At 36.6% G+C, this 64,268-nt stretch overlaps 2 protein-coding genes across 2 annotated transcripts; both read left to right on the top strand.

Moving 5' to 3' along the window:
• Positions 1-5,015: 5,015 nt before the first annotated feature.
• LOC306883253 (glycine receptor subunit beta-like) lies at positions 5,016-22,860 on the top strand. Its single transcript, XM_079438383.1, has 10 exons — positions 5,016-5,289; positions 7,670-7,812; positions 8,285-8,391; positions 9,243-9,310; positions 13,449-13,675; positions 16,601-16,683; positions 17,208-17,348; positions 17,491-17,643; positions 19,091-19,377; positions 22,054-22,860. Exons 1-10 carry the CDS (start codon positions 5,287-5,289, stop codon positions 22,342-22,344), a joined length of 1,503 nt encoding a protein of 500 aa, XP_079294509.1. The 5' UTR covers positions 5,016-5,286; the 3' UTR covers positions 22,345-22,860.
• An 8,835-nt stretch (positions 22,861-31,695) lies between these two features.
• LOC306883072 (glutamate receptor 2) lies at positions 31,696-62,476 on the top strand (the record flags this gene model as incomplete). The annotated part of the gene is made up of 14 exons (XM_079438152.1): positions 31,696-31,828; positions 47,727-47,966; positions 53,767-53,963; positions 54,895-54,948; positions 55,039-55,197; positions 55,979-56,146; positions 56,377-56,481; positions 56,583-56,690; positions 56,787-56,993; positions 57,111-57,478; positions 57,899-58,097; positions 58,359-58,606; positions 60,328-60,442; positions 62,231-62,476. Exons 1-14 carry the CDS (start codon positions 31,741-31,743, stop codon positions 62,474-62,476), a joined length of 2,502 nt encoding a protein of 833 aa, XP_079294278.1. The 5' UTR covers positions 31,696-31,740.
• Between the last annotated feature and the right edge of the window lie 1,792 nt (positions 62,477-64,268).

Genomic DNA, 64,268 nt, shown 5'->3' with positions numbered 1-64,268 from the left:
TACTGTGTTAGCTATAAGACCTTGAAAGAAACACACACACACACACACACACACACAAACAAACAAAATAAAACGATTAGATCGCAGGTTAGATATTGCTTATTAGTAACTCAAACCGCGTTTCAGGGCATCTACTTAACCGTCAGTCTCATTTACATCCACCGTCCCTCCAAAATGCAATGGGATGTAAGAAATATCAGCAGTTAGAGTGTGCATGGATTCACACTTTGGAAATCTACTGCAAATAGTAGAAACTAGGGAATTTTTGGCATACACTTTTCAATATGCTTTGCTTTGGGTCTAATCTCACATACTATTTGGTATGGATAATATGTTCATTGGTATCATCATCTGTAGCCTACTTCCCTATGTTTGAATACCTTGACACCACAGGTGCTGGTGATGGGGAAAAAAGAAAAGAAAAACGAAAAACTCCAGAGATTTGCATGGCAGATCTAAAGAAATTTGCTTTTAATTCTTATATATTCTTCTTAAAATGTACTTTGATAACAATATTTTCTGCCAAGTACCATAGTTAGTTATTGTTACAGCTATACAATTATATATAAAAATAATAATAATTTGGAATCTCCTTTAAAAGTGTAAAAAAAACATCTTTTTTTTCTTGCTTAGTGGTAAGAATAAATGTGAGAATTCACAGAAACTATCATTTTTAGGGACTTGACGTTTTAGCTAATATGGTCAGCTTGCCATCTTTTGTCATTATTGTTAATTGGCTGATTTAACTCTGCCTCTGCAAATGGTCTTGAAGATGTATTAATCATTAGTTCATGACTGCTTCGCTTGTTTATGGAAAAGCTTCCTGAACGGGTGTGACCATTTGGAACAAGGCCTAACACTATTATTATCACAAGTTGTGGCCTGTGTCGGTTCTTATGTCTAAACCTTTTCATCCTTTTGTTTGGCATTTCATCATTGTGAAGTCAGAACAATGCCTAAAGCATCTTAAGGGAACCGCTAAAGACCTCTTAATTTGTCAAATCAAAGCTGCAGACAGTGCACTTACTCCCCTTGTGTAAGTTATTTCCTTCTCCTTGCTCAAAGCATAAACCCATGAAGGTCTTTTCATGTGGTTAATCTCATCTCCCAGTTGTCAACGTGTTCCTTACGTGCCTGTTAGGTGTAGATTTCTATGGCAGACTAAACAATCAGAGAAGGGCACACATTGAAGTGTTTCTCCCAGACAAATGATGCAATGGCAAAGCAATTCACTTTCAGCCCCAGACCACTACAGAAGGGGGGGAAAAATCTGAGACCAGAAGCATGTGGAAGCTGAAGATCTCAATCTAGCTGACATGATCAGATTTCGAAGTTTGTTGTTTTATTGTTGCATTGTGTGCAACATGGACAGAAATATCAGTTGTAGAGGTGAAGTCGTTATATATATAGTATATGCACAGTACATATACATGATAAATGTGGAAGGTATATTATGGTCTTTTTTTGACAAATTATTGTTTTGACTAAGAAAAAGAATAGGTTTTTTTAAAAAAAACATGGTACTGTAAAGGCAAAATATACCTAATGCTTTATTTTAGCTATTTTTTGGTTTGTAGAAGTATTCGCCTCTAGGTATGCAGATAATATTGCTTACGGATCCCTCAGTAGCATAAAGTGGAAAGGTGTAGTATGTGGTGCCGGCAGACAGGAGGTCATATGCAGACTATGGGAAAGTATCATATTCCAACCCAAAACCTACAGCAGATGTCAGCACCTCTGCCAGAAAGAATCTCTCCCTCTCTCTCTGCATATGGGGGAGGGGTTTCAGTAGATTGCTATTTTGCCTTGTTCGAGACACTACAGTGTCTTATGCTTTCATGGTGGTCCTGTGAGTCACTTTGATATTGAATCTAGATAAACAGTGAAATTACAAACAAGGCTATTTGAGGACTGGAGGAAAAGGTCAGAGCGGTCACTGCCTGTCTGGCCAGCAAACACTGAGTTAGCATCCGTCTGTAGCATTAGCGAGAACATAATCTTTGTTTGTTTGCAATGAGGTCATAGAGGAAACTAAACTAAACAAACGTTGTGTCACCTTCTATCCAGTGCAGTATCCATCATGCAGTATATGACACGTTAAATTGTCCAGAACAGGAAATGCATCACCGGTGAGGGACATTACAATGACGTGCTGATGATTTACAGTCAAATCCAATGTTATTTTTGTATGTTATTTATATAATATTATAGTATTTTTTATATTATGGTTTTATTTTTATATTTATATGTTTTTGTTTTAATAGTTAAATTTGGTTTAGAAATAGTTTTGATAGTTTAACTTTTATTAATTTTGTTATTTGCTTTTGCCATTTTCACTAGTTTTTTAATTTTCTATTTAGCTTCAATTTATTTGTATTTTTGAGTTTTAGTTTTAGTAATTTTAGCACTTCAGTTTATTTTATTTTTACATTTAAAATGTGTAATAGTTTTGGTTTTGGCTAACGTTAACATTAACTGGGAAAGTCACAATGATTTTTGTCATGTTTAAAGTATTTTGACTTGTAGTAATGATATTAAGTAGCATACAGTATAAAGACATGGTTGTTGTAAAACCATATGGATTTTAAAAATCCTCTTGTGTTTAACATCTGATTTCTGTTTGTACTGTACTGAACATTTGTAGCGGTTAAAGTTCCATGTAATTTGTCAGGTGAGTACATTCTCTCTAAATTGCTTCTAGTCTGTGATTTGGACCTGTTCCAGTGTGAGAAAAAGACTATTGACCTGCTCACTTTGATTCATTTGGGTCTGTTCCAAGAGACATAAAAAGGGAAAGTAAAAGTTAAAAAAATTTCTTGCAAAGCTGCAATTACGACCTAAGGAATTATTAGGAAGACAGATGAACTTGATAGATTTTATCAGACAAAAATGTTGTAAAGCGAATGAGTGAGAGTCTATAGGATGAGTCATGCTCCTTGCACAGCTTTTTGGCAAGAGAAACAGTGTGAATCCCTGAAATAGACATTGTCAGGCAAATGTGAGAATATCAGTCTGCGATATACAGATTTATTAATAAACTTGCTATCATGTCTCTGTCTAGAGACTAACTTCTTTAAATTCATAATTTAGACTTCTCCATACACATCTTGTGACAGTCCCTTTCTTACATGTCATTTATCACATAGTGACTATATATGACGACTAATTCAGAGTCCCAGCAGTTATTCTCCATTAGGGTCTTATTCGCCTCTTGAGAGCTACACACCATCATATGGCAAAAAGAAGTGTCTTTGAGAAAGTAAAGTGGTACCTTCACCCTATGATTGCTTTTATTTTCATTTTTAATGAGGAATGTGTCAGCACAGGGGTGTGTGGAGACTGATAGCAAAGTGGAGTCTGCATGCCAGATATAATACCACATTCGATTTGCTAGAACATACTGACATATTTTTGGACCGGTGCTACATTGTCCATCAGCTATGTGGCTTTTGGCCAAACATTGAACGTTTTCTGAAAACAAGCCTCGCTTTGTTCCTGGTCATTTATTGTCGGGGTTTTAATTCAACCGGTATTAATCAGTAATTTAGTTTATGTGCACGCATTATTAATATGTTCTGCTCCGCTACAATGAAAAACAGAGACTAAGGCGTCTATTGTGCTGACAAAGCTGATGAAGGAGGTATAGTATTGCGTATAATTCATTCGAACAATGCTTGAGGTCGTTGGACCTCTGCTGAACGCCAGAGTGCCCTGTGGAAATTTGTGAATGTCTGTGTTTTCATTCTCACTTAATACAAACACCATTCGCCCAGGACCCTTGGAAAATATCTGCATGGGCGATAAATGTGTCTGAGCTTTGCTATTGGTTCACGTCTTAATGTTTGTGTTGTCTTTTGAGGAAGTAATAGTGCTGGATGTCGCTCAGAGAGAAAAAAAAATGTATTTGGCCTCGGTTTGAGACTATACCTGATGACTACATTCCACTGGTTCCACGTCCCGATGTTCTTAAAAAATACAAACATTTGCACCTTGTGTCTGTTGGCTGGCACACTTGTGTTTTACTTTGCTTGTAGCTGGAATACTCTTGTTTAAGCTTAAAATGGCACCATTCATTCAGCTAGGAACAAGCATAGAGGGACATATAAAAAAAAGTTAAAAAATAACATTAACCCTTGTGCTATGCTGAAAATCCTTTCCCTAATCTGATCTCAGTTGAAATTGATTGGCCTTTTAAAAATGGCTTGTAAATATAATTGACCTATTATCACCAAATCTTGGATTCGATCTTTTTGTCAACTTTTGTTTTCTTTCAGTTAGCACAGTTTTTTTTTATTTCTTTTTGGAAGTGACTGGTCATAGGAATCATGGATCTGAGTTTATGCACCTCAGTTTTTTAATGGAAAAAAACATTTTTTGTGGATAATTTTGGCAATGTTTACTTAAAACTGTGAAAAAAAATCCTCAAACAATTCCTCAAAAAGTGTAAAAAGTTATAATACCCTGAGTGAGCAAAGACAGTAAGTATTAGTACAATGCAAAAACATTAACTATCATTTTCTAGGTCAAAATGGCCAAAACTTAACATGAGGGTTAAAAATGTAATTCTTTACACATGCAAAAAAATAAGTTTTATTCTTTTTTTTTTGGGTAAAACTTTCTTTCTTACATTTGTTTCTTTCGTTCTTGCATTATTTTTTTCGTGTACAGATTCATTCTCTCTCTCTCTCTCTCTCTGTTGCATCTATTCCTGATTGCAATTGTCATTGCATGCATTCTTCTTTCTTGTTGTTGCATACATCCTTGTGTACATTCATTCCTTTATGAGTTCTTTCTTTCTTTCATTTTCTTCCTTCTGTTACAGAAGCACAATTTCAAGCATCATATGGACACACCAGAGAATACTGCGTGTGATAATCATTTTTAGCAACACACTGGTGCTGAAACGGCAGAGCAAGTGTGATGGCCTTGCATTAAATTCCAGTGCTGCTGTGGAAGCTGTGTGATTAATTCTGTCCTTGTACAGCGTTCTACTGCGCATGTTGCATGACAGGTGCACACACAAGGCTCCATCTTGGCAACCCTTTACCAAAGCAATAGCGGGACAGCGGGAATATAGATTCTGTTCAGATTAATAAAATTGAAAAAGATAAGAGAAACAGACGGGAATCGCCGTCGTAATGAAATTTCGCGCTGATTCGCGCTGACTGAAGGAACGAAGAGCAGAATGCGATATAGACGGCGACTGGTCATGAAGCATTAACGACCGATTGCACTGTCAGCGCTGCTGGATCGGATCGGTGGATCAACAACAGTTACCATATTGAAATGGTGAGTGAAACCGCGGGTAATATTTAAAGAAAAGAACGATCGAGCGTTTTAAATGTGTATGATGAATGGGTGAAGGTACGACGCGCGTAAATGCTGTCATTCTTTGTTGTATTACCCCTCATCATCGTCATCCCAACCCCCTCGTCGTCATGGAGGATCCTGTTGCTATGTTTTCCCTCTCCCCCATCTGCTACCGTTACCTGTTTATTTTCTATCATGCCTGAATGCAACTTCTTCAACTTGATGCTCAAATGCATCCACAGGTCGTTGCTATACCTTTACGCATTTGCATAAACCTAAAATATGAGCATGATCAGTCATCTGTCCGGCTAAAATTATGTAATTTGGGCCTAACTATGATATAAGTTTATTACTGAATCAAAATGATAAACATAACATAATTGTGTGTAATAAATGTGTGAAATATTTGTTTGTTTGTTTTAGTGGGCGATTGTATTATTTGTTATTTTATTATTATTTATTAGGTTTGACATTTTTTTGAATTTATTAAATCAACACAAACATTTTTTTTATACATTTATCCTTATGGAGATGAACAGCTACTATATGGAGCCTTCAGGGCTTGTGGCCTAATGGATAGAGAGTTGGACTTGTAAACTGAAGGTTGTGGGTTTGAGTCTCAGGTCCGGCAGGGATTGTAGGTGGGGGTTGTGAATAATCAACACTCTCTCCACCCTCAATACCACGACTGAGGTGAGACCCTTGAGCAAGGCACCGAACCCCCAACTGCTCCCCAGGCACCGCAGCATTGGCTGCCCACTGCTCCGGGTGTATGTTCACTACTGTGTGTACACTTGTATGGATTAAATGCAGAGCACAAATTCCGACCATACTTGGCCACACACCACTTCCCTTTCCCCCCTTCCCTTCATAATATTGTATGATCAGCAGTTTGTTTAAACCTCTTCTGATTGCCGTAGCATGTTGTGTGAGCTACAGTCGGCATAATTAATATAATGAACATAATTAAATATATTTTTTTCACCTTTGTTACCTCTAATACTTAATTTATGGACACTTATCTGCTTTTCCTTATAGGTTACTGTACATATCTTTGTTATAGGTCAGAGATCATTTAAAATGAACATCATCACCTGTGTATAAGTGGAACAGACTCTTTTTTTAGTTGTGAATGAAGCAGTCAGACTTACTAAGGGCAGGCAGCCAAAAAAAGAAGTGTTTCAATTGAATAAGGGTCAAGTTTACTTAGATTTAGTCTGTTGTGAAAATAAAGCAAAACCATATCTCTCTTTCCCTTAAATTATCTTCCATAGTAAAACATTATAATCCATTTCTTGAATTTCTATACTTCAGTAGACCTGCAGTCAGTGTTTGTGTGTGTCTTTCCAAGGAAGAACATTAAACTCAAATTGCCATGACCGCTGAATCAGGGAATGAGAGAGAGAAAGAGATTGAGAGATATGGAGAGATCGGAAAGAGAAACACAAGCATCTGGTGATAATAATAATGATGGAATGAGTGAGAGATTGGAGGAGTGTGCATGAACGCTGGCCTGTTTCAGTTAAGATGATGATCAATGCACTGGTGCAGAATTAGACCTCCAGAGGTGGAGGGTGGAAGAGTCTAGACAGGGGAGTTTTCTGGCAGTGTTCCTCAGAGGGGAATTCCTCATGCTGATCTTTCCAATTGTTTCCTCTCCCCTACATTTGGGACACTCATGGATGGTTGTGTTGTACAGAAGACTGTACATGAGTCAAATAGGCTGACGTTTGGCATAGTTAAAACTGCTGACAAGTTATTTCCTATAGTGCATTTTAAATGAATTAATCCTGCTAATATTCTTATAATGCACATGCAAGGATACCAAGAACACTTGTGACATTTATATCAGTAAGGCACTGTTTAGGGGCAAAATTAGTAGTTTTGGTAATAAATTCAATAATTTGTCCTATATAATTTGTGGATACAATGTGCTTTTATACTGTAGAAGCACACTGTCAGACCACCCACAGCACATTTTTAAAGTGGTCACGGATACAACAGAACCACATTTCCTGAGCCAACGAACCATCAGTCTCAAAGACAGCCCAGCGCAGTCTTGCCCTAACTGTATGTCTTCTGAGAGAGGACATTGTTATCCATTAATATTGCTGGGAATTGCAGGGTTATGTTCATGTAAGGCTTTGAACAAAGGACATATCAGATTTTTTTTTTTCTCGAAAGAGTAATGTTTAAAATATTGACATTGCTTTTTTTTTTTTTTTTGGAATTAAATAAAGTGGATTAAGTAACGCCATCAAAAAAACAGCACTAAATTACCTAATAACCATTATAGAAATAATGTCAGTATGCATCTAATATAATACACATATTACAGTATGTGTTGTTTCTCTTCCAGGCTAAGTTGAACTGCTGTAATATGAAGGCTCTAAAGGTGATTTTCTTGTTGCTTATCATCTGTCTCTGGATGGAAGGAGGATTCACCAAAGAAAAATCTGCTAAGAAGGGAAAGAAAAAGGGAAAACAGGTTTACTGTCCTTCGTAAGTACATTTGAATGCAACATTTTATGGCTCATTTTTCATAAAATACTGCTATTGTACTATACACATATCACGTTGACTATGGGAACTATAGACTAACAGTTAACTATAACGGTTAAAGGGATAGTTCACCCAAAAATTAAAATTCTGTCATTAATTAGTCACCATCATGTCATCCAAACCCATAAGACCTTCATTCATCTTTGGAACACATATTAAGATATCCGAGAGCTTTCTGACCCTGCATAGACATCAACGCAACTGAAACGTTTTATGTTCCAGAAAAGTAGTAAGGACATTGAATTTTAATTTTTGGGTGAACTATCCATTTAATCTGCTCTAATGTTGTGTGTACTTAACATTTCGCATATGAAGTAACTCACATCATCATAGCGTTTGACTCTTGAGTTGTAAATGCTGCCCTTTGCAAGACATTTTAATAAACAGATGACTGAAACTTTGCTCTCTTCAGGCAGCTGTCGTCAGAGGATCTGGCACGGGTTCCAGCAAACTCTACCAGCAACATCCTCAACATGCTTTTGGTCAGCTATGACCCAAGAATCCGACCCAACTTCAAAGGTCAGTACTAATGCCATTATATGTGTAATTATGAACCAGATTCATTATTTTTGTCTCATCTATCTAGCAACACCCCAGAAGACAAAAAGAGACCTCCTAGCAGCCACTCAAACGGTCTTACCAACTGCTAACCCTTGCCCTACCACTTTCCTCAGAGTACCTCAGAAATAGCAACAAGAGTTTTTCTTAACAAGCTTTCCCTTCCTTGTATAAATATATACTTCTGCTGGTACTGTTTACTGCTATTTATTCACTTGATATTATTACATTGTCTGTTGCGTGCCCACCTGTCAATGAATATATTTATGTCCAATTATTAAACATTACAAAGCATGTTTTAATGTATGTATATACATTGTGGCAGATACGTAATTCTAGGTTATGCTACTGTTGGCAGCCTTTCCTGATATAATGAAGCAGGTTGTAAAGAGTGAAAACCTCTGTTGCCTCCCTGTTCTCTGGCATTCGATGTAAACGTGGGCCTTGATGTGGTCTGAGTGTTAAGAGCTCACTGTATGATTCAGTGTTATTACTCCCTATGGCCAGCCAGCTGCTCTTCATATCTGGACCAGATGAAAGATCCTGGCAGTCATTAAAGTCAACATTATAATCTTGGGAGTAGGAATAGCAGTGGAGTAGTTGAAGCATTTTCCTATAATGCCACGTTTTCCACATAGTATACATAAAGTGAAAACATATGTTTCATGGTATAAACCAAATAGTTACTGTTACCCGTAACAGTCCGTGAGAAAGTGTGCTGCATAAATTGCTAGAATGACTTTTGGTGCGTCTTGTTTGATGGATGTGATTGATATGCTGAGATGTACAGTTTGTTTGTGCTTTGTTTTTAGGTATTCCTGTTGAGGATCGTGTGAACATTTTTATCAACAGCTTTGGGTCCATCCAAGAGACTACTATGGTATTGCACATCACTTTTGTCTTTCCATACACAATAAATAGTGAACACAAACATATAGCAATAAATAAAAATAGAAATAATAATCATAAATATATAAACACTACCGTTCAATAGTTTGGAGTTGGTACAAATGTTTTTGAATCTCTAATGCTCACCAATGCTTCATTTATTTATTTAATGTAATTTGGGAAAAATATTACAATTTACAATCACTGTTTTCTATTTTAACATATTTATAATATAATTTATTTCTGTGATAAATTTTCAGCAGTCTTCAGTGTCACCTGATCCTTTGGAAATTATTTTAATATGCTGATTTTATTTATTTATTTATAAGGTTTTTGGTGTTAACTGGTTTATTGTGATGCATTTGTTCCAGGATTATTTGATGAACAGAAAATGAAAAGGAACTTCATTTTTTAAAAAGAAATGAAGACATTTACTGTCACTTTTAAATTATTTAATGCATCCTTGCTAAATAAAAGTAAAAAAAGAAAAAAAACGTATCCCCAAAACATTTGAATGGTATATAATTAACATATTTTCCATATTTACTTTTTCATATAAATCATTTCCTATCACTCAACTTCTTTGTAATTTCACCGTACAACAAAAAAGTTCCCTGAATATTGATGTTTATCCAAACAAGCTGAACACAAATCTTTTAAGTGACATTTGCCAGAATGTTTGATCATAGAGTCTTGTATTTTCCTTAAGATTATTCAATTGTTTTCCTTTCTTACTTTTTTTTTACTTTTTTTTTTTACTTTCTGAATCTTAAAATGCCATTGATTTTGAAATCAATGATTAGATCAACAAAGAAAAGACCAGTCTCAAAAAAAAAGAAAAAAAAGGTTTTTAAAATGTCAGATTGTCAGACAAGTCCCACCAGACAGACGGTTGGATTCATGACTGTGAGCTTTATTTTAGGCTTACCGTGTTTACTTAACACTCCACCAGGAAGAAAAAAAAAAAAAAAAGAAAAAAAAGAATCTGCTCCAGACCCCACAATCTTACGTCTGGCTCCTTATGAACAGTGACACCCATAAACAACCCATCATGCCAGAGTGTCTCAGATCACCTCCACTGAAAATATTTCCCCTGGAAGCACATCAGAGGGCCATGTTTTCTGCCCAGCACTGTATGGTGTCATAGGTTGAATATAGTTTTGCATTCACTTCTACAGGAGTGTTGCGTGACACCAGGCTTTTATAGCATTGGAAATGTGGTCCCATTTTGTTGTTGCATCTTTCTGCTGTGGTTAACCTTAAAATGAACAGGTGGTATAGAACAGAAATACAAAAAGGCTATTCATAACCTCTCCAGAGACATGACTAGTAAGAAGTAGGCCACTTTGCCTACCACAGCTTATACAGTACTTTATTACCATTTGGACAGGAAGGTCCAACAGAACAACACTTGTAAACATTGTTACGGTGTAGTAGTTGTAGTCAAAATAAAATAAAGGATCATGAGAACGACTTGGCATCAACACACTTTAAACCTTTAATTAACATTAAACTCAGGCAAAGACAAAGGGAGAACTGAGGACTTATAAAGGAACAAGAACAAAAGAGCAAACAAGATGATTAATACAAAACAGGTGAATGGAATAAACGATGATTAACTAAACTAGGACAGGAAAAACCAAATAAGGGAAAACATTTTGCTAAACTTTTCAAGTTATGACAATGTTATTTTTGAAAGTTCTCTGAATGTTCAAAACATCCATTTTTTGTTTTAAAAACATTTTTTCATGGTTATGTGAACAGTAAAGGCCCAATAACTATAAACGATAACTACAATTTAAAAATCGGTCTAAACTGAAAAGAATAGAATGAGCTTTATTTATTGGCCAAGTATGTTTACACATACAAGGAATTTGTTGTAGTGACAGAAGCTCCACAGTGCAACAGAAAGACAGTAACAGGACAGGACACAGGTAATAAAAACAAAATAACAAGAAATAGCCAATAACCAATGTACAAAGCAGCAAAAAAAAAAAAAAAAAAAAAAAAAAAAATACACAATATATAATATATAATATAGGCGACTATGTATGTACAGGTCAAGTATGTGCATAGAAGAGTCCACACAACAACTATAATGATACTGCCACACAGGAACTAATTTTTTAGCTAATAAAACATTGGAAGCCAATCAGAATCCATCCTGCTTTAATAGAGAACTCAAGCATTTAAAGTGACAGATGACAACATTTAAATGCATGTTTATAATAAGTTATTGTACATCGGTGTGGACACTATGTAGTTATTGTAATAGTTATTGTGCTTAGTGTGAATGGTCCTTAGGGGAACATTCAATTTGATTATTTTGCAAACATTATAGGAATGTTAGTTTAGATTTTTTTCTAAACATTCTAAAACAAGTAGTAACATGTAAAGGAGACCTATTATGCCCCTTTTCAGCTCAAATTATATCACACAAATAATTTTTTATATAATTTTGAAAATGCCTATTTTGAGTGGAAGCAGAAACACTGTTTTCGTGCACGTCTCTTTAAAAGCTGTGGCTCCAAGCCCCCTTTTCCAAAATAGTGTTGTGACTTTACAGCTCGTACCTCAGATACTCTGCTAAAAACATCTGTTTGGTTATGATTACCATGTCTATCGCACATAAATCATGCGTTTTAAACCATTTTAGTTTATACTTCTGCTATACGGTTTTCTAAATGCACACATCCGAAGCATGTGCACTGTCACAAGGCATGTGAGTACTAAACTCTCTTTCATGTCTTTTTGCGCTTAAACTGTCAAATACACACTAGTTTATGTTAAAAACACATGAGTTACTAAAACAGTCAGTTATATCTGTGAAGGTAAACAGCTGGGAATGAAATTGCATGTTTATATTAGATCTTTATGGCAGGAGTGTAATATACTAGTGTTGTCAAAAGTACCGACCTTTAAAAATGGAAAAAATGTGACGATACCAGCATTTCCCGCAAGCATTTTGAGCACTGTTGAGTGGATTCTTAAAAACCTCTGATTGGCCATTGTGTTCACGCGCTCAACAGATATGTCTGTGATTGGCTATTATGATCATTGCTTCATGCTCTTCACCAAGCGCTTACACAGATACACACGGAAAGGGGGGGCATATGAAAAGCCGCGTCTATCAGAGGATCCGTCTATGAGCAGATATATTACGGATCTGTAGACGGACCCGCTGATAGATAGCACTCAAAAGATAGCAGCTCAACAGCACTCAAAATGCTTGCAGGAAATCCTGCTTTTGTCATATTTTTTAAAAGGGTGGTTGACTTTTTTTCTAAGCTTGATTGTGTTTATGGGGTGCAGTTTAACATGTGTTAATGTTTAGTTTAAAGAAAAACAACATTATTTTTCACATCCCTCAGAAATATGCAGTGGGCTCAGATTGGTTAGCTGGCCCAGTGTGTTGTGATTCACTAAATCGTCTAAAGTCTAAAGTCCAGAAACGTCACACCCCTCACCTCAGAATGCACTTTGGTTGTATTGTAAACAATGGCGTTATCAATATTGCTTATCAATTTAAGCCCGAATGAGACCCAGAGAATATTAGTGAAGAGGATCGCAAAGAACCTGTGCAAGCATGGCTCTTAAAAATGCCACTTCAAAGCCTTTTGCTCATGCAAGCCAGCAGGGAAGCTGGGGCCAATCTGACTTAACGAACCCTGTGTTTTCCCTAGTGTAGGTACTCACATACAACGTGAGCCCTCATTGCAGCACCCGTCGCACGCCTCTGATGTTTGCGATAGTTGGAAATGTAAATAGGAGCAGCTCCAAGCACCGCAGCTGTGCGCCTTCAATACCAGCCATTATTGGAGCCTGGATACCTTCAGAGACATGCGTTTTTTTAAAAACATCACTCAGAGGTCGTGAGAAATGCTGGTTGCCATGGCGATGCCTAAGACACCTGGGCTCCTCTGTCACCCTAAGGACTAATGTGCTGTTTTTGTGTCCAAATCAAGGCTTCTCACAGTTCCTGTCACGTAACACAAAGACAGGTGTCAGCCCTGCTAACTACCCTCCACCTACCCACCCAGAAGCCAATTTATGGTCACAAAATACCAGGTTTTTCAGGCTTGATTGAATTTATGAAAACTTTAATGGATATTTTGTCTCGTATTTCCTAGGACTATCGTGTCAACATCTTTTTGAGACAGCGCTGGAACGATCCCAGACTCCGGCTTCCTCAGGACTTCAAGTCGGATTCACTCACCGTTGACCCGAAGATGTTCAAATGCCTATGGAAACCCGATCTTTTCTTTGCCAACGAAAAGAGCGCTAACTTTCATGACGTCACTCAGGAGAACATCCTGCTCTTTATCTTCAGGAACGGAGATGTCCTCATCAGCATGAGGTGAACTTTTATGCTCTATTCCTGCAAAGTATCCAACCTCTGTATTTTGCGGATGTGACAAATGAGGTTTGAGTGCTGGTAACACCTACTCACATTATTTACCGCAGCAATCAAAACAAAGCAAACACAAGAGTTTATCAGGTGTCAAGGCCTTTTAAAGTGGAACAAATGACTGTGCAGGAGTTTAATCTGAAGGTGTTGAAATTAATGGTTCACCGTGTTCACAAATTTAGGGAAGCCTGTTACCGAGCAATGAAATATTAAATTGTGAGTCAAAGTTTAAAATAAGTTACAATATCACGCTGCAAGATAAAATGTCACATTGTAAGAAATGAAGTCGCACTCTTTTTCAACAATGTAAAAGTCTTTGCTGTCCCCTTTGATCAATTTAATGCATCGTTGCTGAGGATGTAAAAGTATTTTTTTTTTCCAACTGCCCCTAAACTTTTGAATGGTACTGTACATAAAATCACCCTTAGATAAATCGCAATAAATAAATTCACAGTTATAAGAAATGAAGTCCTAATTATCTAATTAGTCTGAGCTAGAAACAGGCTTCCATACTAATTTGAGTATAGATGCAACTAAAACAAGTAAAATAAGTGTCTTATAAAGTATATATAATCAAAATAACAGAAAATACACGTTTGGATGACAGACAGCAGTGACTTAGTCCTCATCCAAGCTCTTCTTAAGGCTTTTAATAAACCTCATGGAACTTAAAGTAATCTGAGAATTGGAGATTCGATACATCTGTTGACCCTAGGATTTCACCTCACCACTGACACCTAAATTACAGCTCCTGCTATTTTATCCCATGTGAAAATTCAGTCCTTTAGCAGTGGTGGACACCTCTGTCGTTATCTTTCCACTGCTTTATCTGCAGGTCCTGCTGAGTGAATGAAGTTCTCAGAGACTTCTAGTAGCCAGTGAACACACCTGCTGTAGATCTGTCCATGCAGTGCTGTGGAAATATTATTCTTTTTTTATTTATCATCTTTTTTTATTTAGCAAAAGTTTATCAACACCAATAGATTTAAACTAACAGTTATTTATAAAGGTAAACAATTCCACAAACCGTTATGCTCTACACAAATGTGCATATAACTGTGGTCACTGTGCCAGCCGGGCATTGGACACGGTCCAGTTTAGGGTAAAGATAAAAATCTAAACACTGGCACAGAGCCATTTCAGTCTGGATGGGAAGTGTGTTTAAGAGCATCACGTTTTGCTCTGATATGTCTGAGGCAAATGTATTTCCATAGTGTTTTTCCATGCCACCCGGATCACAGCATGAGCTGGGTGGTCTTCTGTGTGCCCTTTCTCACTTTTGGCATCGGCCCAGGATGCCTTGCTCTGGGTATGTGTGTGGCAGGGGATTACTGTCTTAGTCTTTCAAAAAGAAACAAGAGTGTTTATTTCATATTATACCTCCCTGAAACAAATTCTGCCTTTACTCGTCCATCGACCTTCAACTGCCTCAGTACTGTACATGCATAGACTTTACATTTCATATCTTTCCTATCTCTTTTTCTTCATGAAACTGACACACCTTACATCCCCCTTATTATCGCACTTTATTATCCCTTTCTTCCCATAACCTATTCATTCGACTGTAAACATCCAGAGTACTGGAAATAAATATGAGAATCTTATTTCTTATTGGAAAATTCTGACATTTGTGCAAAGATTTGAATTTTTCTTTAGTCAGCTTAAAAAAGATTTCAAAAATAACAGCATCCAAGAATGACACTATATCATTACATAATAACCATACTAATACTAACCATAATAATTTACTTGCAAATAAAAGTATTAACTTAATAGTATTAACTAAAATAAAGTATATATATGCCAAACCCCCCCAAAAAAGCATTTTCACTTAGTTTAAATTTATATAGCAAATAAACTACTACGAAATAAAAATGAATAAAAACTAATTGCTAAAACTTTACTTCAAAATAATTTAAAAACTCAAAATATAATACTATCTCAGTGATACTAAAATTGTATATGCGTGTGTCAAAATGTCCAGTATATTGGACATTAGTGAAAAAAATAAAATAAAATTAACATTTTTCATAATTAAACTTTGTTTGGAGTAAGATAATATGATGGACGCAATGTTTATTTTCATAAGGAATCTTTATTTTGCATCTTTGTGTGCCCTGTCTTTTCTCGTCTAACCCCATCTTACATCGTCTCTCTCTTTCTTTCTTCCTCTCAGATAATTTGTATAATGCACCATAAAGATACATTTAAAACAAAAACAGATCTCTCTAACCTCTCCCAGGCCTTTACAAAAATATCTTGGCATAGTGCTTCAGTTCGTGCACTCAAGTGCTGTGTGGCCTCGCTGGTGTAAAAAGTAGCTCTTTGCTGCATCTGAGACCGTGCTTGTCAGATTACGGCAGAAAACCAAAAAGCTTTCATGTGTTAATGGTGTTTTAAATAAATATGCCTTGGTGTGCTTGCGGTGCACAATAAACGGAACTGCATGAAGAATTTATCCCTCTGTCAGGAAAGACCTTTCATGCCTGTGGCATTTATGAAATCTGTTAAATTTAGATTTACTTTCAAGTGATGCAACCTGGTGGTAAAATAATCTTGGTAGAAATCTTTGCAATGTTGCTGAATATACTCTGCATGAATCTTTAAATACAGTAAGTGGAATCTGTAAGTTTTCCGTTTGACCCCTTATTAATGTCCACAGCTTTAAAATTAAATGTTTAAGTGCAAATTTGATATAATGTTTAGATGACCATATATAGCTGATCAAGTAGTGTATTTTAGGGAAAAGCAATGTAAAATGCCCCATTCAAAATTACTACTCTGATTCAAACTCACCAGTCTGCTGCATTATTCATTGTCCGGTACTCAGATTTGCTTTTTTATTTTATTATTTTTTATTTTTTCCTTTTTCAGGTTGTCTGTTACCCTCTCTTGTCCACTGGACTTGACTCTCTTCCCCATGGACACCCAACGATGCAAAATGCAGCTCGAGAGCTGTACGTGAATATGAATACAATAATTTCCTAGGGTCATAAAGAACTTGAAAATATGAAGGGATATCACTACTAGACCTGAAAAGAGTAATGAAAATTAGTTACATTTTAAGAAAGGAGTAATATCTTAAGAAATTAAGATATTTGATGTTGTTATATATTTTATGTTATATATAATATACTGTATATTTCGCTAGAAAGTGCTCTTGGTGAGCACTATAACTATAAATATAATGTTTAAAAATCTAAAATTTAATTTAAAAAGTCAATCACTGAAGTATGAGGCTAGTACACATTGTAAGATTTTTTTTTTTGAAAAACAGAAAAGGTACTGGGAAGCTTATGGACTCTTTTTTTCCCTAAAACACGATTCAAAATGCGGGTAAAACATCTGAAAAATCAATACTGAATATTCCTTCATATTGACACAGTACTTTGTGCACAGTATTTTTAGACTTTTCTTGTAGTCTAACAGTTATTATTGTTATTTGTAACATTATTTTTTATCGTATTTAATGTGTGTCTAGTTGGCTACACCACAGATGACCTGCAGTTCATGTGGCAGTCTGGAGACCCTGTACAGATGGAAGAGATTGCTCTGCCTCAGTTCGATATTAAACAAGAGGACATTGAATATGGCAACTGCACCAAGTACTACGCAGGGACAGGTAAAAGCTTTCCACTTTCCATGAATGGCACTAATGTGTACATAAGCTCTCTCCGGCCTTGTTGAGGAGGTAGCCATTAGATGCGATTCCAGAAAAAAAAACATGTCCATTTAAAGCAACCTTTTGAACTTTTGTATGATAGGTTACTACACGTGTGTGGAGGTGATTTTTACTCTGAGGCGGCAGGTGGGCTTCTACATGATGGGTGTATACGCTCCCACCCTGCTCATCGTCGTCCTCTCCTGGCTCTCTTTTTGGATCAACCCTGACGCCAGCGCTGCCCGTGTCCCTCTGGGTACTTTTTCGAATCATCAGTCCCACCACAAGCATCAGCATCTCATCTCATGTCTCTGTGGAGTCTGGTACCCCCATAACCGACCACATCCTTTACATTTTTCATTCACCGTTTTCAACAATGTAACATCCACCAATGAATCTTTTCAATGCCGTCGTTGCGTGACGTTTAGGGGTTTCTATCCCCTACAGCACCCTAGCTCCTTTTCATCAATTGCTTACCTTAAGGCATCTCCAAGGAAATATGATGCATGTCCAGGATATTTCCATCAGCCTCAGCTGCAGCCCACAGGCATTATTTCTCTATGGGAAGCACAGAGGTCAGTGAGAGAGGATTATCTGAGATGCGATGAAGATTATGCAAGGTGCCACGAAATGTGACGATTTCTTGTGTTTTTCAATTATAGCTTGATATTGCTAATAATTGCATGCATTGTTTTCACGGAACGTGCTTATTCCTTGTGCACTGGGTGGCGTTTCATGGGTTGGACATTCCAAAATGTCTCCAAATCCTCTGCTGTGATTTGGTTATGATAAAATTTTTCTGTGATTCCATTGGTGATTCCAGTACCACCATCATTCTGTCCACATTGTTGTCATTGTCACAGTATAATGTGATTACATCAAGAGCCATCTCAAAATGCCACTGTCCATGGTCATTTCAGGTTAGTCATTTTTTGCATTTTGTGAGTGTTTGGTTTGTGTGTGTGTTTGCATTCATTTGGATTATTCATGCACAGACCCAGATGAAAACTAGATTTTGTGGGATCAATAAAATGAAATATTTAATCATATTTTACTAATTTTATTAATGTTAAAATATTTCAAATATGAGCATATTATAAGACATAAGATTATTATAAAATGATTAATAAATAACAAAATGTTTAATAAACAAACATGTAAGGGACAGAAAAGTGCTTCTGTGTGAAGCAGGCTTACTCATAATACTCATAACTGAAATATTTTTATATTTCTAAATTACATTTCTTTAAACAAACGATTACTGTATATATACTACTGTTTAAAAGTTTGGGGTCAGTATACATATCTTTTTATCCAGCAAGGATGCATTAAGTTGATCAAAAGTAATGGTAAAGACATTGTTGCTTAGTTTCCACTAATATGTAAAGCACCATGCTTTTCACAGTATTACTGTTTTTACTGTATACTGTAGGTGAGCATAAGATACTTCTTTCAAAAACATCTTTAAAAAATCTTACCAATCTTTGACTTTTGAACAGTAATGTAACAGAAAACAAGATAAAAACCCGTTATGTGATATTATGGATGTCATTTGTTGTCCACTAATCTAATACTGTTACAGATGCCTTCATATATATGTTTTACAGTCTGCTTTAGTATTATCTTTGGAAACAACTTCAGATCAATGTGTAAGCTCATTTCTCCTCAGCTCATTTGATCTAATGACCTCTCTCTGTCTGCAGGGATACTGTCAGTGCTCTCGCTCTCTTCTGAGTGCACATCTCTAGCCTCTGAACTGCCCAAAGTCTCCTATGTAAAGGCGATTGACATCTGGCTGATTGCCTGCCTGCTCTTTGGCTTTGCTTCTCTGGTCGAATACGCTGTGGTTCAGGTGATGCTTAACAGCCCTAAACGGTTGGAGGCGGAGAGAGCAAAGATTGCTAGCAAGGAGAAGGCGGAGGGAAAGACCCCTGCCAAGACCACCATCAATGGCATGGGAAGCACCCCTATACACGTCAGTACACTACAGGTCAGAAATTATTATACTGTATCTATCTATCTATCTATCTATCTATCTATCTATCTATCTATCTATCTATCTATCTATCTATCTATCTATCTATCTATCTATCTATCTATCTATCTATCTATCTATCTATCTATCTATCTATCTATCTATCTATCGAACAATATTTGAAAAAGCATGTATATTTAATATACGCTATTGTTTCAATGTTTGGGGTAATTTGCCTTTTTTTAAAGAAATTAATAGTTTAATTTAGAAAGCATGCATTAAATTAATCAAGAGTGACAGTAAAGACATTTAGAATATTGTAAACAATTTATATTTCAAATAAATGCTGTTGTTTTGTACTTCTTGTTCAACAAGAATCCTGAAAAAAGATTTCCACAAAAATATTGAGGTGCACAACTATTTTCAACTGTGATAATAATAAGTACAATTATTATATACCAAATCAGCATATTAGAATGATTTCTGATGGATCATGTGACACTGAAGGCTGAAGTAAAGGCTGCTGAAAACTCAGCTTTTCCATTACAGGTATAAATTACATTTTAAAATATATTCAAATAGAAAATAGTAATTTTAACCTATAGTATTTTTTATTAAATAAATGCAGCCTTGGTAAGCATTAGAAGCTTAAAAATCTAAAAAACATTTTAAAAACTTTTAAACAGTAGTGTATACAGTATATATTAATATACAATTAAATTACATTTATAATAATTTATTGTAAATATCATGTATTGTTAATTTATTATTATACATTTTAATTTGCTAATGTATTCATTCTAAGTGTTATTCTGTGAGAGTATGCAGTATAGAGACACAAGTTAAGCAGCACATGGAGACACACATTATGGGTAATTGGGTGATTTTGCCTTTTTAAAAAGCCCATCGTTGCAATTCTGTTTTTATTGTATTTGCCAGCATTGCTGTCCCTGTAATTATATAAGCTAAAATCATGCACTGCTAATGTCAGGTCTGCATGCAGAAGTGTAGGTGGATAATCACAGTTCTTCATGTTCTTCAGAAAACAGACAGCTTTATAGCAACAATTGGAAAAGAGGCTTGAAGGCAAGGATAGTCTGATAGACAGGAGAAATAGGCTGATTAATGTGTTCTACTCAAGTCTATAATAAGCTTTAAATTGGTCCCAGAGGGAGGCTTAAGGATGCGGTGTGTTTTCAACCACTGTCACACATTTACTCCCAGACTGGACCTTCAGCAGCTGCCAGAAGAACATCTGACCCCAAATTAACCCACATGCTCTTTGCACAACCCCTGAAAGTCACTGACCTCCAAGAAAGCCTCATTCATTGCTCTGAATTAGAGGTGTTTGGACGCGTCCCAAAGCTTGCTTGCTGCCACTGATTCTCTAGCCATCTCACGGCTGTTCAGACATGCTCAGCTCTTTTGAGCAGGCCGCATTTATCAGAAGCATATGAAAGCTCCAATACTGCATTTGACAGACAGTTTCCTAAATCTGTGCATGTGTCCCCACACACTAGAAAAGATATCAAGCTGTTTGAGGATTTAAGTGTTGTGTGCCCAGTGGGATGTAGTACGGTCCAGCACTGCATGGCTTCTGCCCCTTTCCACACATCCAGAACTAATACAACAGACAAGTTGGCATTAGACCATCAGACATCAGTTATCCAGACATCCCTCTGCTCTGTTAGTCAGAGAGAGAGAGAGAAACAGACAAGGCAATGTCATATCAGTTCGTAATGCTTGTCTTGTCCTGTTCTATTTTGATGCAAGGTAGGTGTTTCTTCACACTACTTTTTTTTCTTCTCCTGTTTTTCCTGCGTGGGAGGGCCATGCTACACTGCCTCTGCCCTGTTAGGGCTTCAGGAAGAGCCCAAAATAATTGCCTGTCCTCAAAATCTCCCTCTCCCAGCAGTCTAGAGTATCAAGAGAAAGGAGAATGCTAAAAGAATTGGTGCGTTGTCCATGTCTGATTCCTGAATGAGTATTATAATGCATAAATGATCCACCTGCCAGCTATCATTTGTTCATTTCCCAATTATACAAATGAAAATATCTAAGTGTGAAATTAAACGGATTGTTAAGTCAAAAATGAAATCCTGTTATCAATAACTCATGTTCATATAGTTCCAAACCAGAATGGTTTTCTTTCTTCAGTGAAGCTACATATTACATATATTTGCAATAATAACAATGAATTCTAATTCACACGTTGAAAAACACTAATGTAATAATAAAATCAGTATATTCATTTTTGGAACACTTTTCTAAATTTACAAATTATTTATAACTATTTATAATTTAGTTTAGTTGTATCATTATAATTTTAATGGTAAACAAAAAAAACAAAAAAACAAAAACAAATTACCATTGGTAGTGATTTATTAGACAAATTATTACTATGTTTTTGGGGATAGGGGACCAGAGACCGTGTTGGTCACCATTTTACTTTCATTGTAAGGTAGAGAGCAGCTTGGACATTCTTCAGGAAAACTCTTCGTTTTTCATTGAAGAAAGTAAGTCAAACTGGTTTGGAACAACATGAGAACGAGAAAGTGATGAAAGCATTTCATTTTTGGGTGAACTATCCCTTCAATGTTTCAGTAAAAATCACACCAGATGTTGCCGAGATCTGACATGTTTTCCCTTTATTCATCTTTTTCTCACTCTCTCCTTCTTTATCCCTCTCAGGTGACAGAGACAAGGTGCAAAAAGGTATGCACCTCCAAGTCAGATTTGCGCTCCAACGACTTCAGCATCGTAGGCTCTCTGCCACGGGACTTTGAACTCTCAAACTTTGACTGCTATGGCAAACCCATTGAAATCGGTAATGCTAAATCCCAAACCAAAAACAACAAGAAGCCGCCACCTCCTAAACCTGTCATTCCCTCGGCAGCCAAGCGCGTAGATCTTTATGCTCGTGCGATTTTCCCATTCACCTTCCTTTTCTTTAATGTCATTTACTGGTCTGTGTATTTGTGATTGTGTAAAGTTTAAACTGCTTCCATTCAGATAACTTTTCCCTCCTTCGTATCGTCTCAGTCCATATAATTTGTACCTAAGACATCAAATAGAGCAGTTTTGTCACTAATGTGCAGGCAAAGCAAAACTATGGGAATAAACACAGTATTGCTAATAAAAAAACAACATTTTCGAATAGAAAGAATAAAGGCATTGCTTAAAATATTGATTTTCAGCTATTATATTTAATTCATGCACAAACCTGAGAGAAATTATTATCTTGCATGTGGAAATGGAATTTATGGGTATCAATATATTGTATTTAAAATATATAACATTTTTGACCTACAGATCAGCTGTGAAGATGATGCTGAGATATTTGTACTGATAAACACTGCCATAAGAACTTTTGATGTTCCTATTACAAGCATTCCAGAAATTACAAGCAAGTGTATAAAGCAGAAAAAAAAAATAAACAACATCTTCTGTGCTTGTGAATCAACCATCAATAAATGGCCAAATGGCTCAGCTGACCTCATGACCTATGAGTCTTTTTCTTATTTATATCCCTCCCAAGCTCATCATATCCTAAAAAGTCAAGTTAGAAATAAAATCTAGAAATAGGTAGTTTTGTTCATAGTTTCAGATCATGTTTGTACTGCAAATTTTATAATATTTTCTGTAAAAAAATAAATAAAAATGTAAAAATTAAAGTTGAGTTAAGGGGAATCAATTACTTAATTTGTTAATTCATGCAAGCTACCAAATGCAAAGCATTTTTGAGTTTTCTAAACTAGTTGTATCAATTTTTGAAAGTTAGACTGGTTGTTCACCTATAAATCTTCATAAATGTAATATAAAACTTTATAAATATAAAATCTAAATATAAACCTTAATATATAAACAAGTACATTAATGCTAATTTAATGCTAATTTTATGACATTTATTTTCAAAACTATTGTATGTGGTTGTGAAGTCCACTTAACTTAAATATGTGTGGGATATGTACAATTGTGCAAACCTAACCAAAAGTAACACTAATCATGCTAATGGTAACATTTTAAAAATAAACAAGTTTTATTGTTTTATCTTTTCATTCTAAATGACAATTAAATGTAAACTCTCATAATTCCCAAATGTTTTGACCTAACACAAAATGAAATGATTCAAGTGCAACACGTAAATGTAGAAATCCAAACTTGTACACGAGATAATTTAAAGCAACAGAAAAGATTTTGAAAATTTTGAAGATTTTGAGTTTCAAAATATTCTGATCATTTACTAACCTCAAATAAGGTGAATGACTTCTGTTTCTTTCCCACGCTTCCTTCAAACGTCTGTTCTGGGAGTTTGGTGAGCAGCACGGAGCACAGCGAAATGGGCGATTGCTTTACGGCAGCAACAAACGCGTGTACAGCTGTTATAACGACAGTGAAATATTTACGACAGTGAATTTCACTCACTTAACTGTGGGGGCTACAAAGTTGCAGGCAAAACTACTTGCAGTTGCTTTAAAATAGTGAACCTGACTAAATAGAAGTTGGATTTTTCACAGTGTTAAAGGGATATTTCACCCAAAAACACATTGTCAATGATTTTAATATTCATATAAATATTTAATAATAGTATTTTGTAAATATTGGGAGCAATTTGGCAAAAGTGATTGTGGAGCAAAGAACTGGGGATAGGATAGATGAAATTAATATTTTCAGTAATGATTATTCAATGTTTATAAGGGGAGTTGATGAAAAAGAAATACTGGACATTGTCAACAACTTGTCAGTCCTCTGTCGTGTGTGTCTTGTATTCCCGCCTCTTGTGTCCATATTTGGTTTGTTTTCTGTCCTTGTTTAATGTGATTATTAGTTTATTCTGTTCAGCTGTGTTTTAGTCATTAACCTGTGTATTTAAGTTCCTACCTGTTCAGTTTTGTGTTGTCTGGTCTACTTCTTACTCCCCAGTGTTCCTGTCTGTGTCAGCCTTGCCTTGTCTTGCCCTGCCTTGTTTGGATTTATTAAAGACTGTTATTTTGAGTTACATCCTGTCTGCGTGTTCCTGTATCCTCCTCAAGTGTGCATCGTACAACCGTTGCAGTCTGTCAGTCATATAATGGCAGTCAATAGGACCCACAGCTTTGAGAGAGAAAAAAAAACACACAGACAAAACCAAATTAAACCCTGCGCTCGTGATGATACATTGAGGTCTTAAGACACGAAACAATCGGTCTGTGTAAGAAACTGAACAGAATTTATATAATTTTTACCTCTGATTCACCGCAATATCCAACTGTTCTGAGCACGTTCACAACATAGTAGTTCTGGCATAGTAGACGCATGCACTGAAGCGATCAAAACAATAAACAAACGAGTGACGTATACACGCGACAGATCGCTTCCGCGCATGCGATCAGAGGTAAAAAATTATATAAATTCTGTTAAATTTCTTGCACAGACCGATTGTTTCGTGTCTTAAGACCTCAATGTATCATCACTGTTACAGATCGGCCAGGCTCTATCACCAGCCAATCACAGCGCACTCCCTCACCTGAATCACACACCTGCACATCGTTTGGCCACTAATCACCTCTGCCATAAAAGCACACACCTCATTGTCCGGTCTCGTTTTGATGAAGAGGACTGCTTATGATACCACAGCGAATTACCTGCTACTTACCTCCTTGTATACTTCCCTCCAGTGTTCTCTCTAGCGTGTGTTCTCCAGTCTGTCTGCTCCAGTGTTCAGTCCCAGAAACCGCCTGTGTGAGATGTGTGTTCAGCTCCTTGTTCCTAGAATTCCTGTCAAGACAAAGATTCCAAGTTACAGTCTCATCGCACTTATACTGGTCTATCGAACTGCTCTCTCACCATATCCTGATTCATCTGCTCTGCTGTTCTTCAATAAATACCTGTTATTTCACTAATATCTCTGTTTGAGTCCTGCTTCCGTAACAATCACGAGCCACAGGGTTTAATTTGGTTTTGTCTGTATGTTTTTTTTTCTTCTTTTTTTTCCTCAAAGCTGTGGGTCCCATTGACTGCCATTATATGACTGACAGACTGCAATGGTTTGAGGTAAAAAACAAATCTTTGTTTGTGTTCTACTGAAGAAACAAAGTCACCTACATCTTGGATGCCCTGGGGGTAAGCAGATAAACATCAAATTTTAATTTTTGGGTGAACTATAATATTAAATGCCATAATATTAAAGTTACAAGGGCTGTTTAAAAGTCCTGCTGATTTATTGTAATGTGTGTTGCTGACCTAGCATGAGACCTAAGACACTAAAGCTGTCTGGGAGTCAGGGTCTGACCTGTTCCTGCGCCCAACCAAAGCACCAGTATTCATAATGCTGTGAAATATGCTGGCAGATTGACCTACGGGTGTCTTTGCACTAGTCGGAATATGAAATCTGTCTGGAATGTAATGAAGTGTGCTAAATGGAGAATGCCCCACCCCTCCCTAGCTGCCAAATTCACACAACAAATAGGCCATGCCAATAAATCTAAAAGAAACCTGAAGTTGTTTATAAAAAGGGAAGTGCAAGAAGAAACAGTCGTGAACGTGACCATTTTTTTTCCTCATATTATCTTTGTGGTATACACAGAGTTGCAGAGCATGTGTCGAATGGTTAGTTAGTTGCTATGGCAACAGACACCGAGACAGCTACTGTGTGATTTTGCTGATATATTTCCCCTGTCTCCCAGGGTTGACCGTGTCTGGAGCCAGGTCTGTTTATAAAACCTTTAAAGCTGTCACATTAGATTCAGACTGCTGAAGAAATCAGTGTTTTTAGTATAAAGACCTTCATCTGGACATGTTTTTGATGATCTATTATGTATTTTAAGTAGCCTACTTTAACTTAAAGTTGATTAAACCCTCAGACTTCAAAATGTTAAGATGCACTATAGAGCCCCCTAGGGGTCCAACTTATGAACTTACTCACTAAAGAGACTACAGTATACATATCAAAATCACAAAAATGTGTGATGGAGTGTTGAAAAACTGTTCTCAGTTATCTAGCCAATTGCTTTACATGTATTTCCTCCCTCTGAGCATTTTACTGCGAGATCCTCCTCCACAGTCATTTGACTAATTACTGTGGTAGCGCTGCTGCTTTTGTGTAACTAGACAGGCAAACATGGAGGTGTATGCCTTTGAATATGCGGATATCAGTTTGATAAGCACAAAAAATCCAGCTTTGGTGAAATGTTTCATGCATCAGTCATTTTGATATTACAATGCACAATATAGAAATATGCCCTTGTCGAAGCAGGGGAAATTTAAGTTAGAAGACTGACTCGAATAATACAGGTAAAGCACTCTTCAAAAATGTGACTCTCAACAGTTTCAAAATTATTTTCAGCAGCTGGCAGTTGTGTGTTTGAGCGTGACACTACTCAGTGTGTGTTTCCAAGCCCACCCACATGCGTTCGCCTCTGCGTTTTCCCCATGATTGCTGTCTCACACATTGTTTCAAGCAGCTTGTCTGATTCCTGCTGGTTATCTGTCCTCCCACCCCACCGGTCAGTTCACTCTGTAACCTATATCAGATAGACTACTGCCTAATACAACCTGAACACACACTGGGTGAGGTGGAGGTGGAATGACAGCTTCTGAATTCTTTCTTGCAGCTTCTACATCCAACACTGGCCTTTATTAAAATTAAATTAATTAATTAAATTAAAATTATAATATATAGTGACATAATCTTCAGCTGATGTTTTATTAGGTATTTAAGACAAGTCAGAAGCGGTGGCAATAAAAAAAAATAAATCATTGGAAGCATCATTCCCAATGCCAAATTTTCCAGTGTCACTGCCTCTCATCCACGCATGAGTGAAGTCTTAGTGTGAAGAGGAAATTTTATCATGAGCTGAGACTGATGATAAGGTTACTTGCAAACACCCAGACAGATGGGCTGACTTTTTGACATGGAGTGTGTGTATGCGTGATAGTGTGCATAAATTTGGGTGTTTGAAAGGGCTGGCATTTTTCAAATGGAGGCATGACAGAACTGGATATAGGGCAAGAATGGGGGTGAAATGATGTGTGGAGGAAATGGATGATGAGAAGTCATTTTTTTTCTGCCTCTCTTTGTCTTTTTCATTCTTCATCTCTTCCTCTAACCTCCAACTCTCTCACACGTTTTGTCTGACCAGTTTAGCTGCATGTTGCATGGGTGACACTGCTGATTATGGCCTCAATGTCATGTCACCATGGATTAAAGCATCTCTAGTCCACAGTGCACATATATGAGGGGAGGTCCATATGCTTTAATATGACCAAATGCTGAAATATTTTTCACATCTTTGTGATCACTCTTGATCTTTATGTCTTTAATATTAAAACTAAATAATAATAAATTCATTAATGAATAATAAATTAATGCACAAAAGACCTTCTTCCATATAATTCCAATATTGTACACACACACATATACATATATACACACACACACACACACACACACACACACATATATATATATATACAATTTTGGAATTATGAAAAAAGGTTTCTTGTGCTCATTAAGGCTGCATTAATTTATTTGTGAAATATTATTAAATATTATTGAAATTAATAATATTTAATAATTAATAATTTAGCTGTTTTCTATTTTAATATATTTTAAAATGTTATTTATTCCTGTGATGGCAAAGCTGAATTTTCAGCAGCCATTACTGCAGTCTTTAGTGTCACACAATCCTTCAGAAATTATTCTAATAGTTTTTTGCTGACTAATATTTTTATGGTAATATTTTATTTAAATATTTTATTTTTTTTCAAGAAATTAATACTTTTATTCCGCATACTATATCATGTAAACTTCTCTCAGTGTGTCACGCTTAGGTCCATGCTGTGAGAAATGGCCATTAGTCCTGCAGCCAGTCTCCTTGCCCACTGCAATGCTCTTTCTGCTTATATATGTGCAGATTCACGGGGGCTTATCCAGGAGGAGAAGAGAGGATGGAGCAGTAACGTGTTAATGTGAGGACGACCCACTTGATAAACAGCCACGAGCATGAAAAATGACATTGAAGAGTGCCAGAAGACACAGAGAGAGAAAGCGAGAGCATGTATGTGTGCCATGCACAGCATATCCTAAAGCTTAAATGGATCAGATTAGTTGCTAAATTTTGCTTCTCAGTAATGCATCTACTAGTCATTCTCATCTTCTTAATTCTACAAAAATAAACAGGCTATCCATACATGTTTGTATTGCCTGCAAAAATGTATTCAACCTCACTGTTTTGAGATTTTTGTGTTTAGCACATTCTTGGGAATATCTTATTTGTATAAACAATAATAATTGCTTGTGAAGGGAATTACAGCAACACTGATTTAAGTTAAAATATGCTTGTGAAGGGATTAGAAGTTACTGTTACCTGAGCTCGAATGATTGAAAGTGAGTTATGGTTATCTTCACCTCTCTTTAGAAAAACGCATTGTCGTTTTTTTAATCATTAAATATTTAATTTTCCATTTATCACTTCAGTGAGCTCAATTTTTATATTTGCAATTTAACCCGGAAACATATTCCAGCCTGGGATCTTGTTATAGCAACTCATGCAGTATGGAGCATGGGCCGAGGGGAATGAAACTGGGACATGGCGGTTGGGGAGACGTAAGAGAGGATGATTAAGGTGTTGCCTGTGGTCTATGCTGAAGGGAGGGGAGGAAACAGAATGTTTCCAAAATTCAATCAGATCTGTGAGCACTATTAGTAGATTCATTTCCATTATATATTCAGCAATGAAAGCAGTCAAGTCTTTCATCAGAGACTGCATGTAATGTAAGACTGTTGTAAGATTCATGTGTGTAAAAAAAAAGTGTTAAAAAAAGGAAAAAGAAAAAAGAAACAGTCCGGACTGGTCTCAAGAGGTTGTTCAAAGCTGTGCAATGCAAAATGTTAATGCAATTTTAATTACATTTGCTCCATCATAGAATGGAAATCCAGAGATATAAAGACACATGGCTGTATGTTCAGCTCATCAAATTAATTTAGGTTTCATGTCATTTGTTTTGTGGAGGTGAGAGGGACCTGTCCATGGTCCTGAAGGCAATGCAAGCTCACAGATGTGGACAGCATGTTGGAAGTCTTGTATGGTAGTCCAGGGCCATAGCGAGTGGTGGGAATGACTCAAGCGCCCGCAGATCTATGGGACTCCCAACAATTTCTAATTTTATTTTGAAAAAGGTAAGTGGCCCAGAATTCCTAGCTACATCCCTCTTCACATATACCACAGTAATGCCATGGAGATATGCTCTGTATTTAGCTTTTATGGATGGTAAAACTTGTGTAATTTAGCACTTTTCTGTATGATTATAAAATATTAATTTATTTATGATCGCCTGTTCTCATTGAGTGAGTCATCACATTTCAAAAGAGGAAAATGAACAGAATATCTATCAGACAAAGAAACTTCCTTTATAATTTTAATCTTAGATTTATAAAGTCCATTTTCAAGTACCAGGGAAATGAAACCGTTATTTCTCTCTTTATTAAGAGAGAAATATAAAAAATGCATTGAACACAGCTTTCTGTGAACGCATTTTCAGCATCTGATATATATATATATATATATATATATATATATATATATATATATATATATATATATATATATATATATACAGTATCTCACAGAAGTGAGTACACCCCTCACATTTTTGTAATTATTTTATTATATCTTTTCATGTGACAACACTGAAGAAATGACACTTTGCTACAATGTAAAACAGTGAGTGTACAGCTTGTATAAAAGTGTACATTTGCTGTCCCCTCAAAATAACTCAACACACAGCCATTAATGTCTAAACCGCTGGCCACAAAGTAAATACACCTCTAAGTGAAATTGTCCAAACTGGGCCCAATTAGCCATTTTCTCTCCCCGGTGTCATGTGACTCGTTAGTGTAACAAGGTCTCAGGTGTGAATGGGGAGCAGGTGTGTTAAATTTGGTGTTATCGCTCTCACTCTCTCATACTGGTCACTGGAAGTTCAACATGGCACCTCATGGGAAAGAACTCTCTGAGGATCTGAAAAAAAAGAATCGTTGCTCTACATAAAGATGGCGTAGGCCATAAGAAGATTGCCAAGACCCTGAAACTGAGCTGCAGCATGGTGGTCAAGACCATACAGCGGTTTAACAGGACAGGTTCCACTCAGAACAGGCCTCGCCATGGTCGACCAAAGAAGTTGAGTGCACGTGCTCAGTGTCATATCCAGAGGTTGTGTTTGGGAAATAAACGTATGTCTATTTTAATATATATATATATATATCTATATTAAGACACTGGAATTCTTGACAAAGTAGTTATTCCATAAGCCTGGCACAATCTTTTATCATTATTATATATTTAAAATGCATTGAAGCAATTTTGTGTTAAAAACAACAACAACTGGTGTCAACCAAATCAAAGTCAGTGTGGCATAACCAACATGCAGGAAGCCATTTTGTTGTCATATGACTAGACAAAACAAAACAGACAACACCCCTTTAGACCCTCATGACTGTGTGGTAGGATCAACTTAACGACTCAAACATTACCTAGAAATACATGTTTGAAAACTTTTTTTCAAAATGTGTTCAATTATTTAAACCTGTAGTCAAGATGCAAGGACATTTTGGTTACAACCCCATATAATGGTTACACCCCCTAATTATTTTTAGCACTTTTTTGTTGTTGTTGTTGTTGTTGAACTTGTCATTAAATCAAAATGTGTTTAGAATTTTTATTTATTTATTTTTTTTTCAAAAACGTCTGCAATCAAAACAAACACAAACATTTGGAAAATGACACGTGTGTTTTGAAGTAGTTCTTAAAAATGATTTCTAATTTCAATCACCTCCCTGCTCTTATTATCGTTCGTCGCCGATTACCGTGTATGTGTGCAGTGCTCCTGTATGTAAATGAAGGGATCAACTCATAAGAAGGCGCGCGACTAGAGGGAGGAGAGCGAAAGAGAGAGAGAGAGAGAGAGAGAGAGAGAGAGAGAGAGATAAATCTGCATTATTCCTCCAGAAGCGGGACTGAGGCAGGAGTCCGCGATAGAGGAACCACCTGCAGACAGCAGCCGCCGTCATTCTCCAGCAACGCCTCAATATGTTACGGATTTGATTCAACACTGTAAACGACAGATATTTCCTTCATACAGTGGGTGAACACACACTGTCGTGGAGATGCAACAGTTTAAGAATTTATCGATTTGCCTCATTTCCCTCTTATGTGGGTTGACAATTGGAGGCTCTCCAAGTGTTCAAATTGGTATGTTTAGTGTGGGCGTCATTTTTGTAAAATGAACGTTTTAATTCGTGTGTACAGTATAATTGTTTAACATACATTTTGTGTGTGTCGTGCAGGGGGCTTGTTTCCGAGGGGAGCTGATCAGGAGTACAGCGCGTTTCGGATCGGAATGGTTCAGTTCGGAACGGCTGAATTTAGACTGACGCCTCACATCGACAATCTGGAAGTAGCTAACAGTTTCGCTGTAACTAACTGCTGTAAGTTATGTCACCTTTTTATATATATACACGTGATTGCATAGTTTACGGGGGTTTGTTTTTATGTATTTTAAACAAAAGCAGATTTTGGCAATTGGAATGAATAGTCTGAATGCTGAAGTTTTAGTGTGGCTATTGGTAGGAATTCGTGTATAGAGGGATGTGAAGTTGGTTTCCACAGTAACGGAGATGAGAATGAGCTCTCATCATCAGAAGCTGCTTAACCATGCTATTGTCTTCGGGTCATTTCCCTCCGTTTTCGGCAAAGAAAATGCTATAAATACTATCGTTTTTGGCACAGGAAGCAATATTTTTGACATTATTATATATATATATATATATATATATATTTTATTACAAGTTTAAAAGATCTACAGAATTTTATTTATTTATGATGTAGAATTTGACCAAGTTATGACCCTTTCACTTACGTCCTTTTAGCATGTTGTGTAGCTTTAATTATTTATTTATTTATATTTTTTAGCCTCTCTCACACACACACTGTTTTCTATCTTTGGGTACAATGGGGTGAAAGGCCACGATGTCATTTTTTTGACATCATGATCAACACCAATGGCATTTTTTAAAACACCTGTAGTGCTTCAGGTAATTGTTTTGCATAAGTGGGATGTAATGGATTGGTCACGACAGATGTGCAAATCTGGCCTATATTGGCAGCTTCCGTCACACACAGTAGTGTTATAAATTGCATTATTATTATAAGTTATGCAAAAGTGGTTATTTCAATGTTATGCCCCAAAGGTTTTTAATGCTCTAATGCTTTAATGCTAGAGTTATTCCATGAAAGAAAGAAAATAAATAATGTTAAAAGATCACCAATTGATCTTTAGATCTTAAGTAGTCATTAATGCAGACAAAATGTATGCCATTAAACATCCATGTAAAACTATGGCATAATATTTTATTTTGTAGGATTTGTTTTGTGGTCTATCAGCATCATGAGGCTAGGTAACATACAGTTGTTAACACATACAGTTGATAAAACATGCATAAACATGTTTGCTGTGTTAATGTGGGTAGCCTGTTGAACCTGAAATGGTCAAAAGAGTAAGACGAAGACATTTCCAATGCACGAGAAACCTCTTTTATACTTTTTTTGCCCATCACTGCATTAGATTTAATCAGCACAGAACTTTATGAGATTATCATGAATAAATGAAGCCTTTATTAAGTGGATCACTTATTTTTCAAGGATTTCATTTAGTATTCAGTGGGCTGTTGCTAAGCAATATTTCAAAAAGGATTCTTGTTGAAGAAACTCTCTTCAAAAGGTTCAGTTATCATTTTTTCCTCATGAGCACCATATAAGAACATTCTATACAGTGATGGTCATGAATGTGTTAGTTTCCTGTTCATTACGGATTAATTTTTAAACCTATTCCTTGATATTGTAGCACGTATGATCTATTACTTGATTTTCAATGTATATTTATTGAAAAACTAGGAAATGTTTGAATGCCAGTTAGCATACAGATGTGTTCCCTGTTTGTAAAGTACGCATCCCATGGGTTTTGTCTTTGAGAATGTATGTCAATTTTGTCTTTTAACTGGGTCAGTCTTGCATATGTAATCTACAATTTTCAGTTTAAATTTACTTTAATCTCACCTCTCTCGAAATCATTATTTCTTCAAGATGAGTGTTTTGTTGTAACAATAGGTCTTTCAGGCATTGTTCCTTTTATTTCTCATACATAAAAACCCCTAGATGGCACTATGCATTTACAGGCACCGCTTTATCATTTCCATCTTTCTCATAGAGTTTAGTGTCTTCTTCTAAAAGCACCTGGGGAGACTGTATCCATCAGCCGTATTTAACCTAGACCACATTCTATGTCATTTAGACACACTTCCTATGGATGTAGATCAGTCATGATGTGTTTTACTTAACATGAAGCATGTGAAGAACACAGTGGATGTTATGATCCAACAGATCTGACTAGGTCTTTGGTCTCTGGTATAGGAAAGACTTCACGGGTCTTGTTGGTTCGGAAAACATTTACGCTCTAAACCTGACATTTGCTCTGTGTTGTTGGTTAGGAATGAGTCAGAACGATCTTGTTACTGAAGTATGACAACTCCAGAACAGATAGAGCGAATGGCTCAGTGTTAAATGTTTATTTTTTTTTAATGAGACAAACAACAAGATGTGCCACCTTGGTAGGAAATACAGCTAATGAGACTGTTGGCAAGATGCTGTGTTTTATACCAGCTCTTATCTTCAGATGTGAATCAGCCCGCTCACAATATCTGATAACCTGAAAAGCACTTGTGCTTCTTTTCTATAAATACGGCTTGGTTGTTTGTCATTTGCAGCTTCAAATTGATATCCACTGAGAAATGTGTTCTCAAGAAGTGTTGAAGTTAACATATTTTATGTTAAGGTGCCATGATTAATGGTAGGTTAAGAACTATTAAAAACGATAATGTTAAATAACAGGCTCTGATTTGACCATGATTGCTTGCCCACCTCTCTGAACAAACAAAACAATTAAAAAAGACAAATAGGTTAGACTGAATGATAAAAGACCCCAGCTTTTAAACATGAAAGCTTTATGTTTGCACAGGGCCTCACAATCTAATTTAGTGGATTTATGAGTCATACTTATATGCATATATTTGAATCAAGAAAGCAGATGTGCTGGTCAGCTTTCCTTAGGCTTTCCATTTATCTGGAAGACATATCTGCAGCATGTTTGCTGACATTACACAAAATATAACACAGATTAGTTGTAGATAAATACGGTTAAAGATTCTGCCTCTCCTTGGCATTTCTTAAAGATTAATTATTAAATTAATGGGATGAAAAATGTATCTTCTTTTAGTATAGTTATGTGCAACTCACAATCCTGTACACACTAGTAAATGTGTGTTATGTATTAGTATTTGTCTTGATAAAAAATGATATCTTCTGATTGATTATTTTGGATATCAAAATATTTACTCAGACTAATCAATGTGAAATCAGCTATGTGTCTTATGAGTAATTTTGCTTTCTAAGTAGTTTCTCAGGATGTTCATTTACATGTAAGCTGAAAATCTTCCATTTGGGAGCATTTATTGATATCCACTGTGGTTGGAACTCGCTTCAGTGCATTTGTGCTTCATTAAATGCTCTAACCAAGAAACATACAGACATAAACCCCTAGAAATATCAGAATCCATAAATACAGCAAGCAACCTATCTATGCTGATATCCTCTCGCTGCAAATCTAGTTTGGGAGTGTGTGAAATCTATTAACCATGGGAAATAAATTACGTGATCATGATCAATAGCTGCGTGTGTTTCAATCCTTGCTTCTTGTCAGTACATACACAGTCCTTGGACTATCCTCCGCTAACTGGGTGATTCGATCCCTTTTCAATTAAAGAGACCTGCTGTTTTTTCCTACCTGACACAGTAGGGTTCTCAGGAGTGCTCACTCTGATCCGGCTGTCACACAGCAGCCTGGGAAAGGCTTTAGTGCTACACTGCTGAGAAAAAGCACGGAACAGAAAAAAGCATTAGAAACTGTGAATGATTTGAAGTCAGGATCCAAAATAAACTTTGACACACCTGCCGAAGCCAAGTGAATTGAGAACATTTATTTAAATATTTCTTTCTGACCATGAAATTGTATTTTGCATATAATTTTACTAAAATATATATACCTTTTTGTTATTATGACTGACATTGTCTGTTGGCAAAACTGCACCTGTCGCAGTATGACTCATATTTCCGTTTTGGTGGCTTAATGCAGGAATATTTCACATTTGCATTGTCTAATATTAGCTAAGCCTTATATTTTCCAACAAGGTAAAAGCAACAGATTTTTTCTTTAAAAGATGGTTTGGTTTGAATTGTTACATCACTTACATCAACAAGCATCAAATGATCATAGTTATACAGTAATTTGTCTTAAAACATGCATTATGTCACAGTTCCCAATGAAGTCACTAAGCAACTGATGAGTAACTTGGTTTTATTTACTGTTCAAAATTTTGGTAAATGCTAGTAAAAAGGAATTCTAAGCAAGTTGGACAATGCATGAAAATAAAGAAAAGCAAATTTGAAAGAAAGCGAGCAAGAATGAAAGATGAAAATTCCCTGTGGCAATTGAAAGAGGCTGTGTTGGGAAGACGTCTTCATTGAAGTGCAGTATACAGCAGCTCCCCGCACAGGGATGACCCCCATCTATTAAAAGCCCTTTTTTCCCTGGCTGCAGCTACATAACAGAAATGGCCTGCATAAATTATCTGACAGTTCGATTTCCACTTTCTCTAGTCTTCTCATACAGAAGGAAGCAGTAATTGTGTGCCATCCAATAAGAGCTTTTAAGGCTGAGTCGTGTGAGGCAGCGTAGCTTTGTCATATTTCGGTTTAAGTCCAGTACATCATCTCATCATGACAAATGAGTGAGAGTCAGTACTGGTTAACATCTCAATATGGCCTCTCTTTTAGTCTGTGCTCAAACCTGTCTGCCTCTCGTGTATAAAAATGGATATTGTTTATAGCTCTGAACTAGAGACGTACAATTGTGGATATATAGAGAGTCACTTTTTTTCTCATGATGATTGTCATATTCTAATCTGAACATTAGGGTACTAAATAAAATAACATGCAATTTACATTCAGAGGTTCTGAATGATTTTTTATTTTTGTTTGCTTCAGCCTATTTTAAAAAACATAACAAATCGATTGAATAAATGATTCAGTGACTCACGTAAATAGGCAGTCACTCGTTTGTTCCTGAATAAATCAGTGTTTTTTTTAACAAACTGACTGATTAAATTATTTAATAGATTTAACTCATAAATTCACTTGACACTGTAACGGGGCGAACAAGACGTGAGACGTGCGGATCCATTTGCAAGCTTTATTCAAAGGCGTGATTACAAAAGAAGCAAGTTTCATTCAGTGGCAAACAGGAACAACACAGGCAAGACAAAGAGTAATCCTAGGGCAAGCGTGGGTCGACGATCGGCGAACAATATCCAACAGGGCAAGGCAGAGAGATAATCCAGGCACACAAGCAATAGTCCAAGAGAGGTGCAAACAGAGTTCGAACGGCAAGGCAAAGAGGTAAACCAGGAAACACGGGCAAGAATCAAAACACTAGAAAACACACAAGGCAAGGCAAGACTATGATAACTGAGTGGGCTCTGTAGAGTAGCTATCGCTAGGAGAGTGATATATGCTATACAATACTCGGCAGAGAGGAAGAGGAAGTCCATGGTTTATGTAGGGTGTGTGATCAGTGCAATCAGCTGTGTGTGTTGTCAGTGCAGTGGATGATGGGAATTGTAGTCTGAGGTGGCGTGCAACAGTTAGTGTGGTGCAAGAGTCCACATGGTGAGCGAGTGACCTCTGGTGGTGAGTTAACGGAAGTTAATAGACCAGATTCATGACATAGCCCCAGGAGGAGGGCGGTGGAGCGGAGGCGGAACAGGGGGAGGGACGGAGGGCCAGGTCCACGTGGAAGTGGAGTGGCCAGGGACCGAGGCAGAGTTGGCAAAGCAGGAAGCCAGGGTGGAGTCGACGGAACTGGAACCCACCAGAGCGGAGCAGATGGGACTGTAGCCCACCAGGGCAGAGCAGAATATCTTCACGGCAGAGCAGGCGGAGCAGAAGACAACCAGACCTGAGCAGACGAAGCAAAAGACCACCACGGCGGAGCAGAAGACCACCAGAGTGGGAGAGAAGACCACCAGAGCGAGACAGCCGACCTCAACAGCGGAGCAGACAGACCAGGAGCCCACCAGTGCGGAGCAGACAGGGCAGGAGACCTCCACGGCAGAGCAGACAGAGCAGGAGCCCACCAGTGCGGAGCAGACAAGGCAGGTGAACACCACGACAGATCAGGAGAGCACCACGACAGATCAGGAACCCACAGCAGAGATTGGAACCTAGGGAAAACTGAGCCACACGAGACAGACAGAGAATCGATGGCCCTAAGGGACGAGGCAGAGAACACAAAAAAATCATCAATAGGTTCACTGGCTGACACGGGCCAGGTTCAAAATCGGGTTCATTGACTAAAACTGAACATGATGACAGTTCATAAATAGTCTCTATGACAGTGACAGAGTTAACATGAAAGACATGGGATTCATTGATAGTCTCTGGGCTCATGGGCTCATAGTCGCAGGCTTAAGGGTTCCAAGGCGGGCCTCTGGGTTGTGACAGACAGAGCAACAAACTCTGTATTGGCCTCCTTGAGAGTGGTTGGACAGACAGACAGTTCAATGTTAGACTCAAGGACTGGAACAGGACATACAGATAATTCAGGATCTGGGGCATAGACAGAGACTGAAGCAGACAGTTTGTTGACAGAAACTGGTAAAACAGACAATTCAAAAACAGACTTATTGAGGGAAACTGGACTGACAGACATTTCAGTGATTGAACCTGGACTAGCAGACAGTTAAAAATCAGGCTCTTTGGTCAAAACGGGACAGACATAGAGTTTAAACTTAGACTCCTTGACTGAGACGGGATGGGTGGATAGTTCATTAATGGTTTCTTTGGCAATGACAAGGGTAACAGGACAGCCATATCATTTCTAATTTCATGACAGGAAGTGGGTTAAGAGTTCACGAACGGCCCCTAGAGGTGCAACGCAGTCAGGAAGTTCACACATAACCTCCTAAGTTGTGACTGACGGGACTGGTAGTTCAAAGGCATCCTCTTCGGCTGGGTCAGGACAGGACAATGGTTCATAGGCCGTGACATGAGCAAAGGAAGGTTCATTAATGGCCTCCGTGGCCAGTTCAAAGCAAGGCAAGAGTTCACAGATGGCCTCTATAGCCGCGACAGGGCAGGACAAGGATTCATAGACGGCCTCCATAGCCGTGACATAGCAGGACGAGGATTCATAGACGGCCTCCATAGCCGTGACAGGACAGGACGAGGATTCATAGACGGCCTCCATAGCCGTGACAGGGCTGGACGAGGATTCACAGCCTCCATAGCCGTGAAAGGGCAGGGCGAGGATTCATAGACGGGGCGAACAAGACGTGAGACGTGTCTTGTTCTTGATTACGTGAGACGTAATCCAGGTACACGAGCAATAGTCCAAGAGAGGTGCAAACAGAGTCCGAGCGGCAAGGCAAAGGGGTAAATCCAGGAAACACGGACAAGAATCAAAACACTAGAAAACACACGAGGCAAGGCAAGACTATGATAACTGAGTGGGCTCCGTAGAGAAGCTATCGCTAGGAGAGTGATATACGCTATACAATACTCAGCAGAGAGGAAGAGGAAGTCCATGGTTTATGTAGGGTGTGTGATCAGTGTAATAAGCTGTGTGTGTGTCGTCAGTGCAATGGATGATGGGACTTGTAGTCTGAGGTGGCGTGCAACAGTTAGTGTGGTGCAAGAGTCCATGTGGTGAGCCAGTGACCTCTGGTGGTGAGTTAATGGAAGTTCATAGACCAGATTCATGACAGACACCACCTACTGATTTAACCATATAACCCACAGAAAAACAATACTTAAATGCTGTTCTGTACTGATCTTTCTATTTAGCAAAGAATCCCACAAAAATATTAAGCGGCCCAACTGTTTGTAACATAATAATAATAATAAGTGTTTCTTAAGCACGAAATCAGCATATTAAAATTATTTCTGAAGGATCATGTGACTCTGAAGACTGGAGTAATGATGCTGAAAATTCAGTGTTGGCATCATAGAAATAAATACATTTTTAAATGTATTAAAATAGAAAACACTTTTTTTAAAATTCTAATAATATTTCACAGTTGTTTTTACTGTATTTTTAATCAAATAAATGCAGGCTTCGTGAGCATAAGAGACTTCTTTCAGAAACATAAAAAATATTACAGACCCCAAATTAGTAGTGTATCTAAATCATTGTTGTTAAAGATATATGTGCAATGACATGAAAGGGAACTTCTATGTAAAAAAAATTAAATAAAAACATATATATTGCATTGAATGCATGCACCTGTTTAGGCTACACAAAGCACATTCATTAACCTAGTAAACAAAGAAATAAAACATACTTTCCAGTCAAACACTATCACTGCCGAGATAATAATCCTAAAACTTGAAATGTGCATATTTTATGTTTTTTTTGTGTCTTTTTCACAGGAAACGAAGGGACTTCCAGCTAGTATCCCTCACAGCCAGCGCTCCAGACTGTGCCATTGTTTCCATAGTGATGAGCTTTCCCTTATAGGAAGACTTTTCTAACACCCTGTGGTTTATCTATCTGTTCCTAAGCTTGTACACTTGCCATCGAAGAACTCCCTTAGAATGAGCATATGTGTGTGTGTGTGTGTGTGTGTGTGTGTGTTTCTATGTGTGGGTGGAATATGATTTGTCCTGCCAGAGTGTGAAATCAACTTCACCACACACACTCTTACACATACACACACACACACACACAGGAAAGATACACACTTTATTCGACGGTCACCATGGAGATGCTGGGTTCCTTTAAAGGGTTGCATTTACATAATGGAAATTGCATCTATCGCTGTCACCCTGCTGTAATCCATATAAAGTGTTCATGACTGAAATTAAGCATGACTAATCATAGTGGTTGCTCTCAGTTTGTGGTTACAGTGTGCATGTTTGAACAGGAATTCTCAGAAGTCAATTCAGAACAGTGTTTGAAAGTCCATAAACTGTGCTGCTATTCATGCTGACCGCATTATAATAACTTTCACTTTTTCAATCTACACAGATAATTACATTATTTTAAACTCATGTTTTGAAGACAGCATGTCATTTTTAAAAAGCTTAAAGCACTATTAGTATAAAAGCACTATTATAAAAAAGAGTGTTTTGATTCTGAATTCTGATTGGATGTGCCGTGTTCAAAGCTGCTGTAAAATTACTATAATCACACACTCTATATCTTCTATATTGAAATGCCATGTTGCTGTGCAAATGACCTCCAATTAGGCTAATGAACTATTACTTGTCGGAGGAAATGTTTAATTAGTAATAAATGTAACTGCTTATTGAACAAGGATGATTTTTTTATATATATATATAATACACAGGCAATTTTATATAAGTAGTAGAGTAGTAGTCTTTGCAAACGATTTCTCCACTGGCTGTAAGGTGTGTTTTAAAACAAAATGATTTTAATCATTCATGTTTTACTAGTCTATTCTCTTAATCATTCTTCAAGTTTGTTTTGCAGCCTTTGAAACATTCAGCTTTCCTTCTCGCACCATTGGGTGTCTGGCTGTTGCTGTTGCTATGGCAACAGCACGTCAATAATGAGCAAACATCAAGTCTCATGTGTTTATTATACTGGACTCCAACTCCGAGCTACTTACAGAACCTTATTAGATGCTGAGACACATCAGTGCACTGCACTCTCTTCATCCAGCCATTTGCAGAATTTCCTTATTGCCTGTTTTTGTCACATGCACCTGCTCTGCATTCAGGCTTTTATTTGTGCCTGAATTCTCTGATTGTGCATACAGATCAGCTAAATGACCAAAAAAAAAAAGAAAATAAAAATCAGGTTTAGACAGTTGGCATCAGCGTTGTTACCGCTAACCTAAACCTGAAACTATTACAAATAATTTTCATTAACTGAAATAAAGTTGAAATAAAACAAATGTAAATATTAGATGAAAAATATAAACTTAAAAATGTATTAAAAAAAAAAACAAAATAGAAATGCTGTATTGGCAACTACCTGAAATAAAATAATTTAATCTAAAACCAAAAGCACATGTTAAAATTACATTAAAATGTATAAAATTATATAAAAAAGCTATTTCAAAATATTAATAAATGCAATGGTCACACTTTATTTTAAGGTCCAATTGTCGCCATTAACAAACCATTAACTATGACTTTTGCCTCCATAAATTCCTAATTTGCTGTTTATTAATAGTTAATAAGGTAGTTGTTATAAGTTTAGGTATTGGGTAGAATGAGGGATGTAGAATATAGAATATCATGCAGAATATGTGCTTTAAATAGCCAATATGTTAACAATTACATTAACTAAAGCGAAAATTGGCACAATATTGTGGAATATGTTACACATAAGCACAAATCAATTGTTTACACGGATAAATTGCATATAGGTGCCACACAAAAGCATAATACATACTCCACTATAAGTAATTACCATTTCTAATTAGTTGTTTATTCATTTTATCATTTGTTTGTTTTTACTGAGAGCGTTTATAGTAAGTCTAATTAAATGTTGATTTGTTAGCATGATAATTTTTAGTGTTCCTCCTCCTCTTATGTGTTGACATATTAATGTATTGCATATGCCACCTTATCGCTGCTTGCCAAACCATTTCATAGGGTTCGTGCTGTTAGCAAACAGAATTGTGGTTGCTTTTTTACGGTCTGCAGTACATTCACAGTATGATGTGCTGAGGATTTGAATGCTGGTTTTGGTCAGGTTTAATAGGCTCTAGCTGTTATGGTCTGGTTCTGTGTGTGTGTTTAAGTCCGTATGGGTCTCTGCGTATAAAAGCAAGTTTATGTGAGCAGACATGTCTGAGCGGACACATTCCTGCCATTGGTTTAAGAGGAGCATTGTAGGATGGATGTGGTTCTCACAGTCTCTTCCTGCAGCTGCTCCATGGAAATACAGAGAGCCTCAGTCCCCTGCAACCCTCTTGTTTACAGAGACCGGATAGAGGCATGCTAAAAAGATAGGGGGAGGTAAAACAGACAAAAGCCTGACCTTTGAGACCTGACCTAAAAATCGGATTTTAAACACATGGGGCAAAAGTTCAAACGAAACCTGTTTCAACACATAATCATGTCATCTGGAAATAGAGAGTGATTTTTCTTATTCAAAACACAGTGTTCTCTATAAAATAAAAATGATAATGCATGTAACTGTTGATGTGAAATTATTTTTGATTAATCTTGATTAAAAAAACAAAAAAAGATTATACCAATCTGACACAGCAATACTGGCTCAACCAATAGTGTTTGTTTGGGGCAGGGCTACCTGTGTGTTCAGCCAATGGCAGGCAGGGGGAAGAGATGTTTCAGAAACTTGACTGAAAAGGGTCTTTACTCTGATTTTTTATTTCCCACTTCCATTTGGTGGCACCAATGGAGCAAAAATTACACACATCTCCTTAAATCGTCTCTTTTTTAGTCTCCTCAAGACAATTTAAAATAAGGAACATTTTTGTGAGAAAGAACTCATTATGCTTTTATTAAACTTTTAAAGTTTATTAAACATTAATGTAAAAGTACCACCTTTAGGCTGGAAATAGTGTTCTGTATTCTTAAATTATATTATTTTCTTTATGAGAACAATAACTCTTGGATCCATGATCCAGAAATATTATAGCAAAAACAAAATTTATTTACTAGTTGCTTATTAGCATGCCTGTGATTAATCAAAGTAAATAGTGCATTCAGTACTACAATGTATACTAAAATGTACTTAGCCAGCTACAAGTCCATCAAGGAACACATTTTGAAAGCAGACTTGATCGCAGGTCCAGGAAATGGAAGCCCTATAGAACAGAATGTGTCAGACACAAGAAAATAAGGCCAACTAATGAGGACAGCTAAATATACCACTACAGGCGTTCTGCTCTCTCCCTCTCTCATCTCGCTCTCCCTCTCTCTGAAGGTTACCTTGCTTTCATTACACCAGGACACATTTAATATCAGCTCTATGATCAGGCCTGGTGAGCCCATATAGAGCTTTATCCAAGGTTTAGACCATCGTAATCTTCATAGCAGACACACTAATTTCTGTGTCCAAGGCTAGACAACAAAAACTCAGAAATTCTGTCATTATTTTGTTCACCCTCATGTTGTTCCGACCACATTTGCTGTTTTAATTTTTTTTCTGTGGGACATGAAAGTAGATTCTTTTTAGCATTATTACGCAACTCTTGTCATACAACTATTTTTTATAGTGACCAGGGATGTTGAACTCCAAAAAAATACAAAAAACAATAATAGTTATTTTATGGTGGTATGTTTTTGTCAGTTTGTTTGAGCTCTAGAGACCCTTGGCCTGTGCGTAAGTTACAACTTACCCTAGTTGCGGGGTAAAGGTGCACTATAACTACTTATTTTTTATTGCACCTTCATTTAGTTGAAACCTAACTCTATTTATAAACTATACAGTACACTTCTGACCATGATTAATGGTTAAAACAGCAGATTAACTGAATAATTCCATTGGTAAACTCGTTTTTTACCTGACAAATTTAAATTTTTACTAATTTTAAGAAAGAGAATATTAAGTGAATAAATGACTTGTTAGCATCTAAAAATCAAATCTAAACAGCACACCTCCAAGTGCATCTCAAATAAAATTAATGATAATGAATAAATGTGATGTTTTTGTGTGTGTCAGTATTTATTTACTGACATTACTATCAAATAGTGTTTCTGAATGTTACATATAAAAGTTCTTATTAACTTATTTCATGATTAAGTATCATATTTCATGGGAAATTTGTTTTTTTTAATCATAAGTCACATGAGGCAAGATAAGTTAGAATCAACCAAAACTGAAATTCAAGGCAACACAGCTTCTTGTTACAAATTTGAAGGCTGTTGGTTGTTTAAAGGTAAACCTAATAAGACTATGCTTTACTTTCTAGAGAGCTTATGAGCCTTTAGGTACATTTTGCTTCACGAACCAATGGTGCAACCGAAGTGTTAGTTACAAACTAGCCATGAGTTACAAAGCCTCTAATGTGGATTTTACAGTCCAATTTAAGAACCTTTTCTGGTGCAACCCTACCCTGGACACTATGAATTGTCTGAGTATGAGTTTGCAATGTCTTGGGGTGAACAAACTGTTCCTGTAAGACCTAACTAGTTGTGGTTACAGAAAAGTGTGACATAATACTTGTTCCTTGGCAGAATTAGATAAAAATAGTTTCCAACTACACCATGCAGTCTTTGTTCTTTCACACGGCATTTTTGAGACTATAGAGATTTGAAATGCACTCTTAAGAGAAGCAACATTTCGATTAAATGTAAGAGTAATAATGACAAGAAATGAAATAAGCGGAGCTCGGAAGCTATTAACAGCATGAAGTAATTTATCCACACACTCCACTTGTTAGGGTTGTTTCTGTATGCTAATGACTCTATGCCATTGAAAAGCAGTCATATGTGACAGTGTCATTAATGGCTTCTCCATTCTCATTCGCTCACTGTATATGGTGGCGGTCTTACTCTTGATTAAAAAACGTTTATAAGACGTACATCTACTGTTCTTTCACACTTGACTGACTGGGCCATACAAACATTTAAGTCTCAAGTTTGTGTTCATTACATAGCACACATATTGAGAAATGGGTTATATAGGGGATTCTTCAATTATAGAGGCACTATAAACACTTAAAACATATATAATCTCTTCACTTTAGGATAATAAAAAAATAAAAATCAGAACCCTTTGGCAATGACACCTAAACAACTGTTCTTACAATAATGATGCAAAAACTTAATTAATTACAGTTTTCTGCTCTCTACTTCACTGCCCCGCTAGAGATGTGCTCTCATTTTATATCTCATTTCAAAAATGTATTTTACATTATTATATATTCAAATTAATATTATTACTATTGTTTGTTCTCGCAAATAGTAAATACAGTGAACATATAATTTAGAAAGTTCTTAGGAAAAAATGCTAGTTGTACGTCTGGTTTTAATGCTTTTTATAAATTTATTATATAGGAAATAGTAATTAAAGAGACATCATTTTGAGGCTATTGTAATCTGCACTTTAAAACTACAATTCATATATAATTCATACTAGGGAATGGAACAGTTCCCCTAATCAAAGTATAACTCAGAACGCATTGAGGTTGACTGCAAGCAATAATTGGCAGCATTATAAAGAAACAGTCCCATTATTTTTATACAGTAATAGCCGGAGGAAAGGCAATTCGAAAGTGCATTTTCATCTGTACTTGACATCCTTTCTCACCTATTTTGTTGTAATACAGCTGGTAATTTGAAAAAATTTATTTGGAGTTCATGTGGAATATTAAAGGCATGTCTTGTGGATGACATTTGCATTGACTATTTATAAAATTTTGCTTCATATGCTTGTACCAGCACTGGCATGCCACATTTTGTTGATTCAGCAACCATTTACAAGATGACCTGCCCTGACCCATCATATGACCTCTTCTTGCCCCTCTGATTGCTTGATCAATACAAATGTTGAAACTGGTTAGAGATAAGAATGTTTTATTTTCATAAATGGTTTAAACTATGCTGCTTGACCTAGTTCATTTGGCTGAGAGTGCTGAGCAACACACTCATTAAGGACAGGTCTAAGAGCAGCTGCGTACTTTTGCTTTATGATCCATCATATGCCATGGAGAAGTCTCCATTGTATAAAATGTATACATGGAGGTGACAGACAGAAAGGTGTCTTGGGAAATAGTGACAGTCCGGGTTGGGGGTGGTAACGGAAATAGAGCTGTTGTTTTGGGTGGAGGAAGTGGGGGAAGGGAAAATATTCCAGAGGCTCAGAGCCAGATGGTCATTGATATAGAGGTGGCCCAGTTACAGTATGTTATACCATCTTAGGAACATGAGGACACACTGTACTTACAGTCTTTTGCAGCTACGTTTGTCTTGGTGTGATTTATGAGGATGCACAGCATGAGTGACACAAAGACTCATTAGGTGCCAGCAAACGTCCCTTATTAGTAATACTGTTGCACTTGCTCATTTACTCCTGAGGCTTTGACCAGACAACAGGATCAAGATGGCAGTAATTAAAAAAAAATTACTTTCTGTAATTTTTTTCATGGGTTTTTAATTTACTAATTTAACTCTGATCAATCATAAAGTCATAATTTGGTCAGCAAGTCTTAATTACAAAAAGGCCTTAAGTTGAATACACTGATTGCAATGTGTATTTCATCAATAAATTTGATTATGTCATCCCTTAGTAATAATCTTCATCTTTTACTTCTGCTGACTTCACATTATATAGGAACAATGAAGTTTACAGTCCTCCAAAGTAGAATTAATTTCATCAGCCCATTCATTAGACAACATTGAAAAAATGGTGGATCCAAACTAGATTATATTTGTCTGCATTGTCTTTTCTTATTGTATCTAAATCTTTATGATAAAAATACAGGTTTTTGGTAATTCAAATAATATAAAAAGATAATAATGCAATTTAAAAATATATAATTGATGTATAGACGCATATACCTGAACGTTACATTTAATGTTTATTTTATTTTACTATTTAATATAGCTTTTTTTCCCCCAAAAATATTATTTTGAGATTTATTTTTAAATCAAATTTCACATACTTCTTGATAACATTTTACTTAATAAGCATCACTTTGTAATGACTTTGCATGACTCTCAGAGATTTTGAGGAAAGGCCCTAGTAAAAAAAAACCTATTGCATCATTTATTTCAAATACATTTATTTCATACTAAGTATACTAAGCATACTAAGAAATCCATTAGCATACTTATTGACATATCACTTAAGACTTACTGATTTAAAAATATAATTAAACTTCATTTGGAGTATTTCTTTATTGCACAATACACTTTTTAATATTATGCCTAAAATGTGTTTAAATATCACTATTAAGTATGATCTTTGTATAATAATCTCAGCCCTACTTCCACACAATTAAAGTGCATTAAGTACAAAGTTAGTTTTTCCAATTTAGCAGACTCAATACCTGTTTAGTATGCCAAAAGTACAATTGCAGGGTATTTTTTATTAAGCACATAAATATGTGCATGTATTTGTAGTATACTTTCAAAATACATTTTAGTGTTTTTTTTTTTTCACAAGGGGAAGGAAGAATCTTTACAAATGAGATCCTACAGTTTGTGCAAGACTCTCATAATGTGTTACTCTTCTATCAGATGAAATTTATCTAATTGATTCTCTTTTTTCAGTCTGTTCTCAGTTCTCAAGAGGAGTTTATGCTATTTTTGGATTTTATGACAAGAAGTCAGTGAACACAATATCGTCGTTCTGCGGGACACTGCACGTCTCCTTCATCACACCAAGCTTTCCCTTGGACGGAAATCAGCAGTTTATCATTCAGATGCGACCAGACATTAAAGGGCCTCTCCTGAGTCTCATTGAGTACTACAAATGGAACAAGTTTGCCTACCTGTACGACAGTGACCGAGGTAAGGCACTGCAATACATTATACAACACCATATAAACATGACGTGTGTGAGCTGAGGAAAAATAACAGATTTACTTTTAAACAGGATTCCATTTGTGTTTTGCCACTGGGAAGGCTTTCAAGCACATCAGCTGGTTTTTTGTTTAGCCCAAATCATCACTTTTGGATGAAGCCATTCCTTTAGCATTTTAAAATAAATATGAGTAAAGTGTGTCATCGCTTAAATGTGGTGCATGGGGCTGGTTCAGCATGGGGCGTCGTTAAAATGCAATGCTTTGGACAGTATTATAACTCACACAGTAGTATGATGCTATATAAAAGCAATTGACAATATTTGATGCTACAGATAAGATTATGGCTGTTTGCATTCAGATTATTCATATTTAAGGATATTAGCCTGTCAAAAGGCTTATCTACAATAAAATGCAGGTTTATTTTGCACCTTGAGGTGGAATGAGCAGGATCCAGCATTATTAGAGGTTCATTTTGTGTTTGTTGGACCCACTGGCCTTTGTTTCGCAGCTTTCTATTTACCTCAAGCACGTCTGTGTCTCTCACTCTCCATTTTTTTTTCAATCTTCCTTTCTGTCTCACTCATTTTCCTCTGTCACCCTCCAATTCTTGCTTTCTTTGATGGTTGCGGAGATTGAGAGGTGTGTGGCACAAATGAGAATGGTTGACATGAGTCTCTGAGGGCCGTGGTGTTGTAAATGTCTGTAATGGTTTTATTAACTGTGAGGTTGCTACTTTAACTTTCCTGTGATGAAGATCAGTATGCACACAATGTGTCATTTATAATTTATGAATATTAATTATGTATACATAACTCAATGGTACCAAAATCCTCTTTGTGAGTGCATTTGCTTGTATGCCTTTGTGACTGTTTGCTTTTATTGCGAGCTGAATCTGCATTATTTGTTTCAGACTTGTGTGGTTGTGTATGTGGGATGAAATATGCACCTTGACGCACACGTTTACATCACTCGTCATACTAATTAGGTCGATCGATGCTGCATTCCCATGGTAACCATTGTGCTGTGTGTGTTATTAATGTGTCAGTGTTACTGTGTGTGAGAGCAGCAGCACAGCGCCTGTGGTCGTGATACATTTCACTGGTGAGATCAGTCATAAATGCAAACTTAATGCCACATCCAGCATTCCTCCAGTCCTCCATTTGTGCAAATAATGTGGAGGATTTAAGGTATGTAATAGGATGTGCACAGCATCTTATAGGATACATATATTTACAGATGATTTACATGCTGTGGTTGATTCAGTTCAGTGTTCAATAACAGTGTGAAATTTATCAATTTGAAACAAGTTCAGTTCAGCTTAAGCAGTTCTATAAAAGGCAGCAATGTCATTATTAAACAACACACTCAGATATCATCACTTTCAGTCATGTCTAAATTGAATATACTTAATAATTACTCGATTAAAATGATGACTTGTAAGCCATTTTTCAGTGGTGCATCTATGTCTGCAACCTTCATTACACTTGTGGTATTTACCAAAGATTTGTTGAATAATAGTCTAAAAGAAGGTAATTATATGCTTTATATGCGAGTATTTATTTATTAAAATTTTTCACATTTTATAGCAAAAAAAAAAACAAATACACTATAAGGACTGTAATATTATGAAATATTATTACAATTTAAAATAACTGTTTTCTAATATATTTTAAAATGTAATTTATTCTTATGATGGCCATGCTGAAATTTCAGCAGCCATTACTCTTGTCTTCAGTGTCACATTATCCTTCAGAAATCATTTTAATATGCTAATTTGGACCTCAAGAAACATTTATCATTATTATCAATTTTGAAAGCAGTTGTTCTGCTTAAGATATTTTTGTGGATTTTTTTTTTTTAGGATTCTTTATTTAGTTTAGTTTAGTTTTATTTCCAAGAACATTTATTTGAAATAGAAATCATACTGTATTTATTGTCACTTTTGATCAATTTAATGTCCTTGATGAATAAAAGTAATACAATTATTTATTTGAAAAAAAAACCCCACAAAAAAAACATACTATCAAATCAGACCAGAATATGAATTTATATTAGACATAAAAAAACAGATATGTCACTTTTTCTCTTCAGTTCGTTCATTTCTTCAAGTCCATCACACACCACTGCATTTTTTAGCCCGGATAACCATCACAGATAGAGGTATGCACACTTGTTGTTGCATTAAATAAATTGCGCATGTTTTAGTAAAGAAATGGCTGATGAGTTAATAAAGAGTTTATTCAAGCTCGATATTAAGCACTTAAGCTGGAAACAAATTCATAATTTATAGTCCCAGAAAAGCTTTTATTTTTAAACCACAGAGCGTGGAAGTGAAAGTGGCTGGTGGCCAGGGTGGTAGTTGTTGTTCTTATATAAATTATGTGAAGGCTCCAGTTTAGTGTTTTGTTCAGTGGCGTGGATGTAAAGACGTGATGGATTCTTACAGCCTGCTGGGTGCTTTCTGCATGACAGTTGATTGCTTTAGATACTTTCTTCATTACTCACCTGGTGGAGAAGCCAGCATCCTTTTAAACTGGATGATGATGATCAGTGAAGTGACTGTAGCTGAGGGTCATTTCATCACCCTTCCTGCTGCCCATATGGATCTGGCAGGTCGCTGTCCGTGGTCCTGGAACACATGAGACAGGGGACTCAGAGCGACGCTGACACACTCATATAGCCTCACAAACGCTCGCTCATGCTTGTTAGGTGGTGTGTTGTCATCAGGGACAAGTGCATGACAAAAGAGAAATATGCTTACAACTGGAAAACATGCACCACAATTCCTGTTTCAGCAGATGATTAAATGTAAAGTTTGTCTGGACTGTGCATTTCTTTTTTTGTTTGAGCTTGAAGAACAGTCACTGCATCCCCATCTCCTTTGACTTTATCTTCTCTTGGTGGTTTGCTTTGTTTTAAAGTGTCTTATATAATCAATAAAGGATTGGCTGTGCACAAAGACTAATTCTCCCTGTTACGAGCTAAAAAGTATAGAGTTAGTTCGCAACACTTAGAAAAATAGATTATTCCTGGGTAGATTGAACCAAGCAGAGAAATTACCATAAACAAGGATAAAGCTTGATTGCAATTAATTTATTTCATAAAGCCGAAGCCACAAGAATATGAATGGGATGCACTATTTACAACTGCTGGAATGAGTATAATAATAGAGAGAGAAAAAAATTAATTAATAGAAGAGAAATTAACGAAAAATTACCAAAACAAGATTACCACTAACATAGGGAAAAGGAACTTGAGTGGCGCCCAAATCAAAAAACAAAAATAGAACTAAATTCCCATAAAGCTCCCCAAATCCCCTAACCTAACTAACAAAAGAAAAATGTCAAAAAGAAACCGAAAGCTTCAGCGTATCAACGCTCTAAATTTCCTATTCTCACCAATAATAACCAAAGTACAAGGATGGCGCATACCACTTCCATAATGTATCTAAACACTCATTATTACTACGTGCAAAGTGTATATCGTGCGATATGCTTACCTGTTCTCTTTTCCCTAATCAAGGAGAAAACGAACCCTAAATCAAATACACAACCAACTATCACATCAACATCACACAAAGAATAATATACAAAAGACTTAATTTCAGCAAAACAAAGCGTACACAGATGCACAGCACACCAATCAAGCACAAACAAGCTTCCTTCCCAAGTTCGCGGGAGGACCTTTAAACCAGCAGGGCAAAAGCAGATTGGACGAAGAGGACGACGTCACACCGATGGTCAGCAGGCGACACGTCCAATCAGGAACCTAAGAGCAAGCAGCAGAGCAATAGCAAAAGAGGGAGGGACGAGAAAGAAAACAAGCACACACACCTATGCACATAGCACATAACATCCCTCACTGTGAGACTCATCCATAACCTCTGCATAATTGGGATGGCTAATTAAATCAGTGTAACACCTCTTAAGATCTACAAAGATCCAGCTGCGAAGTGCTTATGGAGAGACAATGAGATTATGTAATACAGTTGACATCACAGTTCAATAATGGAGACCCCGTACTGGGAAACCAATAGACAGATATTGAACAACAACCATCATTCATTAAGGTTTCACTCATGTTTATGCAACTAGATTATGGAGCACTACGTAAAATAATATAATACATGCTACAAATACACAACTGTTTAAAAGTTTGCACCCAGTAAAGATTTTTTTTCTTTTAATGAGCAAGGATGCACATAACTGCTGAAAACGACAGTAAAGGTACCAACCAACCAACAAACGAACGAATAAACGAACAAACAAACGAACGAACGAATGAACAAACTAATTAATGCTGTTCATTTGAACTGTCTATTCATTAAAGAATCTTGGGGGTAAAGTATCACTGTTTCCACACACACACACACACACACGAACAAAAGCAGCACAACTGTTTTCAACACTGATATTTTTTATTCATTATTATTATTTATTTATTTATTTGAGCAGCAAATCAGCATATTATAATGATTTCTGAAGGATCATGTGAAACTAAGACTAGAGTAATGACTGCTAACAAATTAAGCTTTGTCATCACAGGAATAAATTACATTTTAAAATAATTAAAATAGGAAACAGTTATTTTAAATTGTAAATATTTCACAATATTAGGTATTATGCAGTATTTTTGATCAAATCAAATAAATGCAACCCTGTTTAGCATAAGATAGTTATTTAAAAAGCATAAAAATATTACAGACCCAAACTTTTGAATGGTAGTGTAGATGTCAAATGCATTATTATTGTTGTTTCTGCTGTTGTTATTTTGTTTGTTGTTGTTTTAATTTTGCCCAAATAAGTGTCACAAGGTTAAATCTTTTTACATTTCTAATGACAATTTTTTTTACACAACATGGTTAAGGAAATTGCTAGCAAATTAAATAAATTCCTATTGAGTCAGGATTTTCCTGCAAATAGTTAAATCTTCACCCATCAGGCATTCCTAGATTCAGAAGTGATTTTGGAGTGTGCTGGAACAATAATAAACAGAAGTGCTATCATCTCATTTGCTCCTTAGGTTTTAAGTGACCCACATCAGGATTTACTAGATTGAGAAGTGATTTTGGAGTGTGCTGGAGTAACAATGCATTTCAATGCTATCATCTCATTTGTTAGAACTAATGGCCCTTACTAACGAGCTTTTAATCACTTATCTCCAAGAATAGCTGTAAGCCTTGATCTTCATGTCTCTAAGCCACGCATTTAACAAAGGTTAAACACAGGAGCCCACTGTGCCTCGCTCTCCCTGAGATTTTATCCACGATTCATGTACTCTGTCGAAACACGACACACACAATCAAATACACATATCTAGCATTCCCACACTCACTCACTCACTCACTCACTCACTCACTCACTCACTCACTCACTCACACTGACTTACTTAATAAGTGCTGTAGCTGTTATGCTGTCACACTTAATCGATTGTTTTAGTTGTTTACCTCCCCTGTGACTGACAGAGATGAAAATGCCAATTTTAGAATCTTATTATCTGCATCAAATCCTCCATGGAGTATTATTAAGGATGCAACTGGCAACCAGTGATTCAAAATGGTGTGAAGTACTGTAAATCATATACTGTAAAAGAAATTGAAACAAGAAAATAACATATCATGAGTTGCTTAGCCCAAATAGTCCAAAAGGTGAAGCATCTGAAATGTTGAATATTTCTTTGTAGAGGTAACAAAACTATTTTAAAGCAGTCTAGTTTGACCTTTTTTAGCTTTTATTGCTTCCTAGCATCTTCCAAAAACCTAATCTGTTCCTATTCCTCTTAATCAGGACTTACCACTCTCCAAGTTGTGCTGGACACAGCAGCAGAGAAGAAATGGCAGGTGACCGCCATCAACGTGGGCAACATGAAGGACGAGAGGAAGGATGAAGAATATCGCTCACTCTTTCAGGACCTAGAAAACAAGAAGGAGCGGAGAGTGATTCTTGACTGTGAGCAGGACAAAGTTAAAGATATCATGGAACAGGTATACATATGCACTGAATAGTTCTGATGTAATTGACATTATGATATTGTCATCTTAGCATGCAATATTTCAGCTCAAAAAATGTGTTTCTAATATGAGCTGGTTTAGCTGCATCTGTATTTAATTTAAGTCTTTGTCATTTGTATGGGTGATGAAATATTGCAGACATTGCATGTAAACAAGCTAATCAAAGCAAAACAAATGCATTATCATTTAATAGTTCAGAAAGATGTTTTTTTATACTTTTATTAACCAACAATTCAGTAAATTATTATTCTGTTATATATATATACACACACACCAGCACAACTGTTTTCAACACTGATAATAATAACTGTTTCTTGAGCACAAAATCGTCATATTAGAATGATTTCTGAAGGATCACGTGACACTGAAGACTGGAGTAATGGCTGCTGAAAATTCAGCATAATAAATAATATTAAATCACATAATAAATTACATTTTAAAATATATTAAAATAGACACCAGTTATTTTAAATTAAATTAAAGCAACTTAGTACATTTTAAGTGCACCATAACTATGAATCATTAATTAGGCAGCACAAACAGATGCTATTAGCGGGCAGAAAAGTCCTCATGAGATGGGTTTTTCATTCAGACTTGCTGCACCCTCAGGGAAGAGCTATTGATTTGTATTTAAAGCCTGCAGAAGTGTGTTTAACCAACCACCAGAATCAATGCAGCTGATCTGGGCCCTATAATATAGCTTTATCTACACACACAATTGCACATACACATCACAATTATCTTGCCGTCAGCACACAAATCTCTCAAACTGCTTTTATTTCAGTCCGTCTCTCTCTGGCTGGCAATGTGGAGCAGTTCACATTTTCTTATCTTTATCTAATATATATTTATGAAGTGTAGCTTTATTTCACTGATTTGATGAGCTTCATTATTCTCTTTGCAGGTCATAACTATTGGCAGGCATGTGAAAGGATATCACTACATCATAGCAAACTTGGTAAATTATCTAGAATGTAACACTACCAAAGAACAGCAGGTCTTATTGAAAATGTGCGAAAATGCTGAGAAAACCATGTTATGTTTTCAGGGTTTCGTGGATGGAGATCTTTCAAAAATCCAATACGGTGGAGCCAATGTTTCAGGTTTTCAGATTGTGGATTTCGATGACCCTCTGGTGTCTAAGTTTGACCAGCGCTGGGAAGCCCTGGAGGAAAAAGAATATCCTGGAGCAGACAGCAAGATACGGGTGAGATCTGAGTGTGTGTGTGTGTGTGAGAGACAGTCCCTTTTACTGTTTCAGAGAGCGTCACTAAATATGATTAAAAGAGATGTTCAGGTAATTGCTACATGAACATAAAACCTCTTCATTTAAATACCCGTATAGTTCAGGCCATTTGCAGGACAAGCTTTTTAGTCATTTTCAACTCCAGATAAAATGTAGTCTCATCTGTCTTCTCGCCAATTTACAAAGACTAAGTAGGTGCTTAATTTCCTGGGACTGAAATCAAGTGTTTCATTCTTACATTACCAATGAATCCTGAAAACGCCTTTTAAATTACAGTTCATTCCTGAATTTGAATTGACCGTACATTGCGGTAGCAAACAAATTCAAATGTAATGAAATTCATACAACTGCTGTTATTTCCTGAGACAGCTTTACCAAATAAATGTTAAAGGGATAGTTCAGCCAAAAATGAAAGTTCTGTCACTGATTACTCACCCTCATGTCGTTCCAAACCCGTAAGACCTTCATTCATTGATGAAATCCGAGAGCTTTCTGACCCTGCATAGTTAGCAACGCAGCAACTAAAGTCCAGAATGTCAGTAAGGAATGTCAGTGCATCCGGGTTCTACATCAGATCACCGGCTCTTGCGCCAGCAACACCATGCGCATGCATGCTACTCTTGTGAATGCGCATTGAATTGAATGCTAGAATTGCTATATTCACCTACAGTACGTATTTTTCTGATTTTCTTCTCCAACCCTGTTAACTTATTCCTTACCATCTCTCTCTCTTTGTATCCAGTACACTTCAGCACTGACGTATGACGCAGTGCAGGTGATGACTGAGGCCTTTCGTTATCTGCACAAACAGCGAATTGACATCTCCCGTAGAGCTAACAATGGAGACTGCCTGGCCAATCCTGCTGTACCTTGGGCACAAGGGGTGGAGATAGAGCGTGCCCTAAAACAGGTGACAAGTCATTATCCCAGCCTGCTCAATGAGCACAAGGAACTCTATATCATTTTATTGTTTATATTAGGTTGTTAAAGTATTTGTAAAATAAAATCTTAGCCAAGATAATATTTTGAACCCAGATTGTCACTTTTAGAGGCCATTTTAGATATTTGAACTTTTTTTGAAAAAGAAAAGGAAATCCCTCAAAAATTATTTTCCTTTTCTTTCATATCATTTTCATGCAGGTGAGAGTTGATGGTCTCACTGGTAATATTCAGTTTGACCAATACGGAAAAAGGGTGAATTACACAGTCAATGTCATGGAATTGAAAAGCAATGGACCAGTTAAGGTAAGGCTTGGTTCTAAGAAAAGTGTATAGAAAGGAAAGCAGCATTTATTATTTCACATCATAAGTGTTACAAGTTACTCACAAATGCCTCTCTTTTTCAGATTGGCTATTGGAATGAAGTTGACAAAATGGTTGTGACAAAGTCTGATCTCTTCCCAAATGATACAATGGGGCTGGAAAACAAGACTGTGATCGTCACCACTATTCTAGTAGGTCTCATTTGTGGTTTTCCATACTATTATGCTGTATTGTTGTGTGCTCTGTAGTAAAGCAGGTGTCAAGGTGTTCCCTGCTGTCTTTTTCAGGAAGCACCATATGTAATGCTAAAGAAGAATGCTGACCTTTTTGTGGATAATGAAAGATATGAGGGGTACTGTGTGGACTTGGCAGCTGAAATAGCAAAACACTGTGGATTTAAATATCAGCTGAAAATAGTAGGAGATGGCAAATATGGAGCCAGAGATGCAGAGACAAAGATCTGGAACGGAATGGTTGGAGAGTTGGTTTATGGGGTAAGAATCTATGTATTTTTAAAACCTTCAAAGTTGGACATAATTGATAAGTAGCTTCTTAACTACTAGCATCAACATTTCCTATAATGAATGAATATTAAATCTCTTTGATTTTAGAAAGCTGACATAGCAGTGGCTCCACTGACTATCACTTTAGTCAGAGAAGAAGTCATCGACTTCTCAAAGCCATTCATGAGTTTGGGCATCTCCATCATGATCAAGAAGCCTCAGAAATCCAAGCCTGGTGTTTTCTCATTCCTGGACCCACTGGCCTATGAGATTTGGATGTGTATCGTGTTTGCCTACATCGGCGTAAGCGTGGTGCTTTTCCTGGTCAGTCGTTTCAGTCCATATGAGTGGCACACAGAGGAATATGAGGACGGCCAGATACAGACTAACGAGTCAACCAATGAGTTTGGGATTTTCAACAGCCTTTGGTTCTCTCTTGGAGCTTTTATGAGACAAGGCTGTGATATTTCACCAAGGTTTGTTCTTGATCTTGTTGGTCTTTGAATTTTTGCTCAAAAGTTATTGATTTAAGATGATTTATTAGTTATATCTATGCTGAAACGAATAAATATACTACACTAAAACACTACATATTTAGATGATCGTTATTCATTTTGCACGATAGAAGCAAATTCTGCCTTGCAGCTATTTTCACAAATACCTTAAAATCATTAGTGAAACATCCGTTCAGACTTCATGTTGACTTCAAAGTCCTTAGTCACCAACTCATAAATATATTTTTAGAGATCATACAAGACTTCACAGTTTCAGAACAGTGGAGTTGCATTTAAACTGAACATATTTAGCTTTTATTGAAGCCTGTTAGCTAAGAATGAGATTTTTAACTGTGATCATGTTGTCATGCCTAATATTTCCCATTGGACATTTTTCATCAGGTCTCTTTCTGGCCGCATAGTTGGAGGAGTCTGGTGGTTTTTCACCCTGATCATAATTTCATCCTACACGGCTAACTTGGCTGCCTTTTTAACAGTGGAGAGGATGGTGTCTCCAATTGAAAGTGCAGAGGACTTAGCAAAGCAAACAGAGATCGCTTATGGAACTTTAGATTCTGGTTCAACAAAAGAGTTTTTCAGGGTAAGAGCTCTTTTTCCTCACTGTAATCCCTATAATCCATATGCCTACTTTTTCTTTAATTTTGCATTTGCAATTTGGTTTTAACTACTATTAATAACACACTTTGTTGAATGTTTCAGAGGCTAATATAAAATGTGAACCTAAATGCTAAATCCAAGGCTGCTTTGCTTATTGTAGTTACAGTAAACTAAAAATACCTGTTCGGTTTAGAGTGATTGTAAACAGTTTATATTAATCCATGCATCTTTTTTTATTTTCCAGCGTTCCAAAATCGCTCTTTTTGACAAAATGTGGACGTACATGAAAAGCGCAGAGCCCTCTGTATTTGTTAAGACGACAGCAGAAGGTGTAATGCGGGTGAGGAAGTCCAAGGGGAAGTATGCATACCTGCTGGAGTCCACCATGAACGAGTACATCGAGCAGCGCAAACCCTGTGACACTATGAAGGTCGGAGGGAACCTGGACTCCAAAGGCTACGGCATCGCCACCCCCAAAGGATCCTCATTAAGGTGGGTGGAATAGTATAACAATGTGTCCAATGTTGTTATAGTATCCCACCTACCCTGATGTAGCTGTTCTCATGTGTCCTGGTTTGTATAAAAGAGTTAAATGTGGTAGCTGGATACATTAGAGCCAAAAAAAAAATAATGGATAAAAAAAGTCTAATTTAAAAAATTTAAGAAAATATTAATCATGCTGATTTTTTACATATTAAAAATATATATATATTTATATCTTATTTACACATGAATTATATATTAAAAGCTTATTTTATATAAACTAGATATTCAAATACCTCATTACTCTAAATTTTACATTATTTTAGTACATTTGTTCATTCTTTGAATTAAAATTTAACGTAATGCTAAAATATAGATGAATATCTTTGAGATTTTGTCTTTTTCAAAAGCTGTGTCTTGTTTTTTGTCTTTTGAATGTTTCAAGGTTCTGCCTAATATCCTCTCATATCATGTCTCTTCATTTTTCTATATTAATTAATTATTGCTGTCTTTGCTTATTTGTAATAATGTGATTTCTGAAATGTTGATTACCAAACCCTTGCAGTACACATTTTTCGTTAAAGAACATTAACAAAGATGTGCTTTGAACTTCCAATTTGGCCGATCAAACCAAATTTAGCCATATTCATGTAACAGATGGCACTGCTTGGGTTTACCAATGTTAATGCATTTATTGAAGATATACTGCTATTTGACTGAGATGTATTTCATATTGCCTTATTAGAGACAGATTTCATTTAGTGGGATTCAATTTCTCCTCCTCCTGTGAACAGAAACCAATCTGGACAGATTTAAGAAGTGGGTGGGTGGGCCTTAGGAGAAGACTGAATTATGTATGGTGAAGATATAACCAACTTTTATTGCTGTTTTGCTGTCCTTCTTCTAGTAATGTTACTTGCAGGCCACTGCTATTAGTTATGGATGTGAGTACTGCGTTAAACTTCTCTATTCACGGCACTCTGAGCCACTTTTGTCAGTTAAACTCACCTAATATATGCTATTAGTCTTCTAACAGCGTCATATTTTGAAAGGGAGGAGATATCATGATTTCTTCTTATACGTATGTTAAAATGCTGAAAAAGAGGAAAGCAGTCGTCAGGTTTGAAAGAGGACCATTGACAATTGCTAAGTTGGCTCACCCTGTCTTACAAGTTATGTTTTATCGTTTCAAGAAATGCGGTTAACCTCGCAGTACTAAAACTGAATGAACAAGGCCTGTTGGACAAATTGAAAAACAAATGGTGGTACGACAAGGGAGAGTGCGGCAGCGGGGGAGGTGATTCCAAGGTCAGCCCCAGAGAGCAAAGTGATGGGTAACTCAATGCAACACTCAAGTAAGCAGCAAAACAGCACAGGAACCAAAAGTCCAAAGGCGGACATTTTTCACAGCACTGACAGGTTAAGCATTGCTAACCATTGCTAGAGGACATGCACATAAACAAAACCACCAAAACTCTGCGATTGGTGATCGTGTGCAGCACACATCGCTGTTGCCCTTGCTGCTTACTTCAGGCGATACGTTAATGCACATTTGGCTCTGCAAAACTTGCATTTGCTTAGGCCAAATGGCGCATCAACGTCATAATCGCTACCGCAATAAAGAAAAGAGGAGAGAAAAGGTGAACTCTAAGAGAAAGTTGAATCAGTGTGATGTAATAATAACATAAAATAACATTGATAATGTTATTTATGTTATTTCCCACGTGAAGAACGCCAGTAAACCTTGCAGTATTGAAACTCAGTGAGCAAGGCACCTTAGACAAGCTGAAAAACAAATGGTGGTACGATAAAGGTGAATGTGGAGCCAAGGACTCTGGAAGTAAGGTTAGTCGCTGCAGGTTCTATGTGATCAAGCACACTTTTGATTAGTGGGAATTACCCATATTTAAATAATAATGACAAAAAAAAATTAATAAATAAATTAGACAGACAATGCACAGACAAGCATGAGATGCCTTGGTGAGATTCTTTGACTAATGCCTGCAGAGCTACTAATATCTGGTACCATCCACTGATAATTAAAAAGTAATGCATGCCACTTCAGTCATACGCACCTTTTGTAATATCTGTAACACAGCCAGTGGTCTCCCTCCAGCTTCTCAATCTGAGAATCACAGATCCTGCTATTACTTACAGACCTGAGCTTAGAATAGCAGTTCTCAGACATTCATATCCAGCGCATACAACGAAAGACTTCAAATTGTTCAAGTACGAACATGATTTCTCTCAGGTCATTTGTAGGACCATCTACAAGGGTGTCCAAGATTCTTAAACGTCTTTGTTTCATTGTGTGTTAAGCTGTTCGGTTGTGTTTTGTCAATTGTCGTATTGTGTTGATGTGCTTTGCGTTGATGCTTACAGAAATATTTATATGTACAGTATGTGAAACCTGATACATCATGCTTTGCCATGTTTGCACTTTTATAATACAACAAAATATGGGTATATAAAACAATGCTCTTTGCAGCGTAGCGTAGGTTGTTTTTGTAGCCATATAATCAAAGTACAACCTCAACCACTATAGGCAATATTCAGATTAGTGATTGACTGATCAAATGATTTAGATTGATCAGAATATTCAGATTAATTTAGGTACATATTTCTTAAAATTCTAACTTAATGATTTGCTATTATTGGACAGACTTTTTTTCTGCTAACATAAAAGCCTATATTAACAGGTTTTATTCAAGTCAAAAATATTATTTAATATGACTGACCCAACCCAACAGTTACACAAACAAAAATCAACAAAATACATTTTTAAAGGTTAAATTATTATTATTATTTTATATAAGTGGTTAAAATGTTAATAAAACAATGAAATGTCTTTATACATTATTTTTAAATACAAATTCCAGGTTAAAACAGGTCGATGGATCCTTAAGGTATTTCGCAGTGCAAAAAAAGTCAATTTTCACAAACGTTAGCTCTGTATCTGTCTATGTGTTGTGTGTTTTATGCGTGGTCATTTTGTGCACAGTACAGTACACTAATATTTAGAAAAGAATATCTAAATGACAGCTTCTCTCCCCAAAGACCTTTCAGTAGGTGTGTATTTGTGTCTTAAACTCCTGCCTTTTACCTACTATGCCTGTCATCTGCTTCCCTGTGTCTAATGCTATGCCTTCCATTCAGATGCCTCTCTCTTGAGCATCCCTTTAAATGGTCCTGTAGGCTTTCTTAGACAAGCGTAATTCATATCACAGCTAAGCATAGCACATTAACCCCTGCTATAACTGTGAATTCAACAAAGAAATAATGTTTACTACAGCCATTAGCATACGGGAATGTAATAGCTGTGATTATAAACCACAATGTTGGTTTTGCAAATAAGTTTCAAGCGAATGTTAAAGGCTTTAGTAAATCCATCCCATTCAAGCAGAATTGTTGAATGCCCCCATTGCATCGCTTTAAGGGCACATTAACCAGCGGCCCATTCTACTTAGTCCAATTATTGTTTTAGCATTACTGTCCTGAGCTGTGCATTTGTATCCACATAGACGTAAAACTGCCACTTAAATATAATGTTATTTATGCATACAGTATGAATGCTTATTACTGAGATCCTGTACTTTCCCTGACCGCTGACCCGTGTCTCGTATACATTTACAGGAGAAGACCAGTGCTCTCAGCCTGAGCAATGTGGCTGGGGTCTTCTACATCCTAGTGGGCGGCCTGGGCCTGGCCATGCTGGTGGCCTTGGTCGAGTTCTGTTACAAGTCCCGAGCCGAGGCCAAGCGCATGAAGGTGGCAAAGAATGCACAGAATATTAATCCCACTTCCTCGCAGAATTCACAGAATTTTGCCACTTATAAGGAAGGGTACAACGTATATGGGATCGAAAGTGTAAAAATTTAAGGGGGTAGGATACGCGGCCGTCATTCCAATCTGTCCCCGTGCACGCTTCTTTTGGCTTCCATCTGTTCCATTCCCTGAATGTTCTATTGAATGAGGAGATTTGGACCGTAAGGTGGATCGTATGTACTGGTGTTCCTAGTGGATAAAAAAAACTTCCTTTCTCTCAGTCCACTGCACATATATCGGAGAGAAAAGTTTTTTGTACATCTCGTGTGATTTTGTTCTGTCAACCTCATTGTCATGTATGACTGTTGTTGTATCACCCATCCATATGGAAGCTTATTTTTGCCAAAGAATTAAAAAAGAGGTAATTGTGACTATTTATCTCACAATTCTGACTTTTTTCTTGCAATTCTGAGTTTATATGTCAGAAGTCAGAATTGAGAGATTTCAAACTGAATTGCGGGATGTAAACTCAGAATTATGAGTTTACAAATTGCAATAGCAAAATGTCAGAATTGTGAGAAAAAAACTCCAAAATGATGTGAAGAACTAGTGGAAGAAAAGTCCAAACTCTGAGAATATAAACTTGCAGTTACAAGAAAAAAAAAATTGTGAAATGTAATGTCAGAATTATTTGTTTATAACTTGCAAATCTGAGATATAATTTCAATTGCGAAATGTCAGAATTATGAGATAAAACTCCAAAAAATTCATAACTGTGCGATGTTAAGACCTAGTAGAAGAAAAGTCCAAACTGTGAGAATATGAACTTGAAATTACCAGAAAGAAAATGTAATAAATAAAAACCTGAATTGCGAGTTATATACTCAGAAATATAAGTTTATAACTTGCAAATTTGAGATATAAACTCACAATTGTGAGAAAACAAGTCAGAATTGTGAGATAAAAAGTCACAATTACCTGACAGAAACAAGCCTTCGTACCCATCTCCCTCATTCCCTGCTTGCGATATGATTTTTTAAATGGTGATTGCTCGCGACTTTGCTCTTCATTTTTGATGTTTTTCCACCACATCAAATTCATGTCTGCATTTTCAACTAAACATTTTAAAAATAAGCTTGAAGCCAGTTTGCGAAATCCGCTCTAACTTTCCTTCATCTCTCTGTTTGGTGTGTGTGCGTGGATGTTTGTCTCTCCGTTTGTATCTATGTGCGTGTGTTCCAGGTGACCTTTTCGGACGCTATGAGGAGCAAAGCGAGACTGTCTATTACTGGGAGTACTGGCGAGAATGGACGTGTGATGAGTCCTGAGTTCCCCAAAGCAGTACATGCAGTGCCCTTTGTTAGACCTGGTGTGGGAATGAACGTCAGTCTGACTGATCTCTCCTGATGGATAAGAACCTGCCGAGTGCCTTACACAATGGTTTTCAATAGAGCGCGTTCTATTCTTTTTCCTGTCGCTCTCTCCCCTATCTCTCGCCTGAATGGAGGACGTAGGCCTCATTTGATGTCATAGAGACATAATCCTTCCTTGGCCCTTTATAACAAAAGATGCACTCTTCTATTGGAAATACGCAGACTGACACAAAGATACTCGCTTAGCGAGCTGATGACATCTACCCCCTGTAACGGATATTTTTGACGACAAACTTGAAACTCATAGAAGCTCTTTGCGGGAAAGAGAGAAGTTAATAGAATCTGTCTGTTTTCGTAGCTGACGCCGTTCCGATGTCTATTTCAGCTCAAGCACACTTTACCATCGTCTGCTTCAGGATGTGAAATGTCTTTTTATTAATAAAACGAACAAAAAATGTCTATGAAAAAGTATTTTTATGTATTTTCACAGAAACGGCTTTTAAATAAACCTGCTTACATACCAGTTAATTAAA

Source organism: Barbus barbus (genome assembly GCF_936440315.1).
Source record: "Barbus barbus genome assembly, chromosome: 17".
NCBI classification, from domain to species: Eukaryota; Metazoa; Chordata; class Actinopteri; order Cypriniformes; family Cyprinidae; genus Barbus; species Barbus barbus.
Note: the sequence above shows the minus strand (reverse complement) of the source record. Positions and strands in the feature narration are given on the sequence as shown.

Coding starts and splice junctions, on each gene's coding strand:
- LOC306883253 (XM_079438383.1), top strand. Junction 7,813..8,284: donor AAACAGGTTTACTGTCCTTC/GTAAGTACATTT, acceptor TGCTCTCTTCAG/GCAGCTGTCGTCAGAGGATC. Junction 13,676..16,600: donor GATGTCCTCATCAGCATGAG/GTGAACTTTTAT, acceptor TTCCTTTTTCAG/GTTGTCTGTTACCCTCTCTT.